Below are 58,346 nucleotides of genomic sequence, written 5' to 3'. Positions count from 1 at the left end.
TCACTCAAGCGGAAATATTTTTCGACAGTTATGAATGTGTGGGACTACCATGGAAAAGTGATTCTAATAATACATTAGAATAAGTTACAAGGAGAGTCGTTGGTCGAGTATGTTAAACAATAGAGTATAAAATAGCCACTGTTATTTACAAGTGGACATGTAATATCCATCAAGAATATGGTTTCATGTTTAAACCATGATTTTTAAAGTCAGAAAATTAGTTACAACCGTTCGAGTGTTGTGGCCCAGTGGATTGGTCTTTTGACTTTGAAAGGGTCGTGGGTTCGAATCCCAGCCATGGCATAGTTTCATTCTGCAAGAAATTTATCAACATTGTGATGCACTCAACCCAGGTGAGGTAAATGGGTACCCGGTAGAAATTCCCTGAATGCGCGAAGGAATTCCTTGAATGCTAAAGCGCCTAGGCAGCCCATCTAAGGCAGGGGTAATAATAATGGCAAGGCCCGCTGGGAGAACAGTTTTTAGAACTGAAGTGGCTTCCCTAGGTAAATATACCTATATTATTAATATTACCATATCATAACAAGGACAGTCATTGGTCTATGTCGGAAAATCCAAGATGTCGTGAAGAAATCTGAGTCTAAAGTGAATGCTGTTACTTAAAAATGGACATCGTTCATTTAAGATTCACCAAGGACATATAATTTTGGTGTCCACTCAATGGTTTCATGATTATAATAATACTTTCGATTAGTTACAAAGATATGCACTTGTCCATTTTGCCTAAAAATCCAAGAAAGTTTTCAAAATGGCATCTAAAATGATTCCTAAAACTCATTAATAATGATCAGAGTTTATACAATATTAATATGTGAGGAATAATTTGGATTTCTACATGGTGGTATAAAGGGTTAGATAATACATTCAACAATTAACAAGGATATTTAGTTTTCCATTTTGTATAAAATCCATTGTAGATTAAAGAAATGCATCAAGTGGGTGCTATTACAAACTCATGAATCAATATGATAACTTATCCCATAAGTGTAGGCACCAAAATATTTCTCACAGGTTGGTATTGTTTGAATAATGTCTCCACTTTTAAGTAACAGTAGTCATTTTGGAACCCATTTTTTAAAGCCCACTTGGATTTTAAGGCAAAATGGATAACTGCATAGTCATTGTAGCCAGTCCTTAATATGTATTTTTACTTTCAACTCTTGAAATACTAGTGTAGACACCAAAATGATATCCCCAGGTGTATGTTTAATGTTCTATATCCACTTTTAAAGTAATAGCAGTCATTTAAGCAATCTTGGATTTTTGATAAACTTGACATCCGACTGTTCTTTCAACTTGAAACAATACTTGATCCTTTAAACTCTAGTGTAGACACCAAAATCAAATCCACAATGTGCATTTCTAATGAACTATGTCTACTTTTAAGAACCACAGTCAATTTAGACCCTGCATTTTGGAGGCCATATCGCATTTTTTGACATAGCAGACCAATGACAGCCCTTATTTACTTATCCAAATGTCTTATTTGACCCTTGAAACCATTGGTTTAGACACCAAACTGGGGGCCGTTTCATAAAGCTGTTCGTAAGTTAAGAGTGACTTTAAGAACGACTGGTGATCCTTTCTTACGCGCTAAACCATCCCCTATGGTGTATACCATTTACCAAAAGAAAGGATCACCAGTCGTTCTTAAAGTCGTCTTATCTTACGGACAGCTTTATGAAAGACCCACCTGATATCTCCCAGGCCGATATGAAATGAACTTTGTCCGCTTTATGTATCAGCAGCCATTTTAAGATCATTTTTGGACTTCATCTTTGATTTTTGGACATACCAGACCACTGACTGTCCTTGTAACTTATCCTTATATATTACTTAACCCAAACCAGTGGTTTAAAATTAAACATCGAAATCACATTTCCATGGACGATATGAAATCAGCTATGTCTGCTTTAATTTTAGCAGCCATTTCAGAATAAATTTTTTGAAGCCATCATGGATTTTTGGACTCATCAGACCACTCACTGTCCTTGTAACTTTTTTTTTTTACTACTTCACCCTCAAAATCATTGAATCAAAACCAAATTGCGGATTTTTAGCACACAGCAGGCTTTTTTGATGCCATCTTATATTTTCCAGGTATCCTGGGGTCCTTATATTCACTCTACCCTGTGTCAACAAATTATCTTAACTCTAGACCATGGAGTATGAAACTAATTAGGATTCTAAGGTGGATAATGAGTGAGTCGTATTCATTAATTTTAAGTGAATAGTGGCCATCTTGGATACTATCTTGAAAATAACCACTTTCCCTGATGCAGATTTTGGTAGATGTTTAGTATATTATTCCTCAGGTCAATTAGTACTAACAACTGTTGAAAAACAATGTAAGTTCGGAAGTTCTCTAAACATCACATGTTATTTCAATAATGAATATGTGCATATGTGCGTGTGTGTGTGTGGGGGGGGGGGCTAAAATATATTTTATGTGTTTTTTCTGTCTATCAGTAATTCGAAATTAGCCGAGAAGTACATAATTGACAATTCGAATAGAAGTCCTTTAATCGTAAATTGTACTCTAGAACGAGTGGCCGAACGGTGAAAGTTGTATGCCAGTCAGTTGGGGGGGGGGGGGGGTAGGGGATATGGTTGGTAGGATGCTTGTCCAACTTGAAGCCTTCAGATATAGGCATTTTAGCTGTCTAGGGATGATAAAATACCATAAAATAATTCATTGTTTAACCGGGCGCAAAATTACTAATACTCCTGGTGGGTGTTTCATAAAGCTGTTCGTAAGTTAAGAGCGACTTTAAGAACGACTGGTGATCCTTTCTTACGCGCGTAACCATCGCTAATGAATATGCCGTTACCACAATAAAGGATCACCAGTCGTTCTTAAAGTCGCTCTTAACTTACGAACAGCTTTATGAAACGGCCTCCGATTTGAGTGGGTCTCGATATAGCCCCCCCCCCCCCTCAGGCAGTGGGTGAGGGTGGGAAAAATTGGAACCCTATCATTTCGTGATAGATTGGACCCAAGTGAATAAAAAAAAGACAATTTTGGCACAAAAATCCTGCAGGAACTGTGTCATGATATACCGTACCACACTAATATCATCATGATAAGTTATGGCGCCCTCTAGTGTTGTAGTTAGGTTTTCACTGCGTAAAATCCTCTAATGGGGGTAACTTTTACATTAATTTACCAATAATAATCATATAAATTACATGTAATGTATTCCTCTGTTATTGGACTGTACAACAAGACATATGCACTTCATTTTGTAATCTTTTTGTCCGAATTCTAGTGCCAAAAAGGGGGAAATTTACATTTTTGGGGCAATATTTTAAAATTTTTGGGCATTTTTCGCAAAATCCGCCCCCCGTATGGCAAAAGTTAAAAAATATTGACTTCACAACGTCATCAAATATTCATTCTTGTACACCTCAGACAACTTAAAAATAACATTGGCGAAGAAAAGTGAGAAATAAGGTTGAAAACAATGGATTATCCTATTGGGCTTTGTACAGGCCAATGTGGCGCCAAAAAGGACCCCCCACAAAGGGAAGGAGGGGTCTAAAAATTTGACCCCCATCGTTTTTGGTCTAAGGGGACCCTATTGAAGCCAAAACAACCAAAAGTCAATTTTGGCACGCTAGTCCTACGGGATGACACACCATACCGCACTATTGGGTGTGAATCAAAACTAGATATATAGCAATACATCTTTCCAAGTAATTATTATATCTACTAAATAGGTTCATTATTGCGGATTGAAATAATCGCTAGAGGGTATTCATTTGTCTCGCAATCTACTATGGTCAACAAGGAAATTCGTGATCACTCTCGCAAAAAGTGTTCACTGGCTTTCTAAGAAATTTGTGATCACTCTCGCAAAAAGTGTTCACTAGCTTACAAGTTCACGATCTTTCGAGTGCCGCTGCAACTCTTTATCAAGTGACAAGGATTGTCCGATATCGTACTCAATTTATACTAATCTCCAAGACCGTACGCACAAGCGCGAGGACAATTATAGGTGGGCACTGGTCCGTTGTGTGATTGGTCAGGAGTTATGCAAATAAGCCGGGGGTATATGCAAATATAAAGCACTCGGCGCAAGCGCCTCTTGCTTTCGCATAACACACTCATAAATGTGCATTAATTGTATAATATAACCATCAAGCATCCGTCCACTGTGATTTCATTGTTCGCCTGTTTTGTCCATTGTCTGGAGCGGATGAAAATGGATGGAGCCACCCGAAATTTCCTCGTCCGCTGTATCCATTATGAATACATTTTGTGTCCGTCTGCCAGTGGGACTAGGCCATAGAGTTATATAAACTTGAACTACTAGGCCTTAACAGACTGTGTTTTATTCGTGTTGTACCAGGAGCAGTGCTACAGGAGACAGGGGTTACCACCACTATATTTTTTTCAGGTATAGCCACGGAAATTAACGGAGGGGAAAAGAGCGAAAAGGGGAAGACTGATGAAAGAAAGATAATTGCTTAAAAAAAACCTGTTGGTCGTGTATAAACACTATATTCCCATGTGATCCAGTTCGAATATGAACAAATGAGTCGTCTTGCGCCCCCTCCTATTCATGCCATTCAAAATATTCTGGCGCCACCCAAAGAGATACGATCTTACGTATACGTAAGCTCCCGAAGGGAGCTAGAGAGGTAACTCTTTTCGCGCGTTTTTATTTCCCATAGGTTTTGTACACAGCCAATATGGCTGCCGGCGGACAATTTGAAGGGTGATTTTGGAGGGTCAATGTTTTATTCATAAGAATGACGTCAAATTACGCAAAATGCACTTCTATGATTGGCTAAGACGCTAATGTTTTATTCATATCTTATGAATTTTTAACACGTTTTTTCCTTCCCACAATTCCCTACGAGATCTGTGCGAAGTGTTGTTCTTTCGGACTCTGCGAATTTCCAGTTTCTACAACGAAATAGCTCGACTAATCATCTGTTTATAGAATTGATGTTCGAAATCGTGATTTCTGAGTGAACTTCATTGGAGCAGAAAATCTTGGAGGGAACATCAATATTAATTTAATGACATTCCATAAGAATAAAAGTAAGTTAAGTTCATTTTCATGTTTTGATCTCACTTGCAATGGTGATGTGTTTGCCGGGGTTCGGGGCCCATCCCGTATTACTTTACTACGTAAACCTCCATTTCCATACACTCCCATTTCTTTTGCCTGACTTCCAAATAAATCATCTGTCAGTTAGTTTCTAAAAAAAAATAGGCCTAACTTACCATTTGTCGTAGACCTTCATCGGAATATGCTTCATGTAGGCAAAAAGTAAACCTGTATTTCAGTTTTATTGTCAATTATCAGGGGTAGATGTGGACTTGTTTCCGACCTCCTGTTTTAGTAACGACAAACTGTCGATTTTGGTCAGAGCGAGATCCGGCCTTGATATCGCCGGCGCTAGCCGGCTAGCAAGATTGTCGATGTAGTCATGGGGTATGAAAATAGCGGGGACGGACTAGTCTAGGCCCAAACTTCAAGCTTGAAAGTTGAAGTTTAGGCCAGCCCTATTCCGTCCACGCTATTTCATCTTCATATGAATAAGTATAATTCTCAGCAGCTCCTTTTATTCAGAAACTTTTTACTTCAGAGTAATCATGAATGAAATCCAATTGATTTAGTGTTAATGAAATGACTTAGACGTAAATCAAGTTTCTATTTGAACAGGATGCCCTGGGCCTGGCCTGGGGTGGTATTCTGAAAACGTTTTTAGTACATAGTTATTACTTCATTCAAATGTGATGTGATTCTTCAGTTATATACAGGACCAGCATTGACCAGGTCCCGATTCAGCTATACAGCTGGAGCAATATGTGGTTGGAATCATTTTATTTCAGTAAACAGTCGGGTACGGTACCTGGTATGCGTATGCCTCTCTGTGAAACTTTATGATTGAGAGAGAATGAAGTTTTTGGACCAGATAATTTAGTTCGGAATATTCATATGCCAATGATATGGGCAGCTGGATTTTTTAGATATAGTTTAAGAAGAGTAGTTTTATTTATCTATAATACTCTCAAACTGTAAAAAAAAATTTTTATTGCAGATCCAATAGGACCAAGATCTTAGCAGTTCACACCCAGTCAGAGGGACAAAATTGAGAACCATGCAGATCAGCAAGTGTGAGTTACACTCTAATGAGGAACAGGACATCTGAATTGGAAAATTGCAAGGTATGCTTGTTTTAATAATAATACAGGCTGTATCTAAGCTCATCACCCCCCCCCCCTAAAAAAATAGTCTAAATAAATAAATATTCCCTCTTGGGGGGGGGGGGGTATGGCCAATTGAGCTGAATCAAGATAAGATATCACGTAAAATTAAAGCTCCATTGAATATTTGCTTGAATTCAGATTCACCAGTATTTCCATTTTCACCGATCATACCTTCTGTCTATGTACTTGTAAATAAAAAAAAGATATTAACAGTTATCATCTGATAAATATTTGAAATAATTTCACTCTTTACTATCAAAACATACTGTAAATAGTTATATTGATATATCAATTTATCTGGATGTAGGACAAAAGTATTAAATAGAGTTTAAACATTCTTAATAAAACTGGACTAGATGAGGAAGAATAATTTACATCAGCAGTTATTTTGTTCTTTCTCTATTTTTTGCAATGCAGGTTCCCCACTGCCCAAGCTGTTTAAGTGCCGGTATCACAAGTACCAAGACGGAAGAAATATGAAGGCCAAGTTAATAAGTAGTTACTTTAAATTAATTTGAATAGATATATCAACAAAGCATTGAATGTTCTTTAAACTGCTTATCTGTAGAAAGAGTGCAGTTCAAGTTCAGATCCATCAGCGAGCAATGATATTAAAGTATACAAAATTTCACACAAAATACAAGTAAGAAATATTTTTTTTCCAATGGGCAAATGTATCAACTTATGTTAATATTCAATACTTATACTAGTTCTTAGAAGTTTTCGTGAAATTAAATATAATTTCCAGTTTAAAGGCCTATTGTATACAAGACAAAAAATTATGTTTTGAAATAAAAATCATGCGTAGATAAATGTTAATAAAGCTGATCAGAGGATTAAGAAATAATTTTAGTATCATTCCTGGACCTAATTTCATAAACAAGTTATTACTATTGTAATCTTGTCACTATGACAATTACCATGGTAACAGGGCTGAGCAACTAGAACTCAAGGTCTTTATGGTAGCTGCAATGGGCTTGGACAAAGTGACCATAATTGCAAGTCTTCATATAATGGCTGAATAATTATGTAGGAATATTAAATTGCATTTATTGTTATCTTTTAAAAAAAATTGACATGGATTACCTCTTCAAGAATATATTAATAGACTATATTTTAAAAAAATAGATTGAATTCTAGCCACAGTGACAGTAGACAATATCAAATCTCTTTAGGGAGATTCTGGAATTATCCCCCCCCCCCCCCTTTTTTTACATGGAGTGCTTCACATTAGTAGAATATTTCTTGTCAGCAAATTTGGAAGGAATTTACCTCGTTTTTTGAGTGGCAACTTTTGTGGAAAAAAATAAACAGAATATCACAGATTTTTATGCTCTTTTTATGAAATCCTGGATGCATCCCTCATATTAACTATTAGGCTCATTGACATATTTTGAATGAAATTTTAATAAACATTGTATATTTTGACTTAAGTGTAGAAAAATGTACTCAATCCTTTATTTTTTTAAATCTAATTTAATGCTTGTAGACTCTAATTATTATTGTTATGTTATTTTCAATGTTTTAGAAAATGGATTTCTTAATAAACATGTTAATTTTGAATTAAATTATCTGATCTTGGTCATTTTCATTTATTAATCACCAATTTGTGATGATATATTGCTACCAAAAATTTTTATGCACAAATGGCACAAGATGTTGCACTCTGTACTCAAATATGATGACACTACTGTGACATCATGAGAGCAAACAGCAGTTAAAATATTCTTCAAGAGAAATAAGGATAAGAGTGGGAAAGTAAGTAAAATGACAGGAGAATTGTTTGCCTTTATGCATATATTTGTGTGTGTCAGTTTCTGAGAGAGAGAGAAGAGGCAGGAAATTGGGGGGGGGGGAGTTAGAGAAAGTTGTTTGTTTTGGAAGAAGCAATCATAAGACCTTACTGTTCACGATGGGTATACGGGGGAGGGGAATTATTTCTACAAAATGTGAACCTGTATATAAAATGTATTTTTCTTTCCATATAAAAATTATACCAGATTCATTTCCAGTTGAAAGTAAAATATAAATATCCCATAGCCTACGTTCGGTTTGCTCTCTTACCTTGATAATTTTGAGAATCCCCGAAAATATTGTACCAAGGTCATGGTTATTGATATATGACAGTGACATACAAGTCGCCATTTAAAATTAAGTGCTCCCGACTGCTATTTGTAATAGGACCTATATTGGAGACTACAATAATTATGTAAAAGAATTTGATTTGTTCTTATTTTTGTTCAAATAATGAAATAAGGGTTCATTTAGTTTTCTGCAATTAAAAATAAACAGAAAGGATAAAAATATAAATGAAGAGTTTAGTTGCAAAAGGGTTAGCTCCACTTTTTACCATTCCGAGAATTATTTTTTTCATTCTCATTTACTGCATTACTCCTATGAGAAACTAATTTGTCATGATGTACTACCCTATCATGTGAACATAAAATTGGGTATAAAAGAAATCTACCTGTCTTCAATATTTGTCTATATATTCTTTTAAAAAGTATCATTGTGGACCTAACCCCTTTTGCAACTTAACTGAAATGAATCCAATCAATTTTTATTAAAAAGGTGATTTTTCTTTGCCACTTTTATTCAAGTTTTCATGTGAATTTCAAATTTTCGTTGTTTTCATTAGAACGACTAAAAATGAGGTTTTGAGACAGAAAACAATAAAAATTTATGAACAATGGACCTAATTTACTTCAATAACTCCATACATCTACTTGATTTGCTAGTTCAGCCCTCTGGACTGCCATACCCGAATAGAACTCCCAAGGATTTAAAAAGCGCGAGCGCGCCCTCTCCCGTTCAGGCTTACTACCCATGATCACCGCGCAACTAGCGTCCATCTTCCTCTTTTGCTTTCGGCAAGCCACCTGTCAAGACGTGCTCAGATAAGTCTCCTAAGAGCTCAAATCTTTTTGAGCTTTGGTATATTATTTTCGCTTATCTGTAGTGCATTCTCCCTTTTAATTTCAATCTTTCCATTTGTGTGTAAGATTGTGTTCAGAATTTACACTTGGCGTGACTTTTTAGACGTGTTTTTGGTGACACTTAAATTGTTTTTCTAACGTTTGAGTTCTCGTCGCGCCGCATCGCTAGCGCGTTCGCGAGGCACCGGGCTTGGCCTGCCTACGTGGCAGCAAGCCTTCACCACCTGTCATGGTTATTGTTCTTCACGTTCAAAGCGTGGTGGCTTTTGGTGTCGTTTTTTAATTAAATTCTAGACAGCCTCTACACTTTGTTGTCGAGGGTGTTATTGTTATTTCTTTTTGCAGGTTGGGATCTTCAACTCTGTTCCTTCCTTGCTTTCTGGAATTGATTTATTAAGATTTTCGATTGATTATTCATTGATTAATTCTTCAATTCCTTTTTCCTTCTGTTCTGAATAAATTTCTTGATTGATATTTTATTCACAGGCGGATCTTAAAGCTCAATTCCTTTTTCCTTCTGTTCTGAATAAATTTCTTGATTGATATTTTATTCACAGGCGCATCCTAAAGCTCAATTCCTTTTCCTTTCTGTTCTGAATAAAATTCTTGATTAATATTTTATTCACAGACGCTTCGGGGATTGTTTAATTCGGCTTACGCAATTATACCTGATGATTGTTTGGTTATTCAATCCCCCCTAAAAAAAAAAAAAAATTTTTGTTCTTTACAGGTGGGGTCTCCTTCCTGTTAGAAATTTTTTTTGACCTGTCCCGGAATTGTTTTCTTTGTTCAATTCCCTCTTCCCTCCTAGTCTTATATATTTTTTTATTTCGACAGGCGGGCTCTACGATTCCCTTTGAGGATTTACTGTGTCGTTCTTCCTCTTGGAATCGTTACTAGAGACGTTCCTCCTTCCTCCTGTTCTGAATTTCTTTACCTTTCCACAGGAGGTTACTTTTTTTTTTCCTCTTGGAAATTATCGTAAAATTTCTCTTATCTGGAATTATTTGTCTCTCAATCCCTTTTCTTCCTGCTCTGAAATGCTTGTTTTTGTGTTTCTTCGCAGGTGGAAACTTCGTTCTCTTCTGATCTTGCATTCATTTTTGAATTTTTTTTTCGAATTTTTCCCTTCGGGCACAAAAAAAGAGAATATAGTAGGGGAACCTTGTAGGAGTTTCTTTTCTCAAAGCCTCCGACCTCCTTTTTATTTTCTTACAGGCAGATACCTAAACTATTCTTAGGTTCTTCTTCCTCCCTACCCCTCCCCTCTTGTTTTGTTCTGTTTGCTCAAACAAACTCCTTTTAGGAGGAGGGAAAGACCACTCCGGTCTCCACTTTTATTCTAAGCGAGATCTTTGTAAAAAAAAAAAGAAAAAGAAAAATTCTTGTTTTTCCTTTTTCAGGGTAGAGAGAGGTATCTTTGAATGGGACTAACACAGCCCCAGAGGACCTGGTGCCCTCCACGGGGACCGTCCCGATTGCAAGTTACAGAAGTCGGCCGCCTCCAGGCGAGCAGGAGGGACGCCGCGGTGAGCGCCCAGCGGCGGTGAGTATGAGGGTGCGTCGATCAGCATTCCGAATTTGCGGTCGGATGCTAAGAGAAGGAAGGCCGAGACTGTGGTGCCACGGTCTCGGACAAAAGAAAAAGTGGTAGCCAAGGCTTCCAAGCCTAAACTAGGTCCTGCCGCCGCAGCACCCATAGGGCTATGCGACCCACCGGCTACCGGGTCACCAGAAGACCGGAGGGAGAGTGCGGTTCTCTCCCCCCGGCACAGGTCAGGATCTCTGCCGTATAAGTCGTCCTCCGTTGACAGCATCGGGAGAGATCGCCCAGCCCCTGACCGCGAGAGGCGTCACACAGACTGTAACCACAATCTGATCGTGACCACAATCTGACCCCGTCAGATTCGGGTGAAGTTTCGTTGTTGGCGGCCGCCCTGCCAGGGGCGGCAAATCGTAAGAAATCACCCGTGCCTCTTGTGCCTTCTTCTGCTCCGGCCACGCCGGCGGAGCCCGCAAAATAAGAAGAAGAAGAAGAGGTCGAAGGAGAGGTCGGCCAGCCCTGTTGCCATGGGCATTCCTCCTTCAGACCCTCTTATCGGTGGCCAGATGTTACAGTCATACATGTTATGCTGCTATATTCTGCTACCGCGAGAGGCGTCACACATCGGGCTGTGACCACAATCTGACCCCGTCAGATTCGGGTGAAGTTTCATTGTCGGCGGCCGCCCTGCCAGGGGCGGCAAATCGTAAGAAATCACCCGTGCCTCTCATGCCTTCTTCTGCCCCGGCCACGCCGGCGGAGCCCGCAGAAAGAGAAGAAGAAGAAGAGGTCGAAGGAGAGGTTGGCCAGCCCTGCTGCCATGGGCGTTCCTCCTTCAGACCCTTGTGTCGGTGGTCAGATGTTACAGCTATTCATGCTGCTACATTCTGCTACCGCGAGAGGCGTCACACATCAGACTGTGACCACAATCTGACCCCGTCAGATTCGGGTGAAGTTTCGTTGTTGACGGCCGCCCTGCCAGGGGCGGCAAATCGTAAGAAATCACCCGTGCCTCTTGTGCCTTCTTCTGCCCCGGCCACACCGGCGGAGGCCGCGAAGAAGAAGAGGTCGAAGGTGAGGTCGGCCAGCCCTGTTGCCATGGGCGTCCCTCCTTCAGACCCTTGTGTCGGTGGTCAGATGTTACAGCTATTCATGCTGCTACATTCTGCTTTCGAGTAGTGCGGGTTCACCCCACCCTCGACGTCTACTCACCCCGCTGATGCCCCTGAGCATCAAGCGAGACAAGTGGGCAATAACCACCAGACACCCGGGAAATCCTTGAGCGATTCTGTTAAATCGCCAGCCAGTGCACCGACTAACCGGGTGCCCCAAGATCGCGTGTGCTTTCCAGCATTTTCGTCGATCTCAGAGCACGTGTCCCAGCCGACACGCGGGGCCACCCCGGCGCTTACTGGACAACCCCCCGGTTCAGTCCATAGAGCGAGACTCCCTTTACGAGGACAACCCCTATCCCGCGGTCGACTTTTCAGTAAGCGCTCAGGCGCTGCTTGACAAGTATCTACCTCACATCTACCCTCCGAGCGGGGGTATTGATGAAGCAAGGGAGTCCATATTTTCTCGCCCCGCCTCTTCAGGCGCTCCGAACTCAATCGGCCGAATTGGGGGTCTCGGAGAGTGACGGGGTCGCTCTAGACGAGGCGGCTCCTACGACGAGGAAGCCGCCAGCTCCGTGGGTGTAAACCCACCCCCGCTCTGCTGCTGCCCGGAAGCGCCAGGCTCCGGCGCCGCCGTCTCGAAATTTTCAAGCCTCTCGAGGCTAGCGAGAAGGCAGAGGCAGGGGGGGGGGGGCGATTATTATGCAGGTACTCCCGAATTCGCCCTCTACGTCAAGCTCACATACGGCGACGACTCCTTCAGCGGTAACTCTCTCCATTCTTCCCCCTAAGCGGGCCCGTAGATTGGAGGTATGAATCTCTTACATACCGCATGCCGCACTTCTCTCGTGAGAATGTTTGGCTGCTTTGAGAGGACAACCTATCACGTCCGCGGACCGTCCGCCCAGGCGACGGGACCGTCGCTTTTCTGGCCTGAACCTCACTTTCTATTCGAAAGTAAGGGTGCCCTGTCTTACTTAGCTCCTACCCTTGCAACGCCAGAGTCAGGGCTAGTACAGACACCCGTTCTCCAGCGATCGCCGCTGAAGAGAGGGCGACTCTGATATGAGCACCATCACCGCTCAGCGGTATGTCTCACTATCTCATAGCTCTCCGAGCTTATGAGTATGTATATCGGATCTGAATGTCACGGCGATTAAAAGTTCTCCTGTGCTTAATAATCGCTATGCCTTCACCACCCGGTGCATTATGGTTATGTTAACCTATTTGTCTCGTATTCGGGCGGCTCGTACGAACCCTGCCCGAGCTGCCATCACCGGTCGTCCCCCCGGACACCGCCGGCAGCACCCGCACCGAATACGTGGAAGGAATCAGCTTTTCATATGCTAGATATCCCTCCTGTTGACATTCACAGCTGTTCCCCGAGTCTTTCCCGGTTGGGTAAACATCTCGGAGGAAAGTAACCGCCGTACATCTCATGAGATTGTTGGCTATGTACGCGCGTTCAAACTTGTTTAAAGCCCCAGGATTCTCTGTCGGCATTCTATGCCTACTTTCTGGGCACACCCACCGTACCGGGTCGGCGAGTTCACACCAAACTGTACACCGCCAGACCATCGGTCGAGCTCTAACTGTCTATCTTATAGACTGCCCTCTATGTGGGTCAATCTTGCGGGCGTCTCCGCCGCTCCCTCCTTGTGCGGAGTGGTCTACGGTGGATGTCTTTACCGTGCCCGTTAGTCGAATCGGCTTCTTTCTTAGAAATTTTTTCACGGCACACTCGAGTCGCCCCGCATGCTGCTTTCATCCTCCTTCCATGCAAGGCATGTGGCCAGGGTCACCGCACGACCGAGGATGATGTAACAGTGGATGGATGTATGCTTATGCCTTCCTAACCACGATCACTACGACCCGCCTTCTCTCGGGCCGACTGTGGATGAGCCTCTCCATGTAAGTGATTTACTTCACTGGAGTTCTTCTTTTAGAAATTTAGATTCTCATCCCCCGCTGCTTAGGGCGTCATTTTTGCCGCCCCCCCCCCCCGCAGCTTTTTGGAGCTCCTTATCTTACCGATATCGTACTGTTCCACGCTGCCGCAACCGGCGCCGGCGGTGCTCGCTCTTACGATCACCTGAGAAACAGGCCTTGTGACTGTTTTCATAAACAACTGGTTCTCACCGCAGACTGATGGAAATTTTGTGATTACTTCCTCAAGTCTCCTTCGCTTGTTTCTTCAAGCGAGGACTTCGACACTCTTAGCCAGTTTCCGTCCCTAACTTGATAGGACAGGGCCGTTGCTACCTCATTCGATTCCGTTGGGAATGTAACGGTTGAGGTATCATATCTGGCGATGTCTGTTCGTTTAGAGCATCTCTTGATGGTCGTTTACACGTAATATCGTGACAGATTTTTTTTTTTTTCGCCAGCTCCCTCTGGCGTACACTTGCTGCTGCTAGGGATTCCCCCGCCCAGCGGACAGCCATCGCAGCCTAGCCTCACGGGCTCTCTCGGCGATGGTGGCTTGAGCCAAGCCACCTCTTCCACCTCGGGCACTGCACCCTCAGATGGGTGCTTCAATCAGTATGGGAGAAAGGGGATCCTGAGTTCTCTCTCGATCACTCGGTCTAACACACTTTTGTCGTGATGTGTACCGCGCTGTATCCCTGACACGCCCGGTTGAGCTGTTTTGACCAGACTGCTCTATTCTACATAGGCAACATGTCCGCGGCATTCCTTATTAACAGGATGGCAATCAGTCGCTTTCTCGACCCTTGTCTGCCTTACGAGTGGTTTTCTTCCTAAATCCCTACTCTCCGTCGTTCCTGGTCCCCTTCGGACCGCTAGTAACTTTTTACCACAGCTCTCTATCAGAATTCTGCAGATTTCTGCCCTCACGCATTTGAGACAGATATCGAATTCTGGGCGTTTTCTCCCACGCGGAGGCTTCCCCTACAGAAATTTCCAAGCTTGCGGGAAGCGTGCGACTAGCTTGCGCAAGCTTGCGGCATGCTAGTAACTAACATGCGGTTAGCTTAATAAGCGTGTGATATGCGTGCAGAGTAATAGTTAAGCGATCTTTTAGCGAGCAGGGACTGTTCGCTAGCATGCACTCGCTTATTAAGCGAGTGCCCTGCTAGTCGCATGCTAGTTACTAGCAAGCGGCACGCTTAAATTTCGGTAGGGGTTCTGAGATATCTCGCCTTCTCAGGTTGGTCGATTGATCACTTACTGAGCCTTAAAAGCTTCAGTTTTCCGATCACGATTCTTGTTGAAATTTTCAACAAATTTCGATTCTTACGCTCTAGTCAGCAGGTGATGTTGTTCTCCTGACACTAGGCCGAGGGCCCATGATACTTAGTATTCCTGAGTATACAGGGCATTCCTCTCGAGGACATTTTTGAGGGCCGCCTTTTTGGCGCTCAACTAACTCCTTCACTTCTTTCTACTTGAAGGACATTCCGTCCAGCGAGGCGAGATTTGCTGCTTCGGCGCTTAAAGCAGCTGCGGCTTTTTCCCCCTCTCCCTAAATTTCGTTGTTTTTGTTTTTTCTTTTAAATTTTCTTAGGCTTACAATTGAAAACATGCCTCCCTACGGTTTGAGTCCGTGCTGGTCTAGCAAATCAAGTAGATGTATGGAGTTATTGAAGTAAATTATGAAAATACTTACCTGATTTTCTTATTTACGAGATAACTCATACATCTACTTGATACCCTCCCACCGACCCTCCGCCTTGCGTAGCAACATGTTTCAACGTATGGGCTTGCGAAAGGTGAGGAAGATGGACGCTAGTTGCGCGGTGATCATGGGTAGTAAGCCTGAACGGGAGAGGGCGCGCTCGCGCTTTTTAAATCCTTGGGAGTTCTATTCGGGTATGGCAGTCCAGAGGGCTGAACTAGCAAATCAAGTAGATGTATGAGTTATCTCGTAAATAAGAAAATCAGGTAAGTATTTTCATAACCCCTTTTATTGACAAATGAGCTCTTCAGAATAGTTTGCAAAAGGAGTTAGGTCCATTCTCCCATATTGCGATATTTTTATGCAAAACTAAATTGCAACATTCTTATGCGAAAATAATTGTTCATGATGCCCTACCATGAGAACATAAAATTGGCTACGAAAGAAATCTACCTGTCTTCATATTTTGTAAAATATTCATTTCCTAAAACAAATTGGGTGGACCTAGCCCCTTTTGCAACAAAACAGAAATGGACCTAACCCCTTTTGAAACAGTCATTTTTTCTTGGCCATTTTAGATAACTTTTTAATGGGAATTTCAACTTTTCTTTGGTATCATCTTGTAGAGCTACTAAAAATCTATACATTGAGACAAAAAAATCACATTTGATGAAAAATGGACCTAACCCCTTTTGCAAGTGAGCTCTTCAAATAAGGGCTTCAGAAACATAAAGAAATGCAATCGTAAATACATTCAACCATTATTGTCAACCGAGGAATACTTACACGATTTAAGGGAAAAAAATATTATGGCAACAATTTTTTGGGGATCTTCTGTAATATAAATAGTGAATGTAAAAAGAAAATTATATGAAAAGAGGGCAAATCAAGCTCAATTAAATTCCCTCCCATAAAGTTTCCAGTTATTGCTTTCGCAAAGATCCTGGCAACTTGCAGCTAAAATAAATCAAAGGTACAGTAATAATCGTGACAGGCACAGGCAAGAACAAGTAGATCAATAAAAAAAAGATTACATGTACTTAAGAATGAATGAGTGTAATCGTCAAGAAAAAATGACTGTTTCAAAAGGGGTTAGGTCCATTTCTGTTTTGTTGCAAAAGGGGCTAGGTCCACCCAATTTATTTTAGGAAATGAATATTTTACAAAATATGAAGACAGGTAGATTTCTTTCGTAGCCAATTTTATGTTCTCATGGTAGGGCATCATGAACAATTATTTTCGCATAAGAATGTTGCAATTTAGTTTTGCATAAAAATATCGCAATATGGGAGAATGGACCTAACTCCTTTTGCAAACTATTCTGAAGAGCTCATTTGTCAATAAAAGGGGTTAGGTCCATTGTTCATAAATTTTTATTGTTTTCTGTCTCAAAACCTCATTTTTAGTCGTTCTAATGAAAACAACGAAAATTTGAAATTCACATGAAAACTTGAATAAAAATGGCAAAGAAAAATCACCTTTTTAATAAAAATTGATTGGATTCATTTCAGTTAAGTTGCAAAAGGGGTTAGGTCCACAATGATACTTTTTAAAAGAATATATAGACAAATATTGAAGACAGGTAGATTTCTTTTATACCCAATTTTATGTTCACATGATAGGGTAGTACATCATGACAAATTAGTTTCTCATAGGAGTAATGCAGTAAATGAGAATGAAAAACATAATTCTCGGAATGGTAAAAAGTGGAGCTAACCCTTTTGCAACTAAACTCTTCATTTATATTTTTATCTTTTCTGTTTATTTTTAATTGCAGAAAACTAAATGAACCTTTATTTCATTATTTGAACAAAAATAAGAACAAATCAAATTCTTTTACATAATTATTGTACAGTCTCCAATATAGGTCCTATTATAAATAGCAGTCGGGAGCACTTAATTTTAAATGGCGACTTCTATGTCACTATCATATATCAATAACCATGACCTTGGTACAATATTTTCGGGGGATTCTCAAAATTATCAAGGCAAGAGAGCAAACCGATCGTAGGCTATGGGATATTTATATTTTACTTTCAACTGGAAATGAATCTGGTATAATTTTTATATGGAAAGAAAAATACATTTTATATACAGGTTCCACATTTTGTAGAAATAATTCCCCTCCCCGTATACCCATCATGAACAGTAAGGTCTTATGATTGCTTCTTCCAAAACAAACAACTTTCTCTAACTCCCCCCCCCCCCCATTTCCTGCCTCTTCTCTCTCTCTCTCAGAAACTGACACACACAAATGTATGCATAAAGGCAAACAATTCTCCCGTCATTTTACTTACTTTCCCACTCTTATCCTTATTTCTCGTGAAGAATATTTTAACTGCTGTTTGCTCTCATGATGTCACAGTAGTGTCATCATATTTGAGTACAGAGTGCAACATCTTGTGCCATTTGTGCATAAAAATTTTTGGTAGCAATATATCATCACAAATTGGTGATTAATAAATGAAAATGACCAAGATCAGATGATTTAATTCAAAATTAACATGTTTATTAAGAAATCCATTTTCTAAAACATTGAAAATAACACAACAATAATAATTAGAGTCTACAAGCATTAAATTAGATTAAAAAAAATAAAGGATTGAGTACATTTTTCTACACTTAAGTAAAAATATACAATGTTTATTAAAATTTCATTCAAAATATGTCAATGAGCCTAATAGTTAATATGAGGAATGCATCCAGGATTTCATAAAAAGAGCATAAAAATCTGTGATATTCTGTTTATTTTTTCCACAAAAGTTGCCACTCAAAAAAAGAGGCAAATTCCTTCCAAATTTGCTGACAAGAAATATTCTACTAATGTGAAAGCACTCCATGTAAAAAAAACATGGGGGGGGGGATAATTCCAGAATCTCCCTAAAGAGATTTGATATTGTCTACTGTCACTGTGGCTAGAATTCAATCTATTTTTTAAAATATAGTCTATTTATATATTCTTGAAGAGGTAATCCATGTCAATTTTTTTTAAAAGTAAGATAACAATAAATGCAATTTAATATTCCTACATAATTATTCAGCCATTATATGAAGACTTGCAATTATGGTCACTTTGTCCAAGCCCATTGCAGCTACCATAAAGACCTTGAGTTCTAGTTGCTCAGCCCTGTTACCATGGTAATTGTCATAGTGACAAGATTACAATAGTAATAACTTGTTTATGAAATGAGGTCCAGGAATGATACTAAAATTATTTCTTAATCCTCTGATCAGCTTTATTAACATTTATCTACGCATGATTTTTATTTCAAAACATAAATTTTTGTCTTGTATACAATAGGCCTTTAAACTGGAAATTATATTTAATTTCACGAAAACTTCTAAGAACTAGTATAAGTATTGAATATTAACATAAGTTGATACATTTGCCCATTGGAAAAAAAATATTTCTTACTTGTATTTTGTGTGAAATTTTGTATACTTTAATATCATTGCCCGCTGATGGATCTGAAAGATAAATATAAAAACTTATTGTGTGTGATTTTTAGCCATCTTACCTTCAAGAGATGGACCTCTGTTACGAGTTTGGTGATCCCACCTCGAAGCTATAGAAAGTTATTGTGTGTACAACACAGCACAGTGCCAGTCATGGAAAGTTCATTGACCTTTGACCTTAATCAAATTCAACTCACATTCGAACTTGACCTCCACCTTCAAGAGATGGACCTCTTGTATGAATTTGGCAATCCTACCTCGAAGATATAAAAAGTTATTATGTGTACAACACAGCACAGTGCCAGTCATGGAAAGTTCATTGACCTTTGACCTTAATCAAATTCAACTCACATTCGAACTTGACCTGCACCTTCAAAAGATGGACCTCTTGTATGAATTTGGCAATCCTACCTCGAAGATATAGAAAGTTATTGTGTGTCCAGCACAGTGCGTGTCATGGAAAGTTCATTGACCTTTGACCTTATTCAAATTCGGCTCACATTTGAAATTGACCTGCACCTTCAAAAGATGGACCTCTGTTATGAATTTTGCGATCTCACCTCGAAGCTATAGAAATTTATTGTGTGTACAACACAGCACAGTGCCATCATGAAAAGTTCATTGACCTTTGACCTTATTCAAATTCGACTCATATTCGAACTTGACCTGTGCCTTCAGAAGATGGACCTCTGGTATGAATTTGGTGATCCCACCTCGAAGATATAGAAAGTTATTGGGTGTACAACACAATTGTTGACAACGACGACGATGACGACGACGCCGAAAATAGTGATACCTATGTCTCGCTCCGCTACGCAGGCGAGACAAAAACAACTTAAGTAGGAGAACTAAACATGAATATTTAAACCACTAGCTACACAAAAAAAGATTATATAAGGAGAAAAAAAAATGAGCAAATAAATGTGTTTTAAGTAGAGATTTAAAACTTGTCAGCAGATCTTAGTGTAAGGCAGTTATTCCATAACTTGGGCACAAAATTAGCAAATGCTTTATCACCATATGAACTAAAAATTATTCTGTGTTTAAGGGGGTATTGGTCAGCATGTGATCTAAGCAATCTAGTATTGCCCATGTGAATATAATTACTGATTACGTCTGGTAGATAACCAGGAGCTTCCCCCATACGCGCTTTAAAAAGAAGAGCAAGAATCTTGAAAACAATGCGTTCAGATACTGGAAGCCAGTGCAACTGCTGTAATAATGATAATAATAATAATCCGCTTTTATATAGCGCTTAATCCATCGGAACGACGTTTCTAAGCGCTTTACATATATATTATTACCCCGGTCATCGGATTCAATCAGTCATTCCCGCACACAATGTGTGCACATCCTCCACTCCCTGGGGAGTATTCCAGTCAGTCGCCTGTGAGGCGCACACAATACTGGTCAAGCTACAATGACTTTCACATCCTACCGGGTACCCATTTAGCACCTGGGTCGAAGGTGGCAAAGTGTGGATTAACGCCTTGCCAAAGGACGCCAGACCGCGGTGGGATTCGAACACACGACCCTCTGTTTACAAGGCGAGAGTCAGAACCACTACACCACGGCTCCTCCACTAATGGTTAAGTATGTTCCCTGCGATTTGCCTTAAATAAGTCTAGCTGATCTATTTTGATTGGTCTGCAATTTTTTCATGTCTTTGACAGTAATGCCGTATAGGAGTGAATTACAGTAGTCTAGACGTGAGAGAGCAAGTGATCTAACTACATGATTACACGTATTTTCATCGATATAGCGACGTATGCGTCCAATATTGTGTAGATTAAAATTCAAGGAGCGTGCAAGAGAGGAAACATGATTTGACATAATCATATTATTATATTCATCCTTCTATTAGTTAACATTTATTGCTTATTAGCTAAATTTAGATTATATTGATGTAATATCTATAACGGGATTGCGACCTATACTGGTCCATTTTTAGCAATGAATAAACAAGTTGTCTCCTCCATTATCAGAACCGTGTCTATAATCTAGGGGTTTTCCTTCATAAACTATTTACTGTTACGATTATTTATTATGTTTCAATGTTTACATTGTTCAATTCACGGGAACTGCTGTGTACCTTGACTTATAAATGTTGGATATGGAAGTAAAATGAAATTAAATTAAATCAAATATTTACCTCAAGCAAATACATATTTTGAATTTTCGATTCAGTTTAGTTTAACCGAGCAAATTTCACGAAATGCTACGTCTTTGAACTTTGAGTTCATTGTTCTAAAAAAAAACGCCCTAAGAATTTTTTTTATTGTTTATGGATTCACCTTTCCCATGTATCGTTTTTTGAAATATATCCATGAATCTATTTCCCTGTTTTCCTTCAAGTGCAATAATTGTCTATCACGGCAATCGTGGGCAGAAAACTGTTCATATCAACAGTCCCAAAGAAAAAGGAGTAATATAGAAAAACGGTATATATGTAGGTCATGGATTTTTGAAAGATTCTTCAACGTCCTCATTCAGAACGTTTGATAAAACCGCTTTCCATAATTTCTTCCATCAACTTTTCATAATTCCTCATCCTCTTTTGTCTGTTATTATTATGTTCAGGAAATAAAGAAAAAGCAAAGCACCCTATTTTAGTAACAATATTTGAGCTTTAGTATGTCAGTTTTGGAGTCAGTCGGTGAGATGGTTTGACGAAGTAAATATCTGGGACAACGGTGCCAAGTTGCCCATTACAAGTGCTTTTGGGCCAGTAGATGGTTTAATTTGTCACCAGATTTTGTTTTATTTATCTATTCTATTTACTTTATTCTTGCTACCCCTCATATATGGGCAGGGACACGTGGTCCCTTTATTCACCTCAGATACGCCACTTGTATTCGACAGTTAGTGAATTTACACAGTTACATGACTAATCATGTTCAGAAAAACTATTTTTTATAATGTCTAAGTAATATGTCGATCCGATTTGCCTTAATATCTAAAAAATTGCATAAAAGCGTGAGGTTTCTTTTACCATTCAGTGAGAGGATATTTAAATAAATCTGTATATACAAATTAATTCTCTAAATGGAGTCTTAAAGTTGTTATTTTTGAAAAAAAAAATCATTGGCAGTATGTTTGAAGGACAAGTCCACCCCAACAAAAACTTGATTTGAATAAAAAGAGAAAAATTCAACAAGCATAACTGTAATTTCATCAAAATCGGATGTAGAATTAGAAAGTTATGGCATTTTAAAGTTTCACTTCCTATCACAAAACAGTTATATGCACATCTCGGTCGGTATGCAAATGAGGAACTGATGACATCACTCACTATTTCTTTTGTCTTTCATTATATGAAATATTTTTATTTTCTCGTCTTGTCATGTGAGATGAAGTTTCATTCCTCCCTGAACACGTAGAATTCCATTATTTTAACATTTTGTGCTTCAGGCAAGGAGGTCCTAATCGTCAAATTCGTAAAAAATTGAAATATTGTATAATTCAAACAATAAAAAACAAAAGAAATAGTGAGTGGGTGACATCATCGACTCTCTCATTTGGATGTAACTGGCTCGTTCATATAACTATTTTGTTAAAAATAAGCGAAACTTTGAAATGTCATAACTTTCTTATTTTACATCCGATTTTGATGAAATTTTCAGCATTGTGCTCGTCTGATTTTTCTCTATTGATTCAAATCAACATTTTTCTGAGGTGGACTTGACCTATAAATAATCAGGTACATTATCCACGAACACTCCTTGATCTGATATGAATGTGACCAAGTATTCTAGTTGGTTCAGATTTCTTTATAATATTTCATGAATATTGCATACACAGTATGACACTGACAAACGAACATTATTACTAATATTGTTTTTCTTCGAAAAGCCAACATTCTAATAGATAGGCTCTACAGTTTATTGTTGGTTTGTACGAACGATTCCACAATTAACAGAGAACACAATTTGATTATAAACACAGCGCAAAGAGAACACGGCATAATTAACACAAACATAAATTATACAAAATAACCTTTAGCACCAGCCGATTCCCGATGATCAACTAATGGAATTGAAGAATATTTCAATGAAAACAGGCAAGATATTATGAAATATATAAGTTTCATGAAATATTTGTTTGATTAATCATGTAATGATAAAAAGTCAACGCATAATTGATTAAGCAGAAACTGAAAATTAATTTTCTTTTTTTTATAAATCTGACAAAGCATTGCTGTAGTTCATGTGACAGGGTACATTCAATACACATGAATACTAAAAAGGCACGCAACACAAAACGAGTAGACCTTCACCAAGACATAAGAACCCCTTAAAGGGGAAGTTCACCCTGACAAAAAGTTTATTGTAAAAATAGCAGAAAAAATAATAAAAAATATTGCCGAAGGTTTGAGAAAAATTCATCAAATAATTAAAAAGTTATTAGAATTTCAATTATTTGATTTGTGACGTCATATGCGAGCAGCATTCCTACATAGCGAATGGTAAAAAATCAATGAAATGTCATTTTCTCAGAAAATTGAAAATGGTTTTCACTGTAACTTTTGTATATCAATAGACAAATCATTTCACACCCGATCATGAAAAGAAAACAAAATTAAGTCATCAGGAACCATACAAAATTTGAAATTCATACATTTATATTAGATAACACAGGGGCAGCTGCTCGTTTATGACGTCACAAATCCAAAATTTTGAACTCTAATAACTTTCTTACTCTTTAACGGATTTTCCTCAAACCTTCACCAATATTTTTTACTATTTTTTCTGCTATTTTTACAACAAAGATTTTTTCAGGGTGAACTTCCCCTTTAAACACTAGAGCGTCTAAGATTTATGGATGGACTATGGATCACATAGTTCGAGATCCAAATGACTTTACAAATCTAGCATTAATCATTAAAAATACACTTCATGAAACAGGACCTGTGTCTGAAGGAAAATGAAAGTATATGTATAATAGCAAAGCATATCAAACATCCTCATTGTATTGCACCAATATCAAGATACAATCTTTATTTACGTAATTACATACAACGCATTAAACTCGAATGTTCACGAAAATGTTTATAGTCGTGGATTATAATTATATCCTTGTTGGTAGTATTTCGGTTTTCGAAGTATACTGAACAGATGCGACTCGAAATTGAGACTCACGCCAAACATTTTACCCATTGCACAGATTGATATAATAAAATTTAATATCAATGGAACATGCATGGGAACACCATTTTCTATTCGTTTTGGCAAAATCTATTTAAATCCCATGCATTTCATGTCTCATTACATCGACCTCAATGTTATATGTAGTATATGAAATACGTAGAAGTTAAATAAATAGATGTAGAAAATGACATCCACATGCTACAATATATATATATATTGTAACGTGAAACCCCCTAAAACTCCTGGTAAATGCTGCCACCATGCGGGAGATTATACTGAGACCGCAACTCAGATTAATTTGGAATAAATTCCAGTAAATAAAAGATATCCACAACAAAACTACTCATATTCAAACCTCTCTATCAATTAATGGGGTTCACGGGTAGCCTATCCGAGTTCAATGGCGGGTAAGTTGTCTCCAATATAGAGACGTGCTGCAATCAATCAAATAGATAAACATCAATCAATCAATCAATCAATCATCGTCAACAATCATAAATCACCATAAACCACATGAATGCAAACAATTTACTAAATACCAGACAGAAGGAAATCAGCAGAAAATATTGCGTTAAATTTCCAATAATGCCTCCAAGATGGAAGCTTATTATTATGTAATAAATGATACAACAATCTGATTCTGTACAGCTGAATTATTTCTTAACTACGTACATAAATGATCTACATATCTAGGCTCAAATCAAGTACATGTAATATTAAATAATCCTAGCAATGAATGATTACTCATCCGAAAAAAATATATAAACCAATTTATAAAATTGGCATAAAAAGTTGACCAACTAAATTGGTATCTTTTGAAGAAAAATAGGCCAAGAATTGGCACATAAAAATTGACCAAATAAATTGGTATCTTTTGAAGAAAAATAGGCCAAGAATTGGCACATAAAAATTGACCAAATAAATTGGTATCTTTTCATCATACAACTCAATTCTATAATTCTCACTTCAATAAACAAACAAGTCTTTTCTAGGCACTCCTGAAATTATCTAGTTCACTCTGTTCTAACTGCCTGCAGTATTCAATATACCTAGCCCCAGCTCCGTCAACAGACACCGTCAGCAACTGGCCTTGTTGCTCTTTCTCCAAAAATACAGTTAAATACTGTCAAGAACAAGTTACACCCCACAGGGAATTTCACTCTCTACCTTTCCTAAGTCTCGTAGAAGTCACTCACTTTGTCGGTGCAAATCTAGAACTTTTAACATTTCTTCTTTATGGCAACTCAGCCGCAAGGCTATACAGCCTCCTGAATGCCACTGTCAAAGAGATAAACTTATAAAAAACACCACCTATGAATGAGAGCAGTCGACTTTACTCCATTCCTATCTCACAATACAACAAGTTCAACATAAAGACAAAGACTATTCCTAAAGACGAAGACTATTCCTATTCAAGCAAAAATGATATATTATCCTGTTTCCATGTATTTACTTATTCTCTTCTAAAATTGAGCCTGTATAATCCTTAATCTAACTGAATACGAAAAAACTATATAAAATAATTCTTTAAAAAAATGTATCAAAAAGAAATAAAACTAAAAACTAACACTAACAAAGGAATGGTGACATTTTAAATAAAATCGAACTTAGGTTACAAAAGCCCTCAACCTTCGCCTCCACACGTTCATGGTGCTTTTCTGTTTAAACGAAACAAATCAATCGATTAATGATAAAATTTCTCGCAAATACTCTCTCTCGTTTTTGAAGTCCAAAATAATCATTAAAATCATTAAATGTCTTGGCAAAATTTGTCAATTAATAGGAATATGTCATAAAAGAGAGAATTAATATTCACCTGATTCTTTCTCTTAAACCAACAATGCTCAGTCTCAAATAACGGGAGATCTGTCTGAGATGAATGTCAGCCGACCTTTCCTTCTCATGTAAAATTCAAAAGTGATCAAATATGCGCATTTCAATAAAAAAAAAATTGTTTTGGTAATAAATAGCGTAAGTAAATAAAACATAACAAATCTGCGCACTTTATAATGAATGTCAATGACAAATCATACTGCGCGTAGGGTGTTTCCTTAGATGACGCATCTTTGAAAAATTACACGTACGTAATAAGCGTCATAATACGTCACAAAAGAGTGAAAAGACAATCAATGGAATTACTGAATTCTTCACAATATATATATATATATATATATATCTGTGTGAGAAAAAAAAATGACACCACCCAGATTCAAGGAAAAGTATGACATGAACACATATGGCCAAATAATTTGATGCCATATCTATGTGGTTTGTCCTCATGCTTGGATAATCAGTAGGTATTCTTTACAGTGATGAAATTTTTGGTTTGTAAGACATGACTGCAATGAATGAATCCAGTTATCAATGGTGTCATAATCCTGCAAGATTTGTATTAAAATACACTGCAAAACACATTTTTCATTATTGACATTATCAGACACTCTTAGGCTATACATCAATGTCAATTCTAAAATCAATTTCATTGAAAAATTGATTTGCAAATATAAATACTCATGTAGAATTATGACTTCATTGGAATCTGGATTCATTTTGGGGAAAATCGAACTTTACATCAGTCTCTTGATTATCAAATCGTTAGATAAGACAAATAGGCCTATATGGCATAAATTTATCAGGGAGAAGATGCTCTTTCAGGCTATTTACAATAATTATGTCTTTATGTCATACATTTTCCTTAAATTGGGGATTTGTGCAGCAGTGTCATTTTTTTAATTCGTACTGTCTGTTTACTGGAAGAAATAAATTTACATTCTAAAAAAGAGAGTAAAAAACCTACCCAACATTGGGTAGAAAGGGAACATGCATATTTGCTGGGTAATTTTGTCCCCAATATTGGGCAAAATGCATGTTTGAAGGGTACATTTCAACGCAACATTGCGTTAAATTTACAACATTTTTTGCATCTTTTAACCAACAAACATGCATGTTTCCATTTGATCCAGTATTGGGTTAACTTGTTTTAGAGTGCATGCTTTCTATTATATAAATCAGTACATATTGCACATTTGGCCTTGTCATTAAAAAAAAAACACGTAAAACATTATTGAAACTGATTAAAGGCCAAGTCCGTCCCATCATCAAGGTAATTTTAATGGAGAAAATCAAACTAGCAAACCACCAAAATTCCATCAAAATTGGAGGTAAAATAAGAAAGCTAATGCATTTTGAATAGTTACTAATTTTTTGACAAAAGAGTTACCAAAGAAATGCATATGGCACTGTCGATTTATTTTAATCTACACTCTGTTTCTTACGTGTAATATGAATTATATGTTGGTGCGGGGTTTTTTTTCACTTTGACAGTAAGAAAGTTTATCATTGAATTACAACATATTGGCTGTATAAAAATTGTAATTTCACATGGTCATAAGTGAATCAAACTAAACATATGTTACACAGTGCGTATCAAAAAAAAGTTTACACTTTGAAAAAGCCCTGGGAATTAAGAAATATACGACATGTTTGTATTTTTTTCACATATAATCTTGGCTTTGGGTCTCATCTATCCAATGAAAGTAAAAGTTTTGACAAAATGTTACACTTGAGTGAGCTCTGTCTATTTTTGTAACGCTCGCAGAAACCTGTTTGCGCAGAAATGCTTGTTTTCACGCTGTGTCAAGGGGAAAGGGCAAAATCAAACTTACCCTGCGAAACATTTCTCATACATTTCCCTCGCACTTTTAGTCAATTGAAATAAAATTTATACATTCAAGCATTTTTGAATAATTTTGCCACCCAAATTGAAATTTCAACACTTAGTAAGCACAACCTTTACCTTTTTTTGCCATCTGGATCTGAGGACATAACTGAATCAGAATAAAAGTTTATATCAGACATCTCCAGCATTTTTTTTTCACTAAGTTTTTATCATCTAAAGTGGGTTTACATTTCATTTTTAATTTAATACTAAAATAATACTTGTTTCTCTACACATTTCCCAAGCTTGACATTGATTAACAAAATGAAAATCAAGCCTCAGTCGTTTCATGTAAATCCCAGCTCAATGTAAAGCGATGGCATTGGTGTGTGTGTGTGTGGGGGGGGGGTGGTGGGGCGCTATGCACTCTTCAAAGTGTTTTAGGCAAGGAAACAAGTAAAAAAAGGTAAAAGATATCTTCAAATCAATTTTACTAGCTAAAATTTCACGTGTTATACATGATTAAGATCTACTTTTATTAGCATAACTATTTGAAAGTTCTGCGCAAATCATTTTTCACTAACTTTTCAAAAGTAAGTGGTGCTCACTCAAGCGGAAATATTTTTTGACAGTTATTTCGTTATTTGCTTAAATGGATCTGTACCATGTTAAAATGTGGTAAAATATTCAGAATATGAAAAATGTATGATTTTACAGGATTTTTTCTGAGTGTAAACTTTTTTTTGATACGCACTGTATATAGAATATAAACGAATAGTGAGTGTATGCTGCTATCGGCTGCCTCATTTGCATACCAACAAAGATGTGCATATGTTTTGTGTAATAGAGCTAATCTGTCAACTTTCTTATTTTTTCATCCAATTTTGATGAAATATTCAGAGTTATGCTTGCTTGGGCTTTCTCTATTTTTCAAACAGATTTTTGTTGAGGTGAACTCGGCCTTTCAATAAAAAAGTCAATTTCACATCCCCCATAAAATCATTATCAAAACATGGAATGTGAATGAAGTATGAACTATTTTACCATAACACATTACCTCATAGTGAGATTGGTCCTATATATGGTTTAGATATCTGTATGAGTAATCAGCTTTTTTCTTGTTAAATGATTTCAGTCAAGTATGAAAATTCGGGATTATTGAAATGCGGAATAGAAAAACGGTCAACTCGTATCATCATTATCAAAACAGGTGCTTCTAAAAGCATAAACAGATCGTATGAATATCTTAAATGAACGCCACCCCCCAAAAAAAAGTTGAACCAAGCAACAATGTTACGATATAGATAAATTTCCACTATTTATTTTCCCCAACATTATTAAAATGAAGCAATGCCGCCATTCTCAAGGCAGAGTACAATCTGACCTTAAGAAACCCTTTCCCTGACATCATGATTGCATAGTCCTAGATAACTGATAGTACAGGAACGCAATACATGACTTCTTATGGTAGCCTTGTGAAGATGTACTGTAACATTTCAATTCACTTTGCATTTTGTGAAATGTCTTTAACAATGATAAAGCTTGTTGCATCTTCAAGGATCAAGGATGCGACTGTCCTGTGTGACATTAAGATAATCAGACTCCCTTCTTGTTTTTTTTCCGATGTATTCAGTGTACAGGATACAGTGCGATGTCATGTGCGGCCGACACGTATGCTTCGAAAATTTTAAACTAATTTTCATCGTCATGGCTTTCCGAGGGCGCTATTCTCTGAAGAACGTAGATTTCGTCGACTTCATCGACAGTGACAAACAATGTAAAACATTGATTGCACGCAACTCTTCTGATGCGGCTGTTAATCATGAACTTTTGAAGCTGCGAAATGGTCCCTGATGATTTGTCGATTCGCCACCATTCTAAGTAACCTTTGTCCTGGAGAAACGGAAAAAAGAGATGTTCATTTATTTTCGAGCGATAATGAATGAATTTTAAGGTCAAGATGATTATTGTGACTTTTTAAAATTGTGTTTCAGTATTACATCTAGAACTCGGTCAAATGTGCTGTGAAAAGAAAGAAGGTAACCTTATGGTAGAAATTTATTTTCTATACCCATCATAGATTTGTCTCTTTTTGCAAGGGCCTTTTTTCTGAATCATGCTTTACCATCAGCAGCACTAGTATAATAATGAATGCGTGCACTCGTGTTGTTTCTATATAACAAAATCATGACTGGTGTTCGTTTCATGAAGAAATAAAAGAAGAAAAGGGAAAGGAGGGGGGATAGAAAAGGTCGAATATAATAAATATATATACATATGCCTACTATTATGAGTGGGTTTTTTTTTAAACACCAGACCATGTCCTCATAAAAATACCCTGACTCTGCCCCCCCCCCCCAAGTAGCAAAGATGAGTAGGGTGGGAGATCACTTCTGTCGAAACCCCATGTGCGTTGATCATCTACAAGTTTTGATATCACAGTAAATGATGTTCCATTAAGCCACTAGCGCACAGTATGCGATTCTTTACGATCCAAATTTCACAGAAATTATATAACATTTGATATGGATATCCACCCAAAACAATCTCAGCGATCAGAGTTATAGTGATAGGATTACTGAAATCGAAATTCAGTTCGATTCTCTCTGTAGGAATAAAGCAAATTCAAATCCGAAATAATTGTAATGACCATGGGTGTCGATCGGTATTCTTGGTTGGGGGGGATGATTTACACAAATGTTCTTGTGGATGGGGATCTTTTAACATTACCCCCACTAAAATCACAAGTTAGGACATTTGGAATGATTGATATGCATGGTGTTCTTGGAAATTCCTTCATTGTTGTAGTGTACTGTACTTATATAATTTTTTTGAAAATTCAATTTGTGTTACAAGTAAGCCTATTCTATAAAACTCATACGAAAGAAAAAAATGACAAAAATTGTCTGGACCATGTACATAGTGATCTGTTTATTGAGCAGGATGTATACACAGGGGCGTCGATCCATTTTTAAGATGGGGGGGCAAAATCATGAATCAACGTTCCAAAGGCGCTCGATCACACAAAACGAACAAACTTCCCACACACCCATACACCCCCACACACATAGGCCTATATTTTATATATATATACTTATACATATATATATATATATATATATATATATATGTGTGACTCATAAGAGACACATATCTCACCCTCACCAGCAATGCGAGTGCGAAGCGCGAGCTGAAATTTTTTAGTATGACATGAAAACAGGAAAAATGTACCTGTTTAGGTTTGTTTGTAGTAACTCATGAGGAGGATAGATACATGTATCTCACTAGAGAGCGCCATTTATATTCTGACGTGAAAGCTTGATATTCTAAGCATTTTTGGTACCAATGATTAAGATGGGTATCTAGAAGAACAATAGATGCGAGCGCAAAGCGCCAGCTGAAAATTTTGATATTTCGAGCTGAAAAAAAGACAGTTTAATGGACGCTTTTAATAAAGAACAAGATATATATCCAACAAAAGATTATTGCAAATCGAAGCGGGAGTTCTTTTGAGGTTTAGAACTGAAAACGGGACATTCTATTCACCTATTTAATCATGAAAAGTATGGGGTTTTGGTACAGAAATGATGCGAGCGCGAAGCGCGAGCTGAAAATTTTTATATTCCAATCTGAAAAGAAGACATTTTAAATCAAAATCGAGTTGGTATCTCAATCTCGCTTGCTGGTTTCAGTGTAGCATTACAATCTTATTTTATATTTTAGTTGCACATGCGGAATTATTGGGAGGGGGGCATCGCCCCCCCCCCCCCCGACGCCTCTGTGTATACAACTTCTCTCTTAAATCTAACCCGACTGGCAATATCTCTTTTCTTAATGCATGATGACAAAATGCAGATTCGGACCAATTAAGACTAGCACAAATTACAAACTGTGTGGCTTCTCGTGCGCCATCGGGCTTACCGTCATTCCATAGACCTATTTAGCTATATGGTCATTCCTTAGACGATTTATCTTGCCACCCTTTTACTCCTGTTTATTTTTCCACCCTTTTGAATTAATTGATTTATTAAAATTAATTTATTCACCACTGGTGGGATGGAACACCCTATCAACAAAAGTTGTTTTTCGTTGGGGTCATTTTATGCCATGTGTTAAATATCATTTACATTTCATTCTTTTTCATTTTGAACCTCCACCCATCTGTTTGATAGTCCTGAAAAAGAATGTTTTTATTTAATAACAATATACACAAATTGCGAGGGAAACAAAGTGATTGATGGCATACTATAATCATCATGATCAAACTTTTCATTTTTTCATCATCATTATTATAATTTTTCTACCCTAAATTATTGGGGGGGGGATGATAATACAGGCCATCCCCCCCCACTTGAAATATTGGGGGGGATATATCCCCCCATCCCCCCCGTGATCGACACCCATGGTAATGACATCATCATTGGTAGTCCACCTCCTGGACTGTTGTTATTTTGCACTAAGACTATACGACTACCAAACACATAACACATTACATCCCCATAACACGCATACACCCCCCCTGAATAATCACATGAAACAACAAAGTGAATCAGTGGGTAAGGTGGATCACTGGGTTAGGTGAATCACTAGGGGTAAAGATTTGGTGTTGACGCCGCCGCCGTCGTCGGAAAAGCTGCGCCTATAGTCTCATTCTGCTTCGCAGGTGAGACAAAAATCGCATAGTTTGCGATGGGCTATTAAAGGCCCCCTCACACATAACCGAATTGCCTGAAATATGCCTTGCGATGGCTGGCGAAAGGCATTTTTTAATAGAAATCGCTTCCAATGGTAACTGCTAGTAAATCTAGTATATCATATTTACCCTTCGTGTTTTGGTTCGTACACCTTCTGAACTAACAGCTTCAATTATTCAAATTCGCGCGGAAATTTTTAAACATTTAAAATTTCCCGACGAATTGAGAAATCGTTGGTCATCTGTTTGAATTCGCATCTCTTATTTAGTCTGCGGTAATCGTTAGTTTATCGTTCGTGTTTTATTGCCGCGCATAGTCCCTCTTCGCGCTTTTGCCAAAGTGGACCGATCTCGAAAGAACCCGTAACGAAGCAACACGATGACACAACGAACAAGACTGCCCAATCTATTCCCTCGTCTCGTTTCTAATCGTACGCCATATCAAACCATTGCTCACTGTTTGTTCGTCTTGTTGGGTTATATCAACCCTTCGCTTGCCTTCGGCCACAATTTTCTCAAAGAGGTGAACCGAAAAATCAAGAACCTTCGCATGTCATATTTATCCTTCGCTTACCGTTCGATTTGACAATAATAGTGACTGATCGCATGATTTCATTGAAATTTTATTTGAAGTCGTTGAATTCGCGTGCATTTCGTTCATTTTTCCCATTCTTCACCCTTCGTCCACCCACATTCGGTCAGGTGTGAGGGGGCTTTTATGATTACCCTGATGTAAATACAGGCCACGTAAATCATACTAACTTCAAGTTTGCAAGATCACAACAAATGACAGCATGGTGAGAATGTGTCTCCTAAGGCATTCCATTATTCAGCTAGGATAGGGTAATAGCTTTGCTGAAAGAAAATCCTAATAAATGGGCAAAACACATGAATAGTGTTCGATCTGCATTGATCTTTCCTGAGCTTTTCATGTGGTTTACATTGCCAAGTGATTGGGTTTACGCAGGCTCTCCCCTGATTTAGTGGCCGAAAATGAAGTACTCTGAACACTTACGGGAAAACAGAAGTAGACACATTATCACTCTTCTAGCATGTCCAGTGTTTGGAGACGTTGATATAAGTTGCAGCTTGATTGAGTAACAACCTTTACTCCACTACTAAATCGACCAAATCAAATGAATTCACCAGGAGCGAACGTGAAACTGTTCCCTTTCTACAACATACCCCGAATGGTAAAGGGTTTTAGTGTGGTATACTCACAAAGTATTTAACTGCTCCAGCAGTGACAAGCATGGTTCCATCAGACGAGAAATTATAGTCAGTAACATTCGCATAGGTCGTATGTATACCTCGCCTGCACAAGGTTCTAGACTCGAACAACTGAATAAGAATAATTGTAAGATTAGAACTGTTATTCATTTAATCTACTTTATTTTTTATTTCCTGAGTTGAACCATCCAACATCAAGACTGCATATTTTAGTCACTCAAATATCACAGTACACCTTATTCGCCAATCAACAACGTTGAAGAGTATCAACCTTTCTCTTCACTTGATATGTTTTTTTTTCTCCTGAAAGCAGTGTGGGTATAGTTCAATCCACTACATGCACCTTTTTTCAGTTTCTTGTAATACAATCCTTCTGCCTTTCCAATCACATGAAACATTTATTTTGAGGAAACTTTCGCAATTATGAACTAAATTTATATATTATCATCATCTGCTCGAATTTTACATCATTACAACCGAAAATACACAAGGTTCTCGAGAACAGCGACTGCATTCGCTCGTGTACATTAAACTAATATATGGTTTGACACACAAGTTCAAATATATTTGCCCCCAGGAATAAAAAAAAGTGTTTTAAAAGAGTCTTACAATATTTGATTTCAGGAATACAATTTACAAATTTAACACAATAATTGCTGAATTTGAAAACTAATATCATCAAGATGGCATCAAAGATATTCGATGTCTATTCCATATGCCCAACAGTGGCTACAGACAAAAGTCCTGATAGAAAGGCTCTTCATGAAAAAGGTAATGTCATGTGCATGTGTCTCTCCAGATGTTTCACTTCCATTTATGCTCAATTATATACTTTTTTTAACGAAGTAAGAATGTTCATCTGTAAAATTTGTACCCGATGTATAGTACTTTGTATTAATATGTTTGAATGGAAATGAAACAAACAATTGAGTTGATTTGAATTGAATAATTTCCATAGGCGGATCCAGCTTTTGGCGAAAGGTGGGGCGCACTGCCGAGCGGCGCACATATTTTTGCACTTCACCGGCGCCATAAAAGAAAATGTTGAAAAAGGAGTAAAGCCTGACCCTGTCAAAACACGCACACACACACACACATGCATATATATATATATATATATATACATATATATATATGACTCATGAGATAGTGACACATATCTCACCGACAAATTAATGCGAGCGCGAAGCGCGAGCTGAAATTTTTTTTAAGTATACTGACCTGAAAACAGGAAAAAGGTGCCTGTTTAGGACTGTTTGTAGTAACTCATGAGGAGGATACTTGATCGGCGCTGGTTAAGAACTCCGGCAGCGCCGATTTTTCTTTACCGGCGCCGATTTATAACCAGATGGCGCCGATTATTCTTTCCGGCGCCAAATTAAGTTAATAGGTGGCGCTGATTATCCTTGATCGGCGCCGGTTAAGAACTCAGGCAGCGCCGATTTTTCTTTACCGGCGCCGATTTATAACCAGATGGCGCCGATTATTCTTTCCGGCGCCGATTTAGATAATAGGTTGCGCTGATTATCCTTGATCGGCGCCGGTTAAGAACTCAAGCAGCGCCGATTTTTCTTTACCGGCGCCGATTTATAACCAGATGGCGCCGATTGTTCTTGTCCGGCGCTGATTTAGATTAAGGTGGCACTGATTATTCTTGATTGGCGCCAGCTATATGCAGGCAGCGCACTGCTACCGGCGAAGTTGTTGGGAAAAGGGTAGTTAAAAGAAAAGATAAGGAAGATGAAATGATTACGCTTTGCTGGGGATAGTCTTTCCTTTACTGTTGCTAATGTTATATCAGTGTATAATTTTTTTTAAGCGGCGCCTTTTCTTTTCTTTTCTTTCCTTTATTTTTATTTTTTAAAGCGGCGCTTTTTCTTTTTTTTCTTTTTTTCGGCGCCGCTCAAATATTAGGGGGTGCGCGCGCACCCTGCGACCCCCCCCCCCTGGATCCGCCGATGATTTCTATTCAATAATATTATTGCACCCAAGAAGAGAAGCAATTTATTGGAAAGAGTAAAATGAGAGGAACAATTTAATGGTCAGATTTTCCCCTTTATTTTACATATTTCACATTATCTCCTCCTGATCGTGACATATATGGTGTGAATTATATTTTCCCATGACATATGTTGTGCTCAGAAAGAGGCAAGATGCAATTTGAAAGATAATAAGGAATATCTGAAAAATTGTGTACAAAACAAAAACGAGAGTTGTCCACAAAATCAGCCATTTTGAAGCACGCGTTCGCCAATTTGAGAATCCCCATAAAAAGTACAATACTTTTTAAACGTCCATAACTTGCTTATTTCATAACCGATTTTGATGAAAATTTTATTTAAATTGTTCCTCTTCTTTTACTCGTTTTAAGTTTAGTAATGCAATGCAAAAATTTAACACCAATTTATGTTACGAAGAAAGTACAAAATAGGAAAGACGATGAAAACATACCATTATTGACCCACCGACAACGAGAAACAACATGTCACTATCTGGTGTGAACCTGAGACTTGAAACCGTTGTTTTATGATTGTACTTGGCTATCTGGGTTCGGCATTCTATATCAAATACCTTAAAGAAAGAGAAAATACATGGTGATCCGTTACATTGTTTGACAGTTAATTTCTACCACAAACTTTGTCTCAGCCAATCAGAAGCAATGATTCACTTCATGAATTAACATTTCACAAACGTCTTGACATCTTACAAATTTTGAAAATTATCAATCATAATGCCATTCATATTATAATAAACGTAAAAATGCCCAATTTGAATCACATGCCAATATTATCGCAGTCGCCTACATGACTTGTGATACTTCATACCATTGAAAATCAGTGCATGAAACGAATCGTTTACAAAAAATAACATTATCATTGTTGTTCCTTTAAATTTCATCCAGATGAATAAAAAAGAGCGCTTTAAAATAAAATAAATTATGTATAAAATTCAATTAAAATAATATCGGGGGGATTATATAATACAAACATGAAAACGGTTAATGATTAATGTACACTGTATTGGGACACAGTTTTATAAAAGCCAAATAGTGGGCCATGGCTGAAGAAAGAGTTGACCTTAAAACTATAGCATAACGAGAAATAAATCAGCCTTAGGGCTTGGTTCCTGCTCTCATGGATGCAGAGAGGATGTAAGACGGAAAAGAATCTTGCCATCCGTTGGAAAACATTATGTATCCGTTGTGTAGTCTTTGCCTATATATGTGTTTCATACGCTCTATATCCATCAAGCATCCATCCACTGTGATTTCGTTGTTGTTCGCCCATTTTGTCCATTGTCTGGAGCGGATGAAAACTGATAGAGCCACTCCGAAATTTTGCTTGTCTGCTGTATCCGTTATGAATACGTTTTGTGTCCGTCTGCCAGTGGGACCGGGCCTTTAGTCATTAAAAGGTAATGGATTTTACCCCCACAAAATCATTACAAAAAAACTCTAAGACTATTAATTACCACAACGTGTCTGTTTCCTGAAACTGCTAGAAGCTCATTATTCGGTGAAAAGACACATTCAGTTATCATCATGATCATGTAGCCATCCAAAAAGAGCATCGATATATCACAGTCATCGATTTTGCAACCATTTAGCTATATGGGGGAAAACAAGACATATACAATATAATACTGGTGTAATTATGACAATTTCAATAATCCAACATCAGTTGGTCGTTTTACAACTTGAATTTTACTATCATATTTATTGACATTGAATAGTTAAAAAGGAAACCTCGACACTGTAACCTCATTTCAATTCATTAATTTAATGTAAGCATAAAAACACAATATGAATTTGAAAAGTTTCTTAAACAAAAATCTAAGGCCCGTATTCTGAACTCGGGTTTAAATTAAACCCTGGTTTAAAGTTGTGGTTTAACTATGGAGAGCCAACTGGGGCACAAATCCCTATAACATTGCACATCCAATTTATTAACTATTTTGACACTCAAATTGTTCATAATTGTCTGGGAATGATAACTGAAGTATTTAGAAATGTTTTCTTCATTATGAAAGCAATAGCGAACAAATAATAAATATAAGAAATATGCAATATAAACAGATTTTTTTTAAAAATATTTTGCTCCCCGTAATTTTAGCACAGAGTTCGACCGTGGTCTTAGTTAAACCTGACTTCAAAATACAGGCCTGAATCTTTAAATCTACATGTACATATTACACTTGGAAGCTATCATACCATTATCTAATACATTCATTTGGATTCAAAAGTAGCCTTCTGGAGGTTAAAAGTCATTAATAATCGCCATTGAAAATTTTACAATGTCTAAGTAATTCAAACGAAATTCATACAGATCAGTTTTGGTGTTATAATTATTTTTTTTCTCGAAAATACTTACTAGACACGGTCGCTCATTGGTATAGCGCCCTCCTCATTAGCGGGACGTCGTGGGTTCGATCCCAAACGGAGTCATGCCAAACGCTTAAAAGAAATTGGAATTCCTGCCTTCTTGGCAGGAGCTAATCGTTTAAGAACGGAGATGGGTAATAAAAATGTTATCTAATGCAGGGCCCGTTGGGAAAACAGTTCATAAGATCTAAAGTGGCAACCTTGGGGTATAAGAATCATTTAGCTCGCATGAATTTCCCAACCGATTTACCTATAATTAACTTTAAAAAGGAATAATTTGCAAGATAAAGGAGGTGTAATTTCACAATGTGTCTGTTTGAAAACATGTGCGGATCCAGGGGGGGGGGGGGGAAAGAAAATTGTAATGTAAAAATGCCATAAACACATGCAGAGGTATGCCCCCTCTTTGGAAATTGAAGACATTTTTTTAGGTAAAATCCTGGATCCGCCCCAGGTTTGAAAGTAAATACATCAGAAAATGATTGATGAACGACCAGTGAACTCACTTTCAAGACTATCACAGTGCCATTGGTGCACCCTACAGCAAGTTTACGACGGTCATGTGATAAGTCAGCTGATGATGCTTGTTGGAAATCAATATGACGGCTTCCTGTTAAACTTCCACCTCTCGACCAGCACTGGTTAGGATAGAAAGCAAATGCGATTATTAATAATTACGAATGCCTTTGCTATACTTTCATTCCTCACCCCCCCCCCCCACCCAGCGAAAGAGACAAAAAAGAGGGCAGTAATTTATTAATGATCTTCTGCTTAGAGGTCAAAGTTAAGAGTGCTGACATGTTTTGTAAAACACACAGTAACATAATTTCATACTAAAAAAAGGGAGAACTGAAAAGCCAATATGTGAATACGAATACATAATTCCAGTATCAAAGCATTTTATATCTTCTGTAACCAAAATAGTGAAAAATAAGAGTCTAATTTCAAAAATTAAGTACTCCAAATCACACTCGGCCCAATCACTAAGGCTGTCTTTTCTAAAGTGGAAGTCATTTAGTAGTTATATACACATATAACGTTCCGAGAAGTTTCACATATTCTTACTTCAATAACAATTTGAGTCCCACTGGAGACCGTGATGATATGGTGAGAATCAAGGAATTTCGCCATAACAACCCTGTCTTGAGATGGGATGATATTGAACTCTTTTGTTATCTCCGACTCTTCTTTTCTTTTGGATTGCCTGGTGAGGCAGCGTGGTAATGGCGATACCTAAAAACATAAAAACAGATGCGCTTTTAAGATTAAATCAAGTCATCAAGTTCTTTACTTTATACCAATCAGTAGTATTTGTATACATTTTATGTAAATATTCACGTACGCACAGTTTCCTTTAAAGCAGCGTCCGTTTTCTTGCAAGTGAAAAAGAAAGTCACCAACCAAAAAAGTCTTTGAATCTCATTAATTTCGCGACTATCAGCACTCCCAAACTGAAAATTTACAAAGGTTTATAAGAAATGAAAAAATATTGGCATTTGCTGTAAATTGAAAATATTACGGATAAAAAATGGGACAGTTTGTAATGTCTGAAACGCATGAAATTATAATTGTTCTCTGGCACATAACAAGTAAAGCAAGGACCTGAAAATATATGTAAAATATATTCTGCCCTGTCCGCCAGTGGTGGGACGCTACATGTAAAAAGCATGCTATGTTTAAAAAGGAAGCATCAAGAGGACCTAACAGCTATAAGTCATATCCGAGGAGCTATCCCTATCCCAAAACTACGAGAACAATATACGAATAACTACTGCAATGGCAGACTGTAATCTAATTAATCTACATATTTGGAGAGGTTATATTCTCCCTTTTTCGACATCATTCGAAGACTTCACTCTTCAATTGCACAATAATAAGTAATAAGACTTTTGACCTTACCTTGACGCGATTACTGGTATACGATATGATGCCATGTAGATTATCGTGGCCAATCTCGATCTTTTCGATTGTTTCAAACTTCCTAGTCTTGTAGATTGTTTTTGATTTCTTAGCAATGGTATTTCGTCCGCAGCATTGCAGCATCTATAGCCATGATAGATACATACATGATTTACGAACAATTCATAAAACACTGCGATCCGACGCAAACAAAATATGTGAAAAGGACATAAACAAGTCAATGAAACACACAATAGGAATTACAGGGTGATTCGAAAAACCTACATGTTCAATGCAGAACAAAAGAAATTAAGTTTAGAGCGTGGTCACGCAACATTTTTACAACATGAACATATTTAATTGTAACAGGTCAATGTTAAAAGCACCCTGATTCTTTAATTGCTTATTATCGGAACTGACATTCATAACAGATTTACAGAAAATGTTGATCTGAACAAGGCTATAACTATTTGTATTTGAATATTATTTATTACTGATACGTGTTTTTAAGATGAGGTAACAACAAAACACTGACAAAAAACGACCAAACACATAACACCGAAAACAACGTCACCATAATTATTCAGAGGATATTGGAGTTCATTCAACTTACCATACACTTTCGGGGATTCCCTGGTTTCTTCCCGATTAGAGCACGAATACTACCATCAGTTTTAAACGAAACCCCAAAGGTACTTCCCTCAATCTGAGGCCTGGAATCCTGTTTTATCTTCCACACCTAAACAAAAAACAATTTTCTTGATTAAATTCATAGGTCCATCGGTCTGTAGAAAGCCACGAACAATTGGGTTAATATTCACCGAACCTAATAGTATATAAAGCTTGAAATTTCCATTTCAGCTTTGCCGATTTGATAAACTTCCAAATATTTTTTACAATCATTTTAACGTTTAGAAATACAGCTGATAGGCTTTAGGAATCTACGCTAACGTTCTGAATGAGAAATGTTTTGAAAGTAATTTGAATTCTGAAATATTGAAATGCACCATTTATAATTTGAAAAAAAAATCAGTCTTTAAATACATTACCAAAATGAGTCCGCAACTCTGATTGGTCACTAGGTAGTTGCCACACGCGCCGTTACCATCATCGATACACTCCATCCACATATTGACGATGTCACGATAAATCCCTCCCACATTCAATCGATAGTATTCTGTTAACCGTTTAGTAACTGGAAAAAGATTCCCTAGATGAAGTACCTTACCAAAACACAAATAAAAAGAAACAACTCAAAATAAACTCTTTGTGTCGGATATTTGAAGAGTAAGGGAGAGAACATGCATGAACCCTGCAGGTCGCAATTCTCTTGACAATACATGTTCTCCTTTTCACTGTAAACGCTGCAAACATTTAGCAAATTAAAAGTCGATAATTCTTTTTCCCAACAGTAAAGTATTAACATTTATGATTATCTTCCTCATAAGTATCGACATCTGCTTTCATCCAGAGAGGTATACACCAGAAATGGAGATCAACTAAAGCTAAGGTGGCTCGCCATGTCCAAACTGTTCATGGAACACAAAAAAAAACATACATAGGTCCAGTGAGAGATACAACAAATATACAATCACTTGTAATTTCCATCTAGACAAGAATAATTTTAAAACTGATTGGAGATTTTTAGTAACACATCTTTGTTAGTAATGCTTGTTCTGTCGACATACTCTTTTAATATATCGCAATTATGGAATTATGATACATACTGTTATAAACCCTGTAAATCCTTGCACAGCGATGAAGTGGCCGTCTTTACCCTGAGAACAAGAAAGTTTGCAGAAATTCACATTGTCCCCACCATTTCTATCGGTCCAACGAGACAGCTTTCCCCCTCTCGTGTTATAGACACCAAGCACGCACCAGGTAAGGGTGACGATAAGACCGTTGCTAAGAAACGAACAGTCGCGTACACTGGCATCGTGGACTAGCGCCACTTTTTGACTTCCGGTTTGAAGTTCAAATACCTGCACGAAATTAGGAAAAAATTACTGTGGCATAATGAGCAACTCTCCAGTTGCTTCCCCATACAAATCAATAAAAGGGACATTAAACAATAAACTTTTGTAATGACACATTATAAACAGCTCTACTGCAGTGAAATCATATTTCGAATAGTAATGAGGGGATATTATTATCCTCTAAACACAAGTTCTGTTCGAAGTGTGTATCAAGGGGCAACGCCAATTCTTCTTTTTGCCCCATTATTTATCACTAATAGTCGTCCCTTCGAAATCAATCATTATATTCTTTGTATGACTAACTCTCGTATCACACAGGTTTATACAATACAACTTGAGCTCACTTGGTGAGTTCATAGCAATACTTTCGACACCACCCATAATCTACTCAGGGCCCCGTCGCATAAAAGTTACTATTATGGTAACTTTGCCAACCAGTGGTAACTACTATGGTAACGCTGATCAACAGCCAATCAGAATCAACGATTCAATGCAAGTAACTATTGGATGGCGAAGTTACCATAATGGTAACTTTTATGCAACAGGGCCCAGATTGTATAAACAATCAAGATTTAGCTTTACATTCGAATCTTATTTATATATATATGGTTTCTTGGGACCTGCTAGACAATTTGTGTTAGATTTTGCACTTATCGATAGGGGGAAACACTTCTGTGACATACCCTGACAGTATTGTCAGACTTGGTGCATGCTGCTACCAATCCTTTCTTTCCACACGTACTGCACGCTAAGATCGCTAAATCAAGAAGCAGGTCCTCCTCTGGACTCTTAGCTTGGATCGAGTACTGTAAGTTGAACGTAGAATCCCACACCTACATAAAAGAATGACGTATTGGAACGATAGATAATTGGATTTTACTATTTTTACACATTTTGGATGTTGTTATATATTTAGGTTTTACAATAAATTAAAAAAATTTGTAGCTCAAGCTGATAATGAAATTTACGAAACACCTAATTAAACGGCCAAGATTATGAAAGCCCCATTATTTTACGCTAAACCATAAATGTTACAGAGGAAAGTCGCGCAGCGGGTTTTCAAAATTTTACCATCACAACGAAATGAATAAAATTTACCAACTTACTACGCGACTTTCCACTTTTACATTTAACCGGTTTACTGTAAAATTTGAGACAGTTTTTTATACATTATTTCCAACTCTCTTGCCGTGAACGTCGAGACATAGTATTATATATTACATTATACATTACGGATGTCCTTGGCGAGTTATTCATCGAAATTCATCATCTATCTCAATCAGCTCGCTGATATTCGTTATTGGTAAGGGGTAGACATTTGCACCAGCACGAGTTTTCAAATTAGCGCGCTATTTCTGGGCCCATTTCATAAAGAGTTACAACTGTTTTAACTTTGCCATTATGGCAACTACCATGGCAACAGGGCTCAGCAGCCAATCAATATCAAGGTTGCCATGGTAGTTGCCATAATGGCATTATAGTTACAACAGATGTAACTCTTTATGAAACGGGCCCATGATCCGGCAAAGCATCGCCTTAAGACTACACAAAACAACATTTTCTTCAGCTTCCCATGGCTGCGGCACTGATTCATCGTATACATGGTATAGATTTTTTTAAAGATGCTAGTTGTTACTATCAATATACTACTAATGGGCAACATTTATAAAGCACTTTAATTTATACCAGATTCAGCATAGCTGCTGATAAGTAGATTTTTATATACTTTGCATGTGCTAAAGATAACAGATATGAAATTATTCACCTTTAGAAAGCCTGATGTATCTCCAGTCACTAACAGAGATTCGCCATCGCATTTGACAAAGCTGCACCTTATCAGATCCGATTCGTCGCAAGTGATGCTCTTAATATGTGGTAGAAGACAGTCTGTACGGCTTAAGTCCCAGATGCAAACACCTTTGGTAGGAGAACAGATCGCCAGGAGAGAACCGTCTGAACTAATACTCATATCCGACACGTTGTCGGCATGCCCTTGAATTAACACCCTTGTCTTTCCCTCAATCATATCAACAATCTATGTAAAAATGGAATGACGAATAATGAAACAGTCATTGACATACATGAATATTCATTAAAAAATACATTAGCGAAGCGATTTTAATCATGTTGTTGATTCTTGGCCCTGATTCTGCCAGTGTAGACGTTGATGATGATAAAAATATTTTCCTACATAGGCATAGAGCATGTTCCTACCACACAAGGAAATCACGGTGTTTTAAGATAATAATAATAATAATAACGTCATATTTTACCCAGGGTAACCACTTCAGTTCCGAAAACTGTTCTCCCAGCGGGCACTACTAAACATATATGGCAATACTGTTATTCATTACCCCGGCTTTTGCACGGCTACCTTGATCAGACGCTCGAACATTCGAGGAATTTTTTCCTACCGGGTACCCATTCACTACCCCTGGGTCGAGTGCAGCACAGTGTGCTCGCCGAAGGAAAAACGCCGTGGCTAGGATTCGAACCAACGACCCTCGGTTTGAAAGGCGAGAGTCAGGCCCACTAGACCAAGATGCACCCATCACCAATAAGATCACCAATATAGGTTCATTGTGTTAGTCAAGAAAACTTTCGTTCAACCGTTTTTTTTTTATATATATATAAAGACATCGAGGCATATTGAAGAACAATGCAATTGTTAATAAAATGTAAAATAGATTGACTTAATATCTCTTCTTTCTAGTAACCTTGTCGAACTTTATCATGAAAGTGAACTCTTTATAGAATAGGAATGCCTTAATGGACTTATCGGTCATTTGGCAATCAGTAGGAGGATATTCATTGAATGCTGGTAATATTGAAATTAGTGACCTTACAGAACTGCCAATACCATGTGTCCTATGAATGCTTTAAGAAAAAAAATATACTATTAAAATTTACCTGAACTTGTCCGCCATAACCAGCAGTAAGTATTTCTTTGCCATTGGGTAGTAGTTTTGCACACGTGGCATATTTACCAGCAGGACTGTGTGTCACACTTGATAACAAAGGACGTTTGTCAATTCTGAGGAAGAGATTTATTTAGTAATATTGAGGAAAATGACTAATAAATGTAATTGATAAACATATAGACCTATTCACCGCATTTATTATCAGTCCGATTTTGACAGTAACGTTACGATATCAAGTCTTACAGTATATATATATATTTTTTTTTTGGGGGAGGGGAGCTTTCATACAAAATGGAAGAGTGTTTTATTAATAAAACCATTCATTCCAAACATCCGGACCTACGTTAGTGGTGAATACAGGTTTTGACAAGCTAACGGTATTGAACATTTTAACTGAAAAAAGGTGAAAATCAGCATGCGGGGCTAATCCGCCCCCGGGGCAAGTCCGCCCATCACGTGATTTTCCACTTTGATGTGACTGGATGAAGCTTTTGTTGATGTTGTAGTGTTAACCTTTCCAAATGTAGCAACATACCTTGGCGAGTGGTCATCTTCCCGGAATTCCAGGAAATTACAGCGACTCGTCCATTTCGAAGCCATTTTGGAAAAAAAATAATTTTCATATTTCTTGTACTTTTTATTGACACTCGTGAATGCATTTTTTTTGTTAGAAAGCCTATTTGCTTCACTGAAATATGCTTTTGATGCTGCAAAATATGTTGTAGATTTTGCGAAAAACAAGAGAAAAGAAAATGGCTGCCCGGGGACTAGTTCGGGGCAGGTCCACCCCACTTTTATCTTCGTAATAGACCCATAGGCCTACAAAAAATCCTTATAAACATGACATGACATGCAAGTATTTCGGTATATGTTTTGAATCATGATAACTTTTCACAGATTATTGAACTAGAAGTCGTTGTTTTTCCAATACGAAAATTATGTTTGGTGTCTTGAACACATCATTTTGTTTCGTATATCACTGTTTTCCCTATATGGGCGAACTCGCCCCGCTTAACCGGCGAACTTGCCCTGTAGGGTGAGGCGGGTTCTTTACAGCCCATTTTTGCCAAAACCGTATGCATGTCCTCGCCGAAAATACGAAAATAAGGCATTAGGTAGATATTACCTAGACCTGTATAGACCCTAAAGCACGACCTTCAATGAATGCTGCTTATTCTTATCTTTCCCATACTTCTCTTTTCTATATTCTTTTCTTTTCTGTCCCCTATTCTCCTTCCTTCTCCTTAACACAACAACTAAATTCTTAATTTTGTAACTTTTTAAGTAATGTGTCATTTAATTGTGCTGTATTATATTATGATTCAGTTTCTGTATGACATGCTGATTTTGTTACTTGTAAAGCAAGCAGTATCAGCCTTGGGGCTGCATGTTTTGTTTTTTAATAAACCAGTTCAATTCAATTCAATTCTTGCTAAAGAAATGACGATTCTAAAAGAGCATGAAAGAAAGAGGGCGGATTCGCCCCGCCCTCCCCTACTGTATAGAACATTATGTTTTCTTGATTGGAGATGTTTATTATATTTCTACCCAAAATCCTCGTTAATATTTTTCAATACTACGTTAAAATGTGATTTTACATATGGCCTACAAGGTCCCGCTGACCTATACTGTAAAATCACAATGTTACACAGTGTTAACACGTGTAGTCACACTAAGCATGTTGACTTCTTTCTATTTAGTACATCCACAATCTCAATGTCTAATGCAATATATAAACAACAAAAAAGCGAAAGAATAAACACGAGGTTTCACAACATTTTCACGACATATATTTTTAAACCGAAATAGCGGCGCCTGGGAATACAAAATGGTTCGTACAAGCTCAAAAACTATATGTTGTGAAACTATTATGCAAATTGATTTTGAAGCCAAAAATGTTTCAATGGTCATTTTACTGCAATCTAGTAATTTCATGAAATGGGCGCACATGGAATGTAATGAGAATTTTAATACATATCGATGGTCGAGCAATAACTGACTTACACTTCTGCTACATAAAATCCATTTTTCGACGCTCTGGCTCCACTTGCCATCTTTGCTCTCCTGTGTATCTCGGAGGCGTGGGGTAAACATAGACTGGTCTGGATCATATCTCTCCTACAGGTCCGGAACCGATTGAAAACCATCAATGATCTGAATTCATTACACGCTACGGTGTCCTTTTAAGATATTAAGACGCATTCATGAGTATTTTAAACGTGATTCGGTTTACTTTATCTGTTTATATATAATTGACATTTTGTGGTCCATTATATCCATCTGCCAAACGATAGATGGTTCAAAGTAAAGACTGGCAAGTAATGACAGGTCATTGTTATACGATTCATGATGTAATTACAATGAGATGCTACTGATTACCTGGAAATTCAAGCGATGACGATGTAAAATGACTCCTGAAAATTGCCAAGAATGCTTTGACTTTTATTTCCAGACTAAAAAAACGGATTCATTTTAAGATTACAACATAGGCTATTCACTTGTAATCGTGACTTCCATAATTTTTTTTTACCTTGTCATTTGCTACTTTCTCTGACATTAGATAATCATACACCAGATCATGAACCCAGAATATTTGATCTTTGTCATCTGGGTCACAACCAGAAATGGCAAGATGACGTTGTGTTAGTATCTTCATACGGTCTTCGATTTCTTCAGTTGAACATCCCTCCAGCATGCTAAGTATCTGTGGAATTTTAAAATAAAACAGTGAACCGTCAATTAATTATGTTGAGAGAAACAAAATGTGGCACAGAAACATATGTAAACAAGGAATGACCACATTAGTGCATTCCATATTTATTAATTGCGATTATTCAAGCTTTGCGCTCAGATAAAAAGAGTTTTATCAGGTTCGTTGCAAATTCAACATGAAATTATCGTTACATTTTACGAATGTTAATCTTCTGTTAATTAACGAAATCACGAATAAAAAATATAACCAGAATATTTTTGGGGTGATTAATATTAATCATATTTTTCAAGTCACCTTAGATGATAATCTCGTTCCTTGGTCAAAAACGGCAAGCCAAGAAAAAAGCCTCATGACTTCTTCGCGAGATGGCAGCTCCTCGACACTCAAGTGGATCGCATCTCGAGCCGTGGAAAACTTCTTCAGATTTCTCTCTTCAAGCTGCGTCACGTAGTATTCCCATCGATGTCCATGCTCTCGGAGAAGACTGCCGATGATAGACACGACTAGTGGGGATCCATGGCTGAGCTCGTGGATGCGAGCTGATTGTGGAGGAAGATCACTAGGCGGAATTTTCGTCCATTCCGACAGGGCCTGCGCTGATTGTGATTCGGAGAAACCTTCGGAAAGAACGATTTCTTCCTTGTGACCTGGAAGCCAAGACAATTCATTAATTTATAGTTATTTGTCTGTGAAACTTTTAACTGAAAGTTTTTACTATTAAGCTTATGTAATTCTACAAGTATGTAAAAGAGAGGAAATGCAGTTGCTAACAATAATACATAGAATGCTGCGGAAGCAGTTGAGCCTAGCTATCAAAGGATTTGGTTGCAGCTGGGGTGGTTTTCTGGAAACTTTTTTTAGAACTCTTTAAATCAAAACAAACATCATTTTTACAACTCTTACCTAAAGCACATGAGTGAAGACCCTTGTCTCGAGTTGTGACGATTACCGTGGAACAAACTCCAAACGCACTGATTACACCTTGATCCCACACGTCGTCGAGAACCAGAAGGCACCTGAAACGAGGAGGAGAGAATGCACTCAACAGGTTGCAGAGCCCTTGGAACTCAAACCACCACCTTGGACTTACTCATAAACGAAAGGAACAGAAGCTACACAAAGAAAAATACAAAAGCATATACACCGGCTACGAATAATCCATGTGGCATGTTCCAAGACGAAGCCACTGGGGAACCCGTTTTACCTCGGATATGATTGTGCGATGAGTGAGCTTAGCAGGTTCTTCCATTGATCCTTTGTTTTAGGAAGAGATGGTGCCATGAGGAGTTTGACATCTAAAGTCCGGCATAGGGTCTCTAGTCTCTCTGCAATACATGCTGTACCACGAACTGCGGCTCCGATTGGTAACCAGAAAACACCATCAGGGAAGCATTCTGTACCATTACAACATAAAAAAAATAGAACATGCTAATGATGAGGGAGTTGATGGAAGTGATGACTAAAGTGGTAATCATAATAATTCTGACAATGTAAATGATGATTCCTTAATATACTCGCGAAGCGATCTCTTATATACCACATACATCATATATACAAACTTACTAATTCATTATTATTCCGTTTATTTATTCTAAAATACACTGTCGATTGCTCATGGATTTCAACAAGTTTCAAGGTAAAGAAATTCCATGTCAGTTGGGCCTTATTATTCTGCCTTGCCTTTGACGAGCTGTTCATTTCTGATTGCCTGGTTGATGAGGACTGATTTACCCATCCCTCCAAGTCCATGGACAACTAGCCAACGGGTGGCTGATGTGGATGACGGCGATGTCGATGTGGAAAGCTTGCGGAGCTTCTTGGTGACATCAGCGATTTCAGCAGATCTTTCAGTTAGGCAGTCGGGTAAAGAAGGTACATTTCCTCGTCTGCATATGTAGTCAACTAAAGAAAAAAAGTCCTTGTATTTCAAAACAATCGTATTTTTTTCAACAATCATCCGGTGGGTGTTTCATAAAGCTGTTCGTAAGTTAAGAGCGATTTTAAGAACGACTGGGGATAATTTCTTGTGGTAAATGGTATATACCAAAATGTTCATTGGCGATGGTTTAGCGCTAGGAAGTGATCACCAGTCATTCGTAAGGTCGCTCTCAACTTAAGAACAGCTTTACGAAACGGCCCCAGGTCTTATTATCGCACTTGTAAGAATTATGTTACCATCATTCAGGATAAGACTATAATGTGCACACCATGGTCTGCACGTGGGTAGTAAAATATTCACATTAGTGTTGTATTGATGCTCGGCCTTGGCCTTAAGGTGCCTTAAGGCCTACTTTTTCAAAGCCTTGGCCTTGAACATTCAAGCCTTGGCCTTGGCCTTGAGGATTTTGAGCCTTGAAATTTCAAGGCATTTTCAAGGCTTTTTCAAGGCATTTTGTACTTTCATTTGTTTTTATTTAAGTAATTATAAATGTTTCAATTGTTCTGTATATCCAATGACACTAAATACTACCAGTCAGCAGTAGTAAGTGTACTTAGCAGTGTCATTAATTGCAATTATCACCATGATCAAGAATTATCACCACCTAATTATGTAACAAAGAGAAGTGATGAAAATTAACATCATTTATTGGTAATATGTTATAATCATGACTAATGATGATAATGACAATATCAATAATAATGATAATAATGATTATAAGAATTATAGTGATTTTATGACAGGAATAATTCTGACAGATCTGACTGCAATTTTGACAACAATTTTCATACTTTAAAAATAGCTTACTCTAAAGAATGATAACAAGGGGTTGATTTCTATTCAATTAGGGTTTTTCTTGTATTATTTTCTATGACCAACAAGAATGTTTTCAGTTTTAATGATATTCTGAAAAGATTCGGTAAACTTAAACACAATCTTCAATTTTGTCATTTCACAATGGGCTATGTCAATGGTATGATGAGCCAAAAATTTTGAGGGGCCAAGCATGGCATACTTAACAAAATTTCTGCCCCCAAAAAGATGAAAGCGATTGAAGCGAGCAAGTGAGCACAATTTTTCACCCTTTTACTATTAGAAAAGCTAATTTTGTGATATATTGTGACAATATAAGAAAATGATATCACATTTAAATCCTTTCCTATCATAAGTTTATTTTTGGTGATGGAACTTCTTGTCTCTCTCTCTTTTTTTTCTGGGGGAGGGGTCTGATATTTATTAAACAGCCGAGAAAAAGGAATGGGAAGATAGAAAGGAGACGGGGGAGGCTGGTTAGGCAAAATATACTGCAAAATCGGTTAAAATGTTGAGAGGCAGTACATTTAATTCAATTGTTTATATTTTGTTTTGGGTCTAGTGTCTCAGATTGACAAAACAAAGTAAAAAAAAAGGATTACTTATTTTAAAACATCATGGTTCGACAGTGAATTTCATTTCAGTACAGTTTCAAGGAAATAAACAAAATATTTTTTTTTGTGTCAGTGTGGTTTAATAATAGAGAACTCTACTTTATTGTGTCAAGAAATAATTACGATTTACCCTCCCCCAACCAATGGTATGGAGTGCGCCCCTTTTATTTTATATCCTTTTGAATATAACTTTAATTTGTTAGTATTCTTTATTCCCGTTTTTTAGGTAAAATAATTGGAGAAGATACAAGAAATGAGAATTGAAATTCAAAAGTGTTTGTAAGCAGTAAAACCATGAAAACTGACATGAGTCCTAAAATGACTAATTTTCAGGTCAGCATTTGAAAATTTCAACTTACGCTTTGTGCTCTCTTGCCCCCCCCCCTTCCAAAAATAAAATTTTCTGTAGGAAAATATGCCTATTTTCCAAAATAAACAAAATCCTTTTTCCAAATTGAATATGCCCCTTTTGAAAAAGAAATCTTTTTTATAGTATTAAAAATAAGACATTTTAGGTTCCAAAATTACAAAAAATTTTTATCTCGCTCGCATAAATGATTGTTAAGTAAGGTTCTCATTCCATTTACACAAAAAAAAATGCTTAGAATGTCCAGTTTTCAGGTTGGGAATATCACAAATTTTTGAGCTCGCGCTTTGCGCTCACATCACTTAATTGGTGAGTAATGTATCCTATTTATGAGTCACTAAATGCAGTCCAGAACAGCTTATTTTTCTGGTCAGTAAAAATTTCAGCTTGCGCTTCGCGCTCGCGTTAATTCTTTAGTAAGATGCACATCGTTTTCACGATTACAAACACAGCTCGGAATAATTATTTAAATTTCATTTCTTATCACACAAAATGTCCACAAGTTTGAGCTCGTGATTCGTGCTGGCAACATCTCGCAAGGATGCCCTTTTAACAGTGATTAGCACCATAATTGACCAAAAATCAAGTTTTACAACTTCAGATTTTCAGAATTTTTTTTCAAAACCGCTTGCTCGCTACGCTTTCTAGCGGAAAATTAAAGCCTAAATAAAAATATCTGTCTTATCAATTAGAAATCACTTATAAAAGGCTTTGCTGAACTTAATTTCTACAAAACACACATCTTCTTCACACAGTTGATAATCTCACTTTGAAAATATCTGTTTGCGCCAAAATGCTTATTTTGACTTATATTGTAAGTGCATTTTTTGCTTTGACCCCCGAAACAAAAATACATTCTACCTCCCCTGTCCCAGGAAGTGGAGAAAGACATACGTTGAGAATGGGCATGCCAGGTTCAGATCACCTTGGTAATAATGATAATTGCATAATAATTAAATGTACAAAGACTACTATATATTTGTTTTAATATTGTGTCTAAATCTACATGATCTATCATGAAATTATTTTTGTTTTACATGTACAAGGGTCAAAATTTTTGCTTGCTCAGTTCGCTAGCTCACACCTTTTATACATTTTGTCCTGTGTGTCATGTCTGCCGCCTAAGCATTGTTGTCTCATTGTTCCATATATTGAAGGATTGAAATGCCTTGGCCTTGAGGTTTTCAGGCATTGGCCTTGGGTTTCCATGCCTTGGCCTCGGCCTTGGGTATTAAAGCCTTGGCCTTGGAGGTTTGAGCCTTGTCTACAACACTGATTAACTGTTGTGAAAGTAGTGATGAGCAGTTTATGGAAATTGCCTATTGCATCAGAAAAATGATAATTAATTCACGTTCGCTGAATCATTTTGTACAAGTATAATTCCGCGTATTGTTTCATTAAAGCTTCCATTATTTGGTTAGAATTACTTAAGGCATGGTCACACCGCCCGAGCGTTGTTCGAGCGGAGAGAAAAAAAATCATCACCGCTCGCTACCGTTCGCCATTTTCGATTTCGATTGTTTTTTTGTTTTTGTTTTCGATTTTTCCCTAATTTTTTGAGCGAAATTCGACCCTCTTTCCCTACCGCTCCACGACCGCTCCAACAACGCTCGGGCGGTGTGATCAGGCCTTTAGTTTGTAGCATTTTCGGCTAGCCCTCAAGAACAGCAAAATGTTTTACTCATTTCATATTGTCGGTGGTAATCGGTGTATACAAAAAATCCAGGGCGGATTCGTAATGTCACTCTAATTATTTGCGTAACATTCGCATAAGAATGAGGTATACTCCTTCATGTATATCGGTTTTTAAATAGTATGATCCTGCCCCCTCCCCCACATACACACACATTTGTTCTTTTCGATTCTAATGCAACTGCCCCTCCTATTTCAAGTGGCTATGCTCCGGTCACAGGGGCGATGGGATAAGGGGGTAGGTGAGACAACCTGAATGTGTCCCCCCCCCCACAGCAATATAGAGATATATAATAATTGCACAACCCAAGACACTTTATACAGCATTCTTTTTTCACATTATTTGTCGTTTTTCACGTTTCTCCTCTTTTCTTCACTACATGGAAAACCATCTTTTGACAGGGGCATGCCCCCTCCCGCTGTAGACCCCCCCCCCCCCTGTCCAGATAAACTAGCTAAATGGCTTTGGCGGGGATTGTTTTTAATACGGGTAAGTTTGCATTTAGAAAGCTACAGCACACATCATGTTCAATGCTGCATAATACCGTAATTCTACACATTTAAAATGCCTATCCTAAATCACGATGCTCTCTGTTTATGATAAAGCATAATTTTTTTTTCAAAATGAATTCCTCATGATTTTAATGCAAGAGAGATTTTATTGTCTCTTGTATAAAAATCACCAGAAATTAATTCTACAAAAATTTGTTGCATTAGAGAACAAATAAGATGAGACTATGAGAGGTAATAAGTAACGGTGCAAATTATTATCATATTAATGTACTTACTATCTTCCTGAGGAGCAATGGAAAGAGAGGACTCGATCTCTGTTAAGAGAGAACATGAGAGAAATAATACAAATTAATATTCCATTCACGCATCAGTTACAAAATTGGCTATGAAACAGCAGAAATGAGCAAATGCCATCCAATTATCGATTTTTTTTCACTCCTTTAGATCTTATAGTATAAAAACCCCTATTTAAAGTTTGCATCTTGCAATAATTATAAATGTTTGAAATTGGATAATGTCTAAATATAGAACTACGCTTGTTTTTGTCTGATTAAGTTGATAAAAAACGTAGCAAATCATACACTGATTGCAATCGAATTACTTTTAAGAACTTACCAAGACAGGCAATATTTCGTGATTATCATGCTTATGATCATTAAACTACTACACGTCTAGACAGCAGCATGATGGGTAAAATATTTTGTGAGAGGCAAAACACGGTGTATTACAGGGGAGGGACTTCAAAATTTTCGCGAGCGATTGAAGCAAGTGATTAACAATAACCATTTTAAACTGGAAAGCAAAATTTCTAGACAGAATATGTTAACATAGCATGCAGAAAATAACATTTTTTCTGTTTTTATTGTAGCAAATCAAAATAAATCACAACATTTACAAATGATTATTGGGTGATATATATTACCATTCTGTGTCATTATTCGTCGTTCCCCCAAAACGCCCCTTCATTTTACGCCAGTTCATCTTGATCACGTCATGATTATGAAACTTTTTAGGTAATTGGAAAATACCCTTTCGATAATTTTTCTTTGTTTGGTCTACGTCTACGTGTATATTATTGACCATGATGTGTTAATACCACAGTTTGAATGAAATATGTCTGATAAAGTTGGTATTTTTATTGCACCTACCTCGTATGGGGGATTTGTTCTTTACGATACATTCTATCACGACCATAGAAAATAGCGACTTGTATCGTAGAATGAAATCTTGAAGTTATGTATAGGCCAACTAACTCAAATACAGTAGAAGATCATCGAATTGGCATTTTTGTTTAAATTAGGCCAAACTACCTTACCGATACTGAATTGAACTTCTAGTATAAAGTATTTATAAATGCAATTGAGTCCCTTGAGTAGAAGATGCATGCAAGATTCATTTCAAAACCTATTTCCAAAGCATTGCCACATTATGTCACATATTTACTAGAGGTGACAACTCTGTATAGAACAGCTTTACCGTATAGCGAGTGCATTGTAGATTAAACATTACTTTTCATAGCAGTTTCCTAAACATATCAATTATTAGTGAATGAGTTACATGATTTTTGCTGCTGTTCTTTGTCATTCCCCTCCGTCTCTCAATCACTATCATTGCCCCTCGCTTTCTTTCATTCACTTTGTCTTTTCTCTTCACCAATTATACTTTTCTTCTGATTTCCCCATTCAATGATTATTATAATGGTGATATATCGATTTCGCATGACTTTCAATTCCAATTCACTGCATGCTGCTTCTACATATACCTTTGCATTTGAAATTAATGAATATCAATATTAGTCAAAGCAGTTTTGCTTGTTGTTGGTAGAAATACAATTGATCATCCCGACCTCTCCCGATCTCCTATTTTCATTAAACATTATGCATGAGAGAAATCATATCTATCACATTAGAAACCCATTGTGTAAGATGGATCTCAAAAAACGAATAAAGTATATGAAAAGTCAAATGATAAAATCTAATAAGATTGCATGCTGTTTCAAATCTCACCTGCCTGTAGCCAATCTGCGGCAGCTTGATTGCCTATCTGTTTCAGTGATTGGATGAGTACATGTGACGTCGCACCACGCCCATTACGTTTCGTCCAATCAACCAGAACCTGATAAATACATTCTTGAATGTTTCCACATTTCATCTTTTCGAGGTTTGCCAGTCGAGTCTCTTGAAAACCCAATGTCAAACCGAGTCGTCTGTAATCATCGGGATGCAGATGCTCCGAAAGCTCATGGAGACGAAGAGCTGACAATAGGTTGCCATAGCAATCCGATATGGCCGACATGATGCCAATGACTTTTCTCGTTCAATTGCTTTGGTTATGACATGAATAATTTGTTATTCACTTGAATAAAACACTGACGTGGTCGTCTGCTGTTACTACTACTCTGACACTGACATAATTTATGTAGAGAGAATATCCTTCAGACTATGAAGTTCATGCCTCGTTTACATAGTTTGTTTATGACTCGTACAATCATGTGTGTTCATGAAAGGTTCTCCATCTGAAAAAAGCATATTACCTTTCATGAGTTAAAGAATGTCGGTACAGTCACGCCACATTGATTAAAACATTTACAGATCTATTTCATTCAAATCATAAAGGAAAGGGAATCTACGACTGGAGACTATAACTATGTCTATCCCGTATATCTAAATACCGGGTTGAATATATAGAGCTATATACAAGCATCACATATTACGGAGGATCACATTCCCAAATCAATATGAAGCCCTCATTGTTATAATAATTCACTTACTGTCATTATCATCGTCTTCATGGGATTCAAAATGAAAATGAATGTCCTTAATGAATATTCATAAACTGCTACGTGTTATCGTAGTGCAAACACCAATAGTGTTAGCTGAAAATAGCAACATAGGTGGATCCGGGGCCGTCCCGCCCACTATATTGGCAGCGAAAAACAGGAGGATGAGGATAATAAAGAACAGGTGGAGGGAAGAATACTAAGCATAGGATAATTTTAAGAACATGGAAAAAAAAATAAGGTGACGGGGGAATACAAGGAGGAAGAATAGTGATTAAAAAAATGCTTACTCTTCACGCTTGCACTGCATGTTCAACGAGATACATATCCTACAGTACATGCATGAGGCTTACACGTACGGGAGTTCGGATTATAAGCATGAAGCTGTTTAATAGCTCCATGTTATAAGCATATGCATGATAAGCAAAACTTCAACTCGGCCTCGCATTTGCAGTTTAATAAGATATGTATCCTGTTCATGAATTTACATGTATAGACCTTAAAATGTCCCCTTTTCAAATCCTTTCAGGAAATATATATAAATGAAGGTAAAAATAGACATCTGAAAATATTAATTTCTTTCAGCAACAGCTGGCGCTGGCTCTCCAGGCATAAAAATGGTTTGTGACATAATAAAACAAACTGTAAATGGTGCTACTGGCTTTGTAAAATTGACTCAATGGTAAAAATGTGGGTTTCTTGTCATGTAGATCGTCATAATGAAGCCTAATCACGCTATAGAGCAATGGCACAGACAGCAATTTATTCAAGTTAGGAAGAGAACGTACAGTACAAGATCGGACCTGGAAACTTAACTGCAGACACAACTGTATTTTTCCAGTAGATGCGGTATAAAGGTGTAAAGTAAAGCAAGGCCTAGATCGTGATACTATTATCATGGAGCTATTCCCGGGAGCTATTATAGCTCCATGCTATTATGGTACGTTTAATTTGCACAATGAACTTACCAGGTTGAAAATAACATACATCCATACTATCCCCTGTGTTTGTATCTCACCGACCATATGACCATGCTGACGAGGGAAGGCTTTTAGACTACAAACACTAAAATGGCTTTAGCTACAGCACCCGTTTGATGTTTCTTTTCCTTCCGCTCTTTTTTTTTACTTTCCGGTGACCATGATATCGAGAATACACGCCATATTCACGTTCCGCGTGATCGGGCCGCCATTGAGAACCCAAGCTAGCTGTCTTGATACTTCCATTATGGAAAGGCGATGTCGTCTTCGAATATATTGCCGTGAAAGCTGAAGGATGAGTCACAGTCTGCTCGTGCAAGGAGGAATACAATTATGATCGCCGTGCTTTCATAAAGAGGCATCCTCGTTTGTGTAGTCGTTCCCGGAGTCGTTCACCAAGACCTTAGAATGAAAGCATTCTGGTGATAGCGGGGGTGATAGTTTTTGTACTTTTTGAGTTTCATTATATCTCTGTCTTCTCTGAGAAATAATCAGAAACGGCAGAACTGATACGTCGGTTAGGGGGATCTTTGAACAGTCATGATGGTTCTTCATGATCTGTCAAGGACTAGAAAAGCAGATGGTGTCTGCATTATGTCTTTGCGAGTCTACGAAAAGGGGATTCCCTTTTTGAGATTGTGATGATGTAATCACTACACTGCTAAAACGCCGGTGTTAGTCTAACACTTGCCTGGTATTTATATCGGTCCACACCAGAGATGTTGAAACGACACCGTTTTGGTGTTAGGCTAACATCAATTTGGTATTTAAGCAACACCACGCAAATAGTGTTAAACCAATATTGGTTTGATTATTAAAGGGGAATCCAACCCAAATAAAAACTTGTTCTTAGGGGAATAAGAAAAATCAGACAAGTTGATAGGTGAAAGTTTGAACACTATCTGACAAATAATAAGAAAGTTATGATTTTTTTAAAGTTGTGAATATTGGTAATCCCTAGATCCATGGAGACTGCAAATTGGCCACATATGTGATGTCATAGTGATGTAAGGCAAGGACTACTATTAAATGTACTCCAATACATAAAATGGCTAATATGTAATTTTTTCAAGTGTTTTACTTCAAATTTTATT

General features: G+C 37.4%; 1 protein-coding gene across 1 annotated transcript; it reads right to left on the bottom strand.

Moving 5' to 3' along the window:
* Positions 1-28,620: 28,620 nt before the first annotated feature.
* LOC121410822 lies at positions 28,621-58,063 on the bottom strand. Its single transcript, XM_041603135.1, has 22 exons — positions 57,241-58,063; positions 55,500-56,008; positions 53,769-53,807; positions 49,236-49,457; positions 48,760-48,949; positions 48,459-48,571; positions 47,850-48,202; positions 47,373-47,546; positions 46,847-47,022; positions 44,832-44,955; positions 43,687-43,956; positions 42,605-42,754; positions 41,670-41,927; positions 40,992-41,165; positions 40,556-40,681; positions 39,943-40,086; positions 39,109-39,276; positions 38,550-38,681; positions 37,134-37,268; positions 36,114-36,233; positions 33,654-33,773; positions 28,621-29,632 (listed from the first exon to the last, which is right to left on the bottom strand). Exons 2-22 carry the CDS (start codon positions 55,786-55,788, stop codon positions 29,432-29,434), a joined length of 3,678 nt encoding a protein of 1,225 aa, XP_041459069.1. The 5' UTR covers positions 55,789-56,008; positions 57,241-58,063; the 3' UTR covers positions 28,621-29,431.
* Between the last annotated feature and the right edge of the window lie 283 nt (positions 58,064-58,346).

The sequence above is a fragment of the Lytechinus variegatus genome, chromosome 3 (genome assembly GCF_018143015.1).
Source record: "Lytechinus variegatus isolate NC3 chromosome 3, Lvar_3.0, whole genome shotgun sequence".
Lineage (NCBI taxonomy): Eukaryota > Metazoa > Echinodermata > Echinoidea > Temnopleuroida > Toxopneustidae > Lytechinus > Lytechinus variegatus.
This window is presented reverse-complemented; position numbering and strand designations above follow the sequence as displayed.

Excerpts from the sequence above, each read along its gene's own strand:
- LOC121410822 (XM_041603135.1), bottom strand. The coding sequence starts at position 55,788 with ATGTCGGCCATATCGGATTGCTATGGCAACCTATTGTCAGCTCTTCGT. Across the intron at positions 36,234-37,133 it reads CAGGAAACAGACACGTTGTG|GTATTTGATATAGAATGCCG; the intron begins GTAATTAATAGT and ends TCTTTCTTTAAG. Across the intron at positions 33,774-36,113 it reads TTGTCGGTGGGTCAATAATG|TTGTTCGAGTCTAGAACCTT; the intron begins GTATGTTTTCAT and ends ATTCTTATTCAG.